General features: G+C 34.8%; 5 protein-coding genes across 5 annotated transcripts in view; 4 read left to right on the top strand and 1 right to left on the bottom strand.

Annotated features, from left to right (window-relative positions):
• Positions 1-26,318: 26,318 nt before the first annotated feature.
• Positions 26,319-29,782, top strand: LOC136807742 (collagen triple helix repeat-containing protein 1-like). The gene is made up of 3 exons (XM_067064356.1): positions 26,319-26,419; positions 28,648-28,938; positions 29,282-29,782. The coding sequence occupies exons 1-3, from the start codon at positions 26,348-26,350 to the stop codon at positions 29,639-29,641; spliced, it is 723 nt and encodes a 240-aa protein (XP_066920457.1). The 5' UTR covers positions 26,319-26,347; the 3' UTR covers positions 29,642-29,782.
• Positions 29,783-38,432: 8,650 nt separating this feature from the next.
• On the top strand, positions 38,433-40,241 carry LOC136807831 (collagen triple helix repeat-containing protein 1-like; the record flags this gene model as incomplete). The annotated part of the gene is made up of 2 exons (XM_067064453.1): positions 38,433-38,570; positions 39,882-40,241. Coding segments are annotated over 2 exons (498 nt in total), but the record flags the coding sequence as incomplete, so codon positions are not given.
• Positions 40,242-51,516: 11,275 nt separating this feature from the next.
• LOC136807830 (collagen triple helix repeat-containing protein 1-like) lies at positions 51,517-54,084 on the top strand. The gene is made up of 4 exons (XM_067064452.1): positions 51,517-51,733; positions 52,328-52,618; positions 53,645-53,741; positions 53,804-54,084. Exons 1-4 carry the CDS (start codon positions 51,662-51,664, stop codon positions 54,001-54,003), a joined length of 660 nt encoding a protein of 219 aa, XP_066920553.1. The 5' UTR covers positions 51,517-51,661; the 3' UTR covers positions 54,004-54,084.
• Positions 54,085-59,436: 5,352 nt separating this feature from the next.
• Positions 59,437-60,429, bottom strand: LOC136807829 (dentin sialophosphoprotein-like). The gene has a single exon (XM_067064451.1). The coding sequence runs from the start codon at positions 60,427-60,429 to the stop codon at positions 59,437-59,439; it is 993 nt and encodes a 330-aa protein (XP_066920552.1).
• A 9,733-nt stretch (positions 60,430-70,162) lies between these two features.
• Positions 70,163-72,089, top strand: part of LOC136807806 (collagen triple helix repeat-containing protein 1-like) — a 2,933-nt gene continuing 1,006 nt past the window's right edge. Inside the window, exons 1-2 of the mRNA XM_067064428.1 lie at positions 70,163-70,349; positions 71,004-71,294. Coding sequence (XP_066920529.1) covers positions 70,278-70,349; positions 71,004-71,294 — 363 coding nt within the window. The 5' untranslated portion in view covers positions 70,163-70,277. The remainder of the gene's footprint in view (positions 70,350-71,003; positions 71,295-72,089) is intronic.

Below are 72,089 nucleotides of genomic sequence, written 5' to 3'. Positions count from 1 at the left end.
TTCTCACGTTTCTCCTGACGTAAAAGATCCTTGCGCAAATATGAGAAATGTTGCAGGCCAGTAGTGGCAAATTTAAACTAGACAAAAGGTTTATAAAATTTGCCACTACTGGCAAAAACCGGGGTATTTCCGTAGAAAACATTATGTCATGAATATCATGAATTGTGGTTAAAAATTGCAATGCAAGTGCGATTTCCGCTATATTTTGAAAAAATATCCGGAAATCCGAATATCTTATACGATTTCGGACGAAAGTACCGGCATGCGAATCCCTGAGCATGTGCTATAAAAGGGAGGAACGGAGTAGACATGACAGCTCATTTGCAACGCAAGGTCGTGTACTAGAAGACGTTTACAGGAGTAGGCAGCAAAACTCAGAAAAATTGAGAAAGCACTGGATAATGTCAAGATACAAAAAGAGACTTCAAAGGAAATCAAAAATAGTTGGTTAGATCATAAGCTCAATGCACCGTATATGAGAAATTAACTTTGATTTATGAACGAGACTGAAGAGGGTACAAAAAGAAAAAGGATGAAAGGAACCAAAAAAGCTTTGCAGCAATATGGTAAGAAATCCTTCTTTTTAAGAACGTATCAAACATTTGTATCTAATGAGTTAGTATCAAGAATCAAGAGCAAGGTGTGCATTGAAAGCTTCATGTGTGTTCGAAAAATTCATATAAAGGTTAAGTTTTCAAAAGCATTTGTAAAGTCGGGATAGCATTGTAGTGATCTCAAAAATTCATACTACTATACTACACTTCTCTTATTAAACATAACACGAGGAAAGATGGAACGATACGTTGTTTTTTAAACAGCTAAAAATTTCGCATTTTGATTTTTTATCCGTCCTCAAGGGAGCAACTGATGAGTCTTAAGAGTCGAAGAGAACAGGAACTGGAAATCCAAAGAGAATTTGATTGAACTTAGTTGAAGTTATTTGATTGAAAAGTATGCGTGATAATCTTTTAATTATTTGTGTAACGACAACGTGACAATTTGTCATACTTTCTATGAGTCTCCAGGGACCTAAAAGTTAGACTTCTATTTGTTGTTCCCCTTAACTGTATTTTTATTGCTTATACTTCAAAAATGCATTCGCATAGACCTTTTCGCCTTTCCATCCGCCATCTTGAATTGTATGCAAAAATACAGGAATGAAAAAGCCGTGGTTGGATTTAGTTGGAAAATATGCAAAACATATATGCAAGTTTACACAAAGATTAAAAAGACAACAAAGCATCTTATAAATAAATTTTATAATCATTAGAACAATAAAAGATGGAATTTCTTAATCCAAAAAGAAATATTTACCGAACAACAAAAGCCTTTTAGAAAGCATATTCTGTTTTCATGGCATTAAAAAATTCCACGAAGACGGAGTACACACACCGACTTTCAAAACACGCAAACTGAAAGCAGTAATTATGACGTCACGCATTCAGCGGGTTCAGATCAATGTTTTGATTTGTTCGTTTGGCGGTTCTATTCCCAGGAGAATAATTTACCGTCAGCCGAATAAGGATTATTTTTTACCTTCGCGGGTGATTTTTCAGTTTGAGATTATGTCTAATGTTATGGTTTTTTAAAGTGCTTGTTCTAAGAGATGGGCGAATTTGATTATTTCTAGTTTTCAAAAGAAGCAAATTTAATCTTTCTTCTACAAGATTACACTTTGATATAATGCCAATTATGCATGTAAGTTTTATATTAATACTTTGTTTTTGCATATGTTATGCATACTTTCTAAGGGAATTTCACCACGGCAATTCGGCCACCATAATTTTTGCATACAATTCAAAATGGCGGACGGAAAGGCAAAAAGGTCTATTGCAAATGGAAAAATGAAAACTGACAGATTCTTGTCAGATTTAAAAAAAAAAAAAAAAAAAAACATTTAACACTGCAAAGCTTTTGTTATCGTCTGAACGCAGAAAATTTTCGGACATTCCTTTTCTTCTTGGCATTCGCAATTAATGAGTTTTCAAAGGTTTTGAGAAATTTTGCATAATTGTCGAGTTTTATGTTTTTAAGGATTTCCGATTGGTTCGTGAAACAGACCTTATTTACACCAGCTTTTGAGAATTATCTGATTTGAAAATATATTTTGAAAAATATTTCCTCGTATTACTTATCAAGTTTACAATAACTAATGATTCAACGCTTTTTAATTTAGGATATTTCTATCTTTGCCAAAATAACTGTATAAACAGGACGTTTTAAAACTAGTAAACGAGGAAAGTAGTGATGTTGACGGAATTGCGGATAGGCTAGCCGAACATGCGTTATTTACGCAAGCTATTGAGCTAAATGATTTCGAAAATATTTCTTCGTATTATATACCGAGAGATGTGGTAAATAAGAGACAACGTTTTGTAATCTTAGGGATTTCTTCCTTTGCCAAAACATCATAGATACGATGCTTAAACTAGTAAAGGGGGGAAGTAGAGATGTTGACGGAATTGTGGATTGGCTAATGAACGGGATCTCATCTAAGAAAGGTTTAAAAGAAAAAAAAAAAAAAAAGAATTCTAGCAACGTTTTTTACTTTGAATTATCTGTTAATGTCGAATTAACGGTAACGTGAGAATTAAATTAACGAGCGTTAGAGCGAATAAAACAGAAAGCGTAAATGAACCAGATAGTATTTACACCAGGTTTCGAGAATCAATTATTATTATTTTGGAGACATTGTTTTCGATTTTGCAGTAAGTTTTTGTGAAAAATGATGTTGAACCAAGGTTTTTTGTCTTACCAAAAGATCAGTCAGATTGGCGAACCAGACTGACCCCTGTAGCCTCGAGGGAGGTAGGTTTTTAGTCCAGGGAAGGGGCTCATTAGATTGCGGAGTCCCTTAGGTTATGTTTAATTATGAAAACAGCGAAACGGAAGAGATATCGAAGAATTCAAACGCAACAAGTTTTGAAATTGTTGAACAGATTGAATGGTTCATAGACTTAACGAAAGACTTATCGTACAGAACAATCCTCGCAGTTGAAAATAAACTTTGATTTTTTTGATTTTCAACTGAGGATTGTTTGAATAAGACATGAAACTGTCAGTATTGAAACAATAATTTTCACTACTTCAACTATGATAGTAAATGATGATAGATAAAGATTTTAAAAGTCTAGGGAAAATTTGAGGTAACTTCAGAAATCTTGGTGGAAAGACATTTTGGTGAAAGGGTCAGGATCACCAATTTTAGTTCAATTAGCAAAATCTCTTATTTTGTGCCTATTTCAGTTGGAAAATGAAGAAGGAATAATAAAGGTGTTTTAAAGAGAAATCTCCCTGATTGAAAATTGACTAAAATAGATTTTGTCAAAATGGCCATAGTAATTTTGGTAATTTTTCGAATAATTCAGGCAATTTCTTTCTTTGATTAAAGTATTCCTAATAGTGGTCGCACGTTTTGAGTAAGATTGTCAATTAATCATGGCTAACAAGTCTCAAAAATTAACGATTTAGTTACATTCTAGCTTGATTTACAAAAAAATGTCTCTTTGATTGTAATTATTTATCGTTTCTAAAAGTAATACCAATTTATTTTACTTTGTTCATTTTTAGATTTCAGAAACAAAGGAAAAGACTGCTGGAAAAAACCGGCTTATTTCTGTGGTAAAAAAGGAGTTTGTAGTCGAGCTAAATGGACTGGAAGTCAAGATGCTGCCTTCCCTTGCTGGTACAAACACTGTTGCACTGAGCCAGCTCTTGTTAAAAATATAGGTAGGTAGCCAAACCTCCCATAGTGTTTCCAATGCAACTATTGGGTCTTCTGATCATTCATTTTGACAAAAATAAAGATGAAAATCGAAGGATTTCAAGTTATATTTCAATGTGATGCATGAGATATGAAAGTATTTCTAATGCCATACCTCAATTAAAATCTTAAAAAATCCCTTCCTATTTCAGAAACTTCTTACAATTAACACTATATCCCCTCACTACTTGAAATATCATTTTTTATTTTGCACAAAGACAGTCTGATAGTTTTATGTTTCCCTAATATGAAAATTTTTATAATTCAATGCCAATTATGTACGTTTGGAAATTTTTATTAAAAAATGGTGTTTCCATTTTTGCAAGATCTATCGTATGTTGTCTCAAAGTATAGCTTGAAGGAGAACATTTTCCCTTTAAAGTGACTGATTTTTATGTCACAACAAAACACGCTGTTTTAGTGAAAAAGATAATGTACTTGATTTTTATTAAAACAAGATTCGCAAATATGCGACAAAATATTTCCCAACAACAGCTTGTAAATTGTAATTGAAATTATTTTCTAACGATGAAACAAAAATTCTTGTCCTTACTTCTTCTTATTCCTTAACTATGGCGCGCCAAAGCGGAAATAATAGCACGCGGTGATAGGCGCGAGCGTTGCACGTATAGAGGTTGTTTACATCAAATTTCTCGAGCGATACTTTGTTAAATTAGTTTCCTTGTGGTAACATACACGGAACCGTCCGCGATAGATGATCTAGACATGTTCACGGACTTATATCCGGATGACGGACTTTTGGCTATCATCCATGTTTCTTGCCTTTATAAATATTGTGTATCATGATACTAGCTGGTCTCTCTGCCAGTTTTTTAGAGAAGTTCTAAGAAATTTTACTTCCCATCGACCGGGTCGTAGGTAAAATATCTTAAATTAATGAATGTGAAAATTTTGCTTCGTTTATCTTTTAGACCACCTCTCCATATCAAATATCTGCAATTAATTCAAAATTGAAGAATTCGCAGCGCTTTTTTGATTGCGGTGGCCCCAAGGTGTACTGGAGATCATTTTATCTACATCATTCATATATACTACTATAGCATGTTATCGTATTGAAATCTTGTCACGTGGGGCATACCCCTAGATACCCAACAGTAGCCCAAATTCTTTAAGCACAAATTAACTTTTGGATTGGATACATTTTTCAGCATCTATTTTAACTTTAATAATATGGTATTTATTTTAATGATTTAACTCAAATTTTCTCAATTGGCGCTTTATTAAATTTTTGTGAATTTACTTTAGGTGCGGCGCGATATTAAAAGTTCAATTCAGTTTTCATATAAAAATTTCTTTTTTGTCTAAATAATAAATGAAAAAGGAAGCAGCCACAGAGAAGGGTTAATAAATTTGGATGTAAATACGGATTATAAACATTGAATATTAATATCAAAAGAAGAAAAAATAATATCAAGTAACTATTTTTTCTTCGATAGCCAGTTAACTGTCTTGGCAAATATATTTTTGATGCCTTTTAAAAAAATTTATCCCCCAATGAATTTTTAACATTTTCACACTTGATTTTGAACTTTGAAATCCATCGTCCGTTCATAAAGACTGGAATGGAGATTCCCGTATATCTTCTCAATTCATGATGTAATCTTTTACACGGAAGCACACGAAATAATACGGACTAGTGGCAAAAGTCTTTTGTTATTTTGCCACTAGTTCCGGGTTACCTCGGGTGCTTCCGTGGAAGAGATTACGTCATGAATATCATGAATAGCGAGGTTAAATATTTTGATGAAAAATCGCCACGACGGATGGAAAATGCTAGTGATGACGTCATAACTCGAGAATTCCGAACCTCAGTTTTGACAAATCATGTTGCGTATTTTCACAAGTGTATTTCGTTCGTCGCAGGGAATTACCCTCTATTTTCATTACTGGGGGAAGATAGTGCCGTAGCCTGCAGATATTTAAATTGACTTTTATTCAAAAAGCTATTCCAGTCTAAATCGACATTCAGAGCTTAATTATACTACATAAGTAAATTGCTGAGTTTCAGTAGGAGTTGGTACTTAGGAAGTAGAGAATTGGCCTAAATCAAGCTGTGTTTGAGAAGTAACGTCGAAATCTTTTAGTGTTTTTTGCATCTAATTTTTGCGGTCGAAATAAAAATATTAGTAAAACAAAATTATAAAAAGGGGGGAATTTAGTTCCCTAAGGTATTGTATTGTATATTGGTGTCCCAGGTGACTTATGGCATGTGTCAAAATTTTCATGTTTTTGAGACATGCCATAACTTACCTCAGCTTTTTTTTTAAGACAAGCCTACATAATGTTTGCAATGAAGAGTTTCTTTGAGCTATTTACAGTATAAAATATAAAGTACTATGAAAATATATTTAAATCCACATAAATTCATAGAACATCAAATACTAAAGAGCAGGAAAAACTGAAGAGTTTATTTTTTTAAGTTATTATACAGTTTAAAATATGAAGTAGTATCCATGAAAATATATTAAAATCTATAATACGCTTAGAATATGAAAATACAAATTAAGAACAGCAGAAGCAAAGTATATGATTGAGAAAGGCAAGTCAAGGAAGCTAAATACTGGTCTATTCTCAAAGCTGGCAAGTTAGATTGGCCAAAACAGTGCCACAGGATAGCTGAAATATAGGGCAGAACAAAATAGAAAAAACAACAAATTGACACACATTCACATTCCGTTCATAGCCCATACTTTTATAAGAACAATTATAATTTGATTTCAAAGTTTAGAAGATGGAATGAAGATGAAACCTTCAAATATCAAAAGAGAACAAAAAAACAATGTTTTTTTTTCTGCAGCTTTCTCAAATGCACGTTTTTTCAATGATGAGAGACACACAAGCTCACTGAAGGTATTTGTGTCCATCTGCAAAACAGCATTGAAATAATTACAGTTTTTAGCGGCAAAATATAAAAATATTAACATATGGACAAACATTCTCATCATAGCCCATACTCTTAGGTTCCAAATAAACGGGGGGTTCGAATAAACGGGGGGGTTGGAAAATTTTCTAGATTTTAATAAACGGGGGGGACCTAATTGCCGGGGGGGTTGGAAATTGTACTTCTGAAACCCAAAAGTAAGGTAAAAATAGGCTAAAATCAGGCTATTTAGAGCAAAATAAGGGGCCTTCTCTTTGACAGCTGAAAATATTCTTAGAGATTAATAAACGGGGGGGTCCTAATAAGGTCCGGGGGGGTTGGAAAATTTTCGAAAAATTAACAAGCGGGGGGGGGGCCCGTTTATTTGGAACCTAAGAGTACTCTTATAAGAATCATTATAAAGGGATTGATTCTTTTCAAAGTTCAGAAGACTGAGTGAAGATAAAACTTAATAACCACACCTTCAAACATCAAAAGAGAACAAAAAATAACAATGTAACAGTAGAACGGAATGGTATTTAATTTACCTCCAAGTCATAAAAAGATCAAGATTAAAATTCAATTCTTTTTTCCAGCAAAATTCAAAAGACAGCTACTGTAAATGAAAACAAATATCAAAATAAATTTTCTTTTACTATAATAAAAGTCATCAATGACAGTTCTATAAATTTATACGTCTCACAGCAAGGGAGTAAGTTTACTTAAACCCAATACAATAATTTTGTGCATCATAAAGCATGATAGAGTTACAGTCCTGCAGTAGGGCAATACTGATGTCATCAACATCACGGGGCACGGCAGAGCCAAATCTTTTAAAGTATTCCTCCACCTGGCTTCCTCCAAACCTAACTTTGACCGATTCGTGATCATCCTCAAATTCTAATAGAGTACTAATTCTCTTTTTCATGCGCACGGTTGAGAGATTAGATTTACATGATGAGCAAGAAAATAAGTTTGGATTTGGTGATGTAGAATCTTTGAATTTATTACATGAAGTACAGTAATACCTGCGTTGCAAATTGATCACTCTGATGGGTGGAAACTTGACAGCTGATGTTTTCTGATTAGTTGGTAATGGGGATGGGGCTACAGCAGTGTCATCATTGTAAATTTTGGTTGAAGAATTAGTGGTTAGAGACAACTTGCCATACCCAGGCCAGACTTCACTTTAGCGTTGATAACACGATAGGTTCCACTACTCTCCACTTGATTTACTAAATCACCCCAAAGAGCCAATGGCATTGCACCAGTTGAGTCATTAGCCCAACAATCTTTTTTGTTGACAGGATCACTCTTGTAAGGAAGCTGCACACTTACAACTGGACGGTTATCAATATTAATGAATGCCTTAATTGATACAATGTCACAGATAATGGTGATGTCGCTAATATTGATTATGGGTGCATCTGGCTGAACTTTTGGTTCAGGAACTGGCAGATACGGAAATTCTACAGCCGTCTTTGTTTCTTTTGAAGGGCTTCCAAATTTGATGACATCATTGTATTTCTTCAACTTACTTGGGCTTAGAGGGGGCTTAGATAAACATTATCTAATTGAAGAGGGGTTTTTCCTTCTGCAGCTTCCTCAAATGCACGTTTTTTCGATGGCGATAGACACACAAGCTCACTGAAGGTATTTGTGTTTGTCTGGAAACTGGACTCTGGACGACACTTTCAACCAACTCTTTCAATCTAGAGCAACACAGAGCATAAAAACCAAACGTGAACGCAAAGCTTACTGGGTAATTAGTTTGACAATTAAAATGTGTCTCTCACTTCAAGAATACTAGTAGGGAGATAAACTTCCACAGTTTTCCATATCCTTAATATTGTTTTTATCTCAATAGTAATAAAATAGCATACGCCAAAGCTTTGGAAAGACTAGCTACTGACACTTATTCATTCTATTATCACACGCTTTCAGATCGCGCGACCGCTTTCAAAAGTTTACATCGAACCTCCCTAAAAAGCCGATTTTAAAAACATTTCCCCCATAAAGCGGGAAATATTAATGAGGTTTTTAGATCCTAATGATTGCCATTTTGAAAATGATCTAATGTTCACTGCTTTTTCTATTCTTTAAAAATTATATAAGTTAAAAGATTTATTTTTGTTTTATTTTTTGTGAATCTTAGATAAACGCTTATTTTTATAAGAATACACTTTATAAGAATGTCCATGATGATAATGGCCAAAAAATTAAGAATAATGCTAAGAATATCACCATCATGGAATTTTGCTAATCAAGCTAAGAATGTTATTTTTAGAGCATTTTCAATTATAAATTGTCAATTACCCCCAAGTAAGGATCACTCCTTTCACAAAAATGCCATTTTATGCTTGCGACGTATGTACTAAATGTTAAATCTAGTCTGAATTAGGATTCTAACCTAAGAATGATGTAAGAATATTTTAGGATCAATCTCCCAAAAAAGTTAAGAATATCTATATGATGAAATAGATTTACACCATTCTTATTAAATAAAAGCGTGTACTGTATATTGGCTAACAATTATCTCAAAAAATAGCCAAGAAAGGATCCAAAGGTTTTTGCAGGTTTTTTGTTAGTTTTAGAGGATATAAAAACCCTCTGTATCAGACTTCAATCACGTAGTACTTCTTTTCAGTGCTGTAATTTTGTTGAGCTAATTCTTGCCAACCAATCGAAACTTGTTCCACCTCTATTTCTTTTCTTCAAAAGGTACTGACTGTTGGAGTAAGTGTGGCGGAAAGGGTGGTTACTGCTCTGGATTTTGTGGCGTGAACGGGCGTTGTTGTCGAAAAGGATGGAATGATGCTGGGTGTGCTGGAATGGCCAAACCGTGCAATGGATATCATTGTTGTACACAACTCGTAGACAAGATGTCCAAAATTACGGTTAGTTTAATTTACAATACATTGATCAATCATTAACCTCCCTGTCCCGGACTGAAACTCAATATGGATTGATATTCCCATTTTTTTATGGCTTGGGATTTCAATTCTTTTGTTTTCATATCAAGTCAGAAAATTCAGTGGGGATGGGAAAAGTTATATATATTTTTCAGTGAGGATTGATTTATTTGATTATTTTCAGAGGGAACAAAAATAGGAGGATAATTTTCCACTGGGGAAGATCTTTTTTGCCAATTTTTCCAGTGGGAAGGGGTCGCAGTGAGTCTAGGGGTTTAGATACTAGTTTTGAATATCAAGAGGGGTACCACGAAGGATCAATATTTTCAAACATCAGCGGGACAACTTTTATCTTTCATCTAAGAAACTTTCTAGGGTTTAAAACGAAGAGAAGTAAAAAAAAAATCGCTAAGGATCACAAGAAAATTTGAGTAAATTACCTGTTTGGAAGAAAGTCCATTTCACGTATTGTGACTAGGTAATTTCCTCAAATTTTCTTGTGATCCTTGGTGATTTTTTTTAATTTTCTTGATTTTAAAGAAAGTTTTAGAAAGTTTTTAGAACAAGATGAAAGTTGTGTCGCTGATTATAATTACAACTATATCATCTAAGTGTCATTGTGTCGCTAAAGATTGGTCTTTTCAAGGGCGTATTTTGCATTCTGCAAATAATGACCTGTAAGTTAAAGATAAGTGAGCAAAGTCAGAGCTCTATATTGAATACAATGAAATTTTAAAGTATATTGGTAATCTTGGGTATTTTTTTTTTTTTTCAAAATTTAAAGTTCGGGTGAGATATTTCGATTTTGGTGGGCTTCAGTAGCTTTTAGGCTATATTCCCAGCCTTATTGGAACAATTTTAAGCTTTTGAATCCTGAGATACTGTCTTAAGTCTTAGGTCACATGTTAAAACACAACGTAACGTGTACCTGAAATAAATGAGAGTGTTGAAAAATCATTTGCGGTGTTTAAGAATTTTGCAGGAACTTTATAAGTAAATTTACCACCGTCTTCGGAGACGACCCAAAGGGTTCTCTTTGGATAGCTGTCTACCCAAAGGTTGAGGAGGGCGCCACTCTTTCTCACTGAATTTCTCCACTTACCCTTGATCCTTCCCCTAATTGCTGAGCACCAAGCAGAGATTGGCATCAAATATCATTTTGTACGAAGTCTTTGGTATGACCCGGTCAGGGATCGAACCTATATCCTTGAGCACCGTAAGTGGATGCTCTACCTTCAAGCTACGGCTGCTCTTATGATCTTTACTGTATTAACAGGCAAACAATGTTACACGAAATGCAACAGGATAGATGGTGAATGTCCCACATGTTTTTGCGGTAAAGACGGAGTTTGCTGCAGACATAGTTGGGATGCTTACAAATGTTACCGAAGTAAAGGACCATGCCATGGTTATCATTGTTGTGTTGCTACCAAATCTCTGGGAATACAAAATTAAATATTATTTACGATGTACGAATTTTCTAATATGTTCATCTCATTATTAGATGTTTTATAGTTGTATACGAATTAGCGCCGTTTATAGTGAACATACAGCAAGTCAATTAAATATTGTGGTGTGTTTTTTTATGAGCGTCCCCTCCCATTAAGCTGCACGCATTTTCTCTTCCGTGTTTTGATATAGGGGATGTGCATCTTGTATAAAATTCCCGCCCAAGAGTTACCCCCGTCTTTGTGTTTTTGAGTTTTAGAAACTTGATTAGCTTGCTTAGTATCTTTTATATGAGAACTTTAAATTTAATTAAAAATTTGAATTAAACATTTAAAACTCTAGGCTCTAGGTTAATTACAACAGGAAAACAATCATTGGAACCTTTTTAAGAAAATTTAATAGTTCACTCTTGGACGATAATTTTATTCCCGATTAGCATCCCCTATATCAAAACTTTTCAGAGTTGGGGTATGCAACCTACTCTCTAAGCGGCACTCCTCATCAGGCCAATTTTTCTACTCTCGTTAAACAATCAAGAAAATTAACAAATATTCTCTTTTTCCCGAATTTCGCTTTATGACATGGTATAATGACAAAATGTACAGGTAGTATAATTTACTCAAATTTTGTTCATGTTTCAATATTCTATTTACATCATAGTTTCAATAATTTTGTTTCTGTTTTACAATTACAATACCGGCACACACAAACGACGTCGGCTACAAAAAGTACTCAAAATTAATGACGAAGAGACGGAGAGTTGCTCTTTTGTTATTATTCCTTTTATGAAAGGAATTGCTCTCCATAAAATATTTTTCCGAGTACCTTGTGTAACCGCTGTTGCGGAATCGAAACACAGTCAACTCTCTCTAGTTCGAGCCTCTTCTATTCAAATCTCTATAATTTGAAACGTTTGTCCCCTCAAATAAGAAATAATATAAAATACGTTCTCCATTTCAAATATTCTCTAATTCGAAGAAAATTCTTGATCCCTTGAATATCGAATATAGAGAAGTCAACCAATGGATACAATCATAGAGGTATAAAGAAAGACAGGAAATGAATTTTTCGGTAATTGGTCGTTAAAGTCTTTTGATTTCTTTTATGTAATAAATCAAAAGAAATTCTAGGCTCGCCCGATGAAATACGACTTTTTAGTAGAACTCAAGTTTGCTCTGAACATTCTTACTATCAGCATCGAAGATTTCTAGCCTTCTAATATACGAGAATGAAATAAAATTTAGCTCCACGAAATAAGTTTGCGTTCAATTTTGTCATCCATTAAATGTTGTTTTGAAAAGATATTTTCTCCAGCCAGAAAATGAAAAGTTCTTTATAAGACAAAAAGTCGCTGGAGAATTTTGGAGGAAAGTATTAAGCAATAGAGTTCACCTTGAAGAAAATGTTGATCGAAAAATCTTGTCATTTGATGAAGGATTGCAAAGTTTACAGGCCCTGTTTTAGTCCAAATATTTTCTTACGCCGATGTCAGAAACAATGAATCTCGTCTCATCTTATTTCCGACACTTGAGTTAGCCAATAAGATTTCACCTATCAACAAAAGAGCTCATTAAAAATGCACGATATATGAGATTATGAGCATGCATACCTCGTAATTTTTTTAATCGTAGGGCGAGCATGGTTACAATAGCATACTTCTCCTGTTTCTTTATACCTCCATGATACAATCATGGTACGATACATTTTCAAGTTATTTTCCTTAAAGGAGGGAGTTATATCGGATCGCCCAAAGTTACCTTCATTTTTTTTTTTTTTTTTTTATCCACGGATCGCTGATAGTCACCTTTCCGGGGGTTTTGTTGTTTGGAATTGATTAACTAACAGTTAGGTAGGGTCAGGGTTGCTAGTAACGGCTTGTCACTGTGCCGGGTGTATACTCGGCACCTTGGGCCCCGCAGGGTTGCTAGTAACGGCTCGAATTTCAGTCAGGTTTAAAAGAGGGGTACTTTTACCCATATTATAATAACATTACCCCCGTCTTTTGCCAGTTTGGTTTAATATGTTATGAATTACGTAAATTGGCTGTGTGTCGATGGCTCAACGGATAGAGCGCTGGATTCCGAATCAGAAGGTCTTTCTTTGGTGGTGGTTCAAATCCCACTCGGTGCGAAAATTAAATTGGTCGAAATTGATGGACAAATGATTGACAGGTATGAAAACTCAGTCAGAAATGAGAAACTAAGTCTCAGAAACGCAGACAGTCAGAAAAGAGAAAGACAGGATCAGAGATAAGAAAATGAAATAAAAACATGAAGGTAACTTTGGGCGATCCAATGTAACTCTTTCCTATTTTAAAAGTCTTGCGAATCTACATAATGAGCGTACAGCTTGAAAATTCAAATCTACATTTGGAGGGAGGTCGATCCCCGGGGGGGGGGGTACTAGGTTTGCGAGGTGACGGGTATGTCCGAGCCGAAAATTGAAAATTGACCCTTTGAGAGACAAAATTTTGGTGATTTTGGGACCCTTTGAGAGACTTTTTCCTAAATTTTTTCCATTTTTTCCAAATTGTGGTTTGATTTTCACCAAATTTTGGTCAAAATTCTTGGAAATCGTGACCCTTTGAGAAAGAAATTTTTGATTTTTGTGATTTTGGGACCCTTTCAGAGACTAACTTTTGAATTTGTACTCCTTTGAGAGACTTTTGAGGAATGAGAAAAGGTACCCTTATGGCTCGCACATACCCGGCACCCATTTTGTCTAAGTACCCCCCCCCCCCCCCGGCCGGGGGGGGGGTCGATCAGTCGAGAATTTACTGTAATATCTTCAGGGTGATCATTAATGAATTGTAAATCTACTAACAAGCAAGCAGCATGAAAAAACCCCGGATTGATATCTTTTTTTCATGAAGTCTTTAATGGTAAGGGAGGCACTATCAATTCTAAAAAGGTCTTCATTAACATTTGACTTACACGATTTACATAAGTAAACTTTAATTTTGAACCTCCGGAAAACGCACAGTTCCGTGGAATATAGATCACTGCCATGTCTAGCAATTTGATACAAAGGACCATCATAATCAGAGAATCTCCACCAAGATCTCCGATGCACCGATGGCAAAAAAGCATCGACATCATAAAGTGCTAGTTTTTTATTAAAGTCTCCAAGTGTTGAAGTTTCAACCATTTCAATTTTTTCTGGCAAACCGATTCTTGAGATTTTAAAATTGAAATGTGGACAACTCAAAGAACTTTGTATAGTGTTTGGGAGGTTTAACAATCAAATTAAGAGTTATTGTCTCTTTTGCCTTGTCTTCAGCACTTGAGTGTTTGTGAAATGTTTCGGATAAAGTTTCATTGTTGTCGATTTTCAGAGCATATAGACCTGCAAATGTATTGGAATATAATATTTGTTATCTACAAAGTCTTTGATAGATGTTAAATTCTTATGCTGCAAGACATCCAATGTTTCCACTTTAGTCAAAAAATTCAAGACTATATCTTTTATACCAAGTGATTCAAAAATATACGTAGAAATAATTAACTCTAAAATGACAACGTAAGAATGATATTTTCAAACTAGCAGGATAAATCTTTCTCCAAATGAGATTAGAAAACACCGTACTATGAAGCACCTCGATCTTGTTCCTGTAATGTCTGATGACTATGCAGCCAACCACAGATTTTCAAAGTGTGCATCAAATTTTCTTCACAAATTTCGTTACTTCTGATATAAAGTTGAAAGGAAGCTAATTATGAAATATTTTACTATAATTAGCATGTGGAGAATCAATTAAAAATTGGAAAATGCTAAAAGAGGGGGAAATTTTTCTTAAACTTCCTATTACGCTGTCATGGCGTTCAAAGAATGGCTTATTATAAAATTTCTCGAATATTGATAAACAAATCGGATTGAGCCGGATTGATTCGGGGAGGCATTCGAATTGAAACGACCGTAAATTAGGCCTTTAAAATCGAAACCTTACATTGCAGATAAAATTTAGCCAAATTTTAGTAAATTCATTTACCAGTGGACACCTCTTAAAACCACATACCCCTTAAAACCTACAAACTTGGGTTTTGGGCTCTCTTAACCACCAAACTTAATTTAATATTTTATAATTCACTTTTTTTACAATCTCTAATATAAGTACATTTATAAAATACCTAATTTCAAGAATTTTAACTATCGTAAAGTGTCGTAAAATTCGAAGTTATTGAAAAATTTATCAAAAATCCCTTCAAAAAATCATGTTTTTCGGACCTAGAGATTACACAAATGAATTAAAGGTCATAAAACTTTTTAAGTACCTATACTTATGGTAGGTACGAAGAAATCATTCTCTTCTCCATGATTACACCCCAAAGAAATCGTGATGCCCTCAAAGTTCTATTTTAAAGCTCATTTATGGTAGTGGCCAATTAAGTCTGAAAATAGACTTTCTCAAAACATGGTCATAATGCATACCAAAATGTCACAAATTTGATGGAGATTCAGAAAAACATTAGTAATATATATCAAAAGAGCAGGTGCAATTGCATTATGGGCATGAAATCCTGAAAAATACAAATATTGTTTTGGAAATGGATTTCTAGCAACTATTTGATCAATTGAATCACGGTTCAGCATTTGAATTGCAATTTCACAGTTTCAGTATAAGTTGTGAGCAAGGGGTCAATGTTTTTAGGTTTTAAGGTGTATTAGTGTAGGTTTTAAGGTGTAATTTTATTTTAACGTACAGTTTTGAAAATATTTAGGTACCAATGAATTAATTTTAGCATTAGTAACTTTGCAGTGAATCACTGTTCAAAATTTGTGACCAAAAGGACTATTATATAAAAAGTTAATCAAGAAAACCATTTTTTAGGTTTTAAGGGGTAAATCGCTAAAATTGCATTTTTTTCACCAAGCAATAAAAATTTTCTTAGCAATTTTTACAAAATACCATACCCAGGACAGAAATTCATAGGTAGCCTACTCACCAGAAAGTAATAATGTCTTTAAAACTTCAAGAAAGGGCCATTCGTGAAAGTTTATGCTCACGAAAAATTTTGACAAAATAGAAAATCTGTAAAACTTCAAATTTCAAACTTTGACTAAAATGTAACTTTTATGGCACTTTATAGCCTGCTAAAAGAAGTCAAAGGGCAAATGTTTCAAGCCAATCCTAGAAGTATTTGTCCCTTTAAGCCATTTTTTTATGTGAAAATTCTCAATTTTATGTCTTGATTTGCGAAAGTTTGTGCTCGCAAAAAATATTTCTCCGTCAAATTCGCGAAAGTAGATGTCGTGAATTTCGCAATTCTTCGTCCTCGAAAAAGTTTCTGCTCGCTAAAGTTTGTACGCCTAAAGTAATGCGAGCCTGATATAGGGACGGAAACTTGCTTATATAAAAAAACATGTAACCCAAAAAAGGGGTTAAAAAGCTAAAAGCTAAAAGCTTTTTTTCACTTATTGAAAGTTGTTGGCACCATAAAAAAGGATACGAAATTTTGACCAACCTTGATTTGAAAGAACATTTTTAATGTTTTCCTATCAAAGGGTTTGATAATCAGAGTTTGTAATCACCTTTCACGTAGGAGTTTTTAAATAAGATTGATATCGTTTGCTTACTCATCAATTTTACAAGATTTTTCACATTAGATTGATGTGGATATGGAGCAAAATTAGCCAGAAAGAGGAAAAAAAAATTATATCAGCATATTATATACCCTGAGTAACAGAGGTTAAGTTTTCAAAGAAAATAGTAACCTTTGAAGACAAATAATAGAAATTTTATAATTTTATCGCGCATGTGTCAATCTAATCACTGTAGAAAAAATCAAAGATGAAGAGCAAATATTACCATATTAATGTCTAGCAGACTGTATCAGTATGCAGTTTACTATTTACGAATTCCCCAGAAACCTCCAAGTGTAGTTGAAATGAGTTTATTTCGAAAGAAATCTTTTAAATATGATCCCCAAATGTATAACAGTAATTACTAAACTTTTAATTATGGAAATGTCACTTTAATTGAATCGAAATAATAGACAGACTTTATGTTATGATTCTCTATCACTGACTCTTTTTACAAAGCATTGATGACTTTTTGTAAGTTGTGTTTTCAACGACGGGAATAAAAATATCGACTATGCTCGAGTGTGTCAATGAGGTGAATTTTCTGGTCTGTAAAATTTATCAAATTTTGCGATTTTCATAATGAAGAGTATTGAGCTCAAATTTAAACGTATAAACAAGTTCAGAATATTGTGTAATTGATTTATTGTGAAAATATAACCTTTTACCTGAAGTTTAGGGCAAACTCTTTTGTTAAAACTGTCAAAAACCGCGAGTAAACGACCACTGAAGTAAGGTCCCAAAATTGCTGTTTATCAAAAAAAGCAACGACTCGGCCGAGAGTTAAGAGTCAAAAACAACTGTTTAGGGTGGCCTTCACATAGGGGCACCGATCTAGGGTCGGGGCTAATTTTATGGCTTAAATATTTTCTTCAGGAAGTTATTTTGTCAAAGGAATCTTCGAAGTCCAGACTTTGATCTCCTGTTATTCGAGATAGGGACCATAGAAAAATAGCCCCGACCCACGGTTCGGTCCGCAATTTATCTGGCTTTCAAGAAAATTTAAAATGGCTTTTTGATAGCCAATACAATCGCTGCATTTGCAGGTTTAGTGGGCCCCATTACTCTGCTAAAGAAAATTCATTGGATTCGAGAAAACATCAAAATTACAGACCAGACAAAAAATTACGCAATGCCCTCTACAAGCCATTGTGATTGGCTGATCGGGAAAAAGACGTGAGATCTGATTGGCGTAGAAAAAAGTGAATTTTTTTTAAGAAGGAGGCGGGGAAGAAAAAGAGGCGAAATGTCTCAAAATGAACTTCAAAAATCAAGAAACTTGCAAAAATTGAAAGGAAAGAAATGAATTTTATTCTTCTTGTGAAATATTTTATAGCTCATTCATAGGACGGGGATGTATCTAAACTAGAAGGACTAGACATCAGATTTAGAAGAACGAGACAAGGTGACTTTTTGATACACAATGCACAATATATTTTAAACTTTCTGTAGCTCAGACATAAAAAATCCAGAAAAAAATGACTCCAAAACCATCTGAAATCCATTTTTTCTACATCCTGAAGAAAAAGAAAGAATATAAATAAATCTAATATAAATCAAGATTTGTGTCATCAATCCATAACCTTAGAGATAAAACTTTCAGTGAGACAGGGATGGTTAGCATAAAATACCCATCTTTTACTTCCATTCTCTTTATAAAGACCATAATAGCATAACATAGCATTTTAATCTACATTCTGCCAGAACAGGGATATTAGAAAATGAAAGAGCCTTAGCTCTTATGTAGGGAAATTAAATATCTAAAGTGAGGAGAGTGAAGGGGTTTAGCATTTGCCAGCAAATAATAATGAGCTGAGTCAGGCTGGATTCTCCATGAATTTCGACCAATTTTGAGGTGGTACCACAACTCCTTCTTCAGTTGACAGTGAGAGAATTCTCTTGCTCTTGTCATCTGCGACTTGAATAATATCAAGAATCCACAATTAATAAAAGTTAACTAACCTTTGTTTTATTGCAGTTGAGCTCCAGCACGCATTTCAAATTCAAAAACATCTCAAAACTGAAGAAAGCTCGGTTTTTTCTTCTTCCCATCTTCTTCGTTCTTAAATTGCACTAACATCATCATCATTGACAACACCAAAAAAAAATCTAAAGCTTTTTGGAGAATAAAATAAAGAATTGTAAACAACAAAGAAGTGAATAAAAATGAAAACTGAAGCTATAACTCTGGGCAAAAATAATGCCCTTCCAATAAACTTGTGCATCCAAAATACAGTTAAAATTACTAAGAAGTGTTTCCTGATTATGAATCATAATTCTTTGAAAGAAAATACATTTTGACTCTGTTAAATGAAAATAATACCGGTATGAGATATTTAGAAAAAGAAAATATCAGAGTCCTTTAGTAGGGGGAAATTTGTAAAATCGCTCGATTTTTTTAGTCAAAGCACTTGTTATACATTTTTGGAAAGCTAAGGGGTAGGGGAATCAAAATAACTTGGGTGCCAATTTTTTTTCGGACACTTTGGTGTGATTTTCGGACAAATACGACGGTCTCAGGCAAATATCATAGGGTGAAAAATTAATGAAAATTTTAGCTGGAGAAAACGGAGACTTGTTGTATATTTTTGGAAAGCTCTCAAAAAATTAAGATTAGTGATATATTGCGAGTATAGGTGATTTCAGTACCTAACTCGAGATATTGAGCTTCCGAAAGCGCAAAAACTGGACAAAACAGCTGTTTCTGGCTGAAAAACACTGAAAAACACTGTTTTTAAGGATTAATATCTCGAGTTAGGTAAAGAAATCACCAATACTCGCAATATATCACTAATCTCGATTTTTTGAGAGCTTTCCAAAAATATACAACAGGTCTCCGTTTTCTCAAGCTAAAATTTTCATTAATTTTTCACCCTATGATTTTTGCCTGAGACCGTCGTATTTGTCCGAAAATCTCACCAAAGTGTCCGAAAAAAAATTGGCACCCAAATTATTTTGATTCCCTTACCCCTTAGCTTTCCAAAAATGTATAACAAGTGCTTTGACTAAAAAAGTCGAGCGACCTCAAAAAAACGAACAAATTTCCCCCTACTACTTCCCCTCTCAGAAAAAAAGATTTCAATGATTTCGAAAGATCGAGTGACAAACAACATTTTCCAGACTGTCCAGATTGAACGTACTTACTAAAATAAATTGTTTCAAAACATTCGAAAACATTTGCGCGCTCGTGTGAACACTCAAAAACATTCGATTTCCAAAGCGCTTTTTACATTTGAAAATTCGAATGTATTTTCGGCGTAAAGCTCTGTTTAGACTTAAACACAGAAAAAACTACAGACTCGCAAATTTCACCTCATTGATTTCCTCGAGTGACGCTCATCCAAGATCTTGGATGGTCGTCATGGTTACTTTTGTCTTCGCTGATTGCGCGATGAATAGAATCTCGATTCGTCGGCACAGCGTAAATATATGATTTTGAGCTGTGCTTTTCACGGTACATATTATAACAATAGCAAGCCACTGTCCTGATATGAAATGTGTGTCTGATATGAAACGGAAACGCTTTCATGTGAAAATAAAAGCATTAAATATCACATTTGCATGTTTCTAGTAAACTTTTGGACGAGATAAGAAAAAATGTTAAAAAGTTGATTCGGGGAGAATTTTAGTCACTTCCCCGAAACCTACTTTTTTCCCAATTATTCTTTTTGTAGAACTTTGAGGCAAAAAAATGAACCTGGTAAAAAAAGCTCTGGACATAATCTAGTTAAGGCAGGACGGAGTACATTGCTTAGTCCAACATCATTCCTTTAAATCATACCCTCAAGGGGTATGAACCGCTCTACATCAACACTGAGCTTCGATCCCAAATTCGAAAGTTCTATTTTGAGAGCTACATACAATCATAGTTGAAATATATTGAGAATTCCGGTTATTTTAACGTTTTTCAAGACACTCCTTTTTTCTCAATTATTAAGACCCTGATTGTACGTGTAACAGAAAGACGAAATGGAACAGAGGTTAATCAGTCTTTATGGTTATGTGTATTTTATTGATAAATAACTTACAAAATAATGATTACCAAAAAAGGTATTATTAAGTACGGTAAATAAAAATTCGGAAGTGCAAAAAATTTGTTAATAATCGTTATTAAACCTAAAAGAACTCCATGTCCAATTAACTCGTTACATATTCTTCTACTAAAGTGAAAATAAAGAAAAATCAAGAAAAATAAAAAATGATTCTATATGGTCAATTGTTATTGATTTGTTTTTCCCCGTTGACGTTTAGTCTTCCATTGTCTTCGATGGGGAGCTGTTATCAACTCTGCTAACTTATCTTAGACCCCATTCGATTTTCAAAGGAAATTTACATCAACATTTTAACAAGCATCATCAAACAAGACAAAATCAAAACACTTGATGTCATCATAGTTCCGGAGCTTCCAGTATCATAATCGACCGGATCTCCAATGTCGTCCCCTGTTTCAGCGGTGGGATCGTAAAAGATGTTTTTGGCGTTTTCGAAACGTAGTACGATTTCAGAGCCTAGCTTTTCGTTCTGTTCATCGACGGCGTTTGATTCAGGGTATCCAGAGGGCATGTCAATATCATTACCACCAGCCTGGTACTTTTGAGATGAAAAAAATGGATTTTTTATTACTATTTATTTCAGAGATTAGACACAGAGAAAGGTGTTTAAAGGTTATGTTTTTAAATAAGATCGTTTGCTTACTCATTAATGTTAATTTACAAGCTTTTTCACATTCGATTGACACGGATGTGGAGCAAGATTGGTCAGCAAAAAGGAAAAATAAAAAAATTGTTGCTTATATTAGCATAATGATAACAATAGAATATGAAATATGTGTTTGATATGAAACGGGAACAATTATGTAAAAACAAAACCTTTAAGTTGATATTTTCATTCAATATTTAAAGCTAGAAATAAAGGAAAACATGACTTACGGCTGCTGAGAAGGTCATCTGAGCATTACTACACATTTCAAAAGTTTCCAAATCTCGTCTTCCAGAATTTTTGACAGGTCCTTTTTTACCACGAGTTGCCTCTTTCGATTGTTTTTGGGGTTTTCCTTTCTTGGAGCCTTCCCCTTTGAAGCCGCACTTTGTGGCAAGCACAACATCCAAGGCCTTTACTGTCTCTGGGAGGTCGCTAAAAAAATAAGAATCAAGAATCAGAGAATCAAGAAGAAGAAGAAGAATCAAGTAATAGTCTTTTTACTAAAAAAATATACAAGAAATTAAAGGTTTTGTTCTTAAATAAGAGTGATATCGTTTGCTTACCCATCAATTTTAATTTACAAGCTTTTTCACATTGAATTGACACATATGTGGAGCAAGATTGGTCAGAAAGAAGGAAAAGATAAATTTTTTTTGCTTATATCAGCACAATATAACAATAGGGAAGACAATGTCCTGATACGAGATATGTGTTTGATATGAAACGGGAATACTTATGTAAAATAAAACCTTTAAGTGTTAGGTACTTAGTTCTTAATTGATAGATATTTAACTAAAAAAAGACTTTTCAGAAGATCTTACATTTTAAGGTTGAATTTAACACCACCATCAACAAGCTCATATTCGTTGCCATCTTCACCAGTGACATTACCAGCATCTTTGAACATGAAAACTTGAAGAGTGATATTCCCACCATTATTTGTCAGTTGACCAGCCATCTCAACAAAAGCAGCTTCAATTCCGTAAGTCGATGTATCGTTTTTGTCTTTAGTAATGTTGAAATCTACATCATCCCTAATATTGAATTTCTTGACCTGAAAATTGGAAAAAGTATTGTACATGTTTTTTTTATTTGGAACGCAGTGGTTCTGTTATGCGTAAGCTAAATTTTGGAATCAAGCTCAAATTATGCCTGTGATATATTTATTCTTCGGGAAAAGAAATTGGCCTATTTAAGGGCTCTGACCATATTCGGAAAATTGATTTTAGTATTTGAACATAAAAGTTATGTTTTAGGTTCTTTAACACTTTCAACAAAGAATTACCTTTATAAATTGCGTTTTAATCAAATTCCTTCAGAGTTAATTAAGAATTTAATTGTAGAAATGACGCTATGAACTTTAAAAAGACGTTAAATAATATGTTGCATCACCTTCTTTTATAAAAAGTGCTAAGTTTTAATGGGTAATTAACCTTTTTGTTTCGAACTTTTTTCAAACTGTCCGGAAAGAATTGAACTATTCTAAATTTTGCGGAAAATTTTTCTAAAAAGATGTGTCAAAAGTTATAACTGTTTTTTTAAGCAAAATCCAGATGAAATATTGATGAAAAACCACTATTTTGAAGATTTCGAGACAAAGAAGCATTTACAAAAATTTTCCGCAAAAATTTTTATTGTTCGGTAAAAACTACACAATTTACTGCGAAAAAAAATTTCAAAATGTTTTTTCTTCGCCGAAACTAAGCTCTTCAAAGTTGAAATACTCTTCCTCGCAAAAGTCTTCATTTTCTTCTTCATCAAATTTTTTCAATGCAATTTTTGAATTTTCAGATTCAGGAATAGTTTGTCTAACAGAAAATGTATAACATGCCATAGTTTTGTTGGTCACATCAGTCAGAAAACACATTTTAAACATGGAATTTATAAAAAATTCACTATGGTCAGAGCCCTTTAGATGAAAAAGAAAAATGAAACCTCCCAACTATACAGCCCAGACCCATGACCAGGGATAATGAAACCTCATCAATGATAGGTTAATGATATTCTTATTTTCACCAAATCCATCAGGGTTGAGTATGATTATAAATGTCATGCTTATAAAAAATTATAGTATAGAGTAACTACACACAGGAGGTGGTGGGCGGAGATGAGAGGACGTCGCAATATTTAAAAACTATAGTAAACACTATTAATTATCGATCTTGTATAGCAAGGACTTTCGAGCTATTTGTAATATTGATTTTAATCTTAACCAAGCGCAACAATTAGTAATCCTACCTTGAGATCATTTTCCTCTCGGGTAATGATATCTTTGATATTCATACCAAAAACTGTTCCTTTCCGTCGAATAATCAAAGCGCCACCTCTTTTGTCACATCTCAAAGTCGAGCTGCCAACTTCACGGTCACGCTGACTTTCTTTTTTTCCTGTTTTGAACTCATCTTTGATTTTGCTACGGGCCTCGTCTCTTTTCTTTTCATTTTCGGTTCTCTCAAGTTTTCCATCGGCTCCTCTGGGTTTTTCACCATGTCTTGGAGGAGGTTTTCCACCTTTCCCTGGTGGGGGTTTTCCACCTTCTCTTGGAGGAGGTTTTCCACCAGGTCCACCGGGTTTTCCACCTTCTCTTGGAAGGGGTTTTCCACCTTCTTTTGTAGGAGTTTTTCCACCTTCTCTTGGAGGAGGTTTTCCACCAGGTCCACCGGGTTTTCCACCTTCTCTTTGAGGGGGTTTTCCACCTTGTTCCTTAGCGTTTGTTATATGAGCTGTCAAGATGACCAGTACTGTCATCAATATTATAAAAGCTAATCTCATTCTGTCTTTCGTTTTTGAACTAAAAAATAAATCAAGTTGTAAAGGCTTGGGGACACGAGAAGTTTTTTTCGCGTTGGTGCAATACAACATGCTCCATCCCACCAACCTTAAACGCTTTCTCGTGTCCCTATCCCATTCTTCTTTCTACCAATAAAAGTAAAATCGACAACACTTTTAATAATATTTGTTTGTCTCTCACTTTTGTCCCTTGGACAATGGAGCAAAATTAATTTGAATTAAATGTCCCAGGGACAAAATCAGCGTGTCTCTTGGGTATTTCCCTCACTTTTTGTCCCATGAAAGAAAACAAGAAACCATGAGACACACACTTTTTTTTGTGTTGGTGGGATAGATCATGTTGCATTGCACCAACGCGAAAAAAACTTCTCTTGTCCCCAAGCCTTAAGCAAACATCTTTTTCCAAAATATCATTTTATTTTGTTTCTACTTGAAAAACCACAACTTTTGGATGCATTATCACTCAGGCCTCATTTTATTCTGAACGATAACAAAAGGTTTGATTTTTGAAAAAATCTTGATAAAAATAGGACTAAATTTATTGTGAAGGGTTGTCCTTTTACCACTTTAACTTAATACAGTATGTTATTATTTAAGAGAATCATCCGAACTGTTGTTTAATCTCTATCATCAAGGATGATCAGAAGAAGATAGCTTTTTTCATTGTATTGAGCTATTGAGGTTTGTTTTTCTATCTTGAATTTGAAAATAAATAATTTAACAGAATTTAAATGGCTTATGTTAAAAGAACTATAAATAAATTTTTTAGACCCTATGATTCCTTGCGGTAATTTAAATAGATCTCTTAACACGAAATGAGAACTGTGTTTTTTGATTAGATATTATCTTTCCCCTCAAGGTTTTTCTGGAAAATATTAAAAATACAAAAACTATCTGAAACTGTTACAAAGTGTTTGTTGTACGGGGGGCTTGTGGGACTTCGTAATACCGATATACCGATCAATTTTTCGCTCAGTTACCGATATACCGATAACTTTTTCGCTCAAATACCGATACGATACCTGGGTATGTGCGGACAATAAGGATCGGTTTTTCACCTTAAAGTATGTCTCTAACGATTTCAGAAATCTTAAAATTTAATCGTGGTTTCTCCAAGGGTCGAAAAATGTATCATATTTACAATTATGTACCAAAACCCTCCCCCTCATACTTTAAACTTGTTTTGCTCGGATTCTATGCAAAATAACACACAATAAACAATGAAATATTGGATTCAATACTGTATCGATGAAAAATTTTAACGGATCGAAACTTTTTTTCTCAATTGGAACTTTTAATAAAAACAGAAAAGCAGTTCAGGCGTGTTGTGCATTCACTTTCTATCATGTAGAAACCATGTTTAACCACATATAACCATGTACAAAACAGTTTTTTGAATTTATTATTGTTCTTTTGGCGCTTCATAGTCACGTGATGTTAGACTTTAAAAAGGGCGGCTGTCTGAAGCTATTCCACAGGTTGTTAGATTATTTCGTTTGAGTTTACGAATTAGAAAATAATTTAATGTTATAAACTATCTAATTCTGCCTCAATAAATATCATTCAAGCACTTCACTTGAAAAATAATTGTTTTTTACTGCGGTATCAATAAAGAAATTAATTAAGAAATGACGGCAAAGTAAATATGATATGGATATAGGTCTTCTTTAGGAGTACAATATGGTTTTCAATTCTAACTTGAACTTAATAGACATTTCCAAGGAATATTTCAAAAAAGTTTCCGCAAAATTGTATAAACATGTTGATTAGGTTTAAAAATATTCTGCAGGCTTACTCTAAATCACTTCATAAATAACCTATAAGCTCATAAGGAAATTGGATAAAGGAGTTCTTCAAGACAGATTTTGCAGTAAATTGTTAAAACGGTACCATTAATGTGATCCTAAACAGGATTATTTGTAATGACTCTTTAAAAAACCTCTTTAAAACAACTAACAAGATTGTTGGGAAATGAAGCAACGGATTAAGGATTTTAGGCCAATTTTAGAGCGTTCGTTGAAGACGTCACTGGGATGACTATGGCATATTCTTTTTATTTGGGATATACCACTCCCTTTACTCAAATACATCTTTTGAGTTTACCGCCGGCTCTTTTTCTAGACAAGCTAACCTTATAAATAGGGGGCTTCTAGCTGTTTGCTCAATCATCAACAATCAAAGAGATCAACCACAAGAAAACTGACGGACTAGAAGGAAGAAGGGATAAAAACACATAGTATTCAAGAAAGTTTTTCAAGATTGACATTCGATATGAACAAGCTTATATGTATTCCAGTTCTTTTGACAATGATGTTTGTCGTCGTATCGACTGCTAATAATCAGGTGAGTAATCAGTGTTTATAATTTTTTATCAAGACCAAAACTATATAAAAACAATGCATCGACGACCACAAATTCAGAACAAGTTAGGAATATTTGAAGGGTTTGTGGACTCTATAAAACACATAACTTTCTTAGCAAATTTAACAAAATACTTACAAGTGGTGATTACTTTAATGGGATAAATTTTCGCGGGGATTAATTTTCGCAGATTTCGCGGATTTGGGTGTCATCCGCGAAAATAAGTCCCATTGGAAATCTGAAAAAGGCCCATCCGCGAAAATTAGTTTCCGCGAAAAATTTGAATTTTTTTTGCAATCTGCGAAATTTCTATTTTTATCGTTTTTTATTTTTTTTTCTACATGAGGGCACGCAACCCTCGAAAAAGGTCAAATTCTCGATATGCTTGTTAGCAAAAAATCGTTTTCCTCAAAATTTTCTTCACAAATTTACAAACTTGAAAGAGGTATTGGAAAATTTTTTATCTAAGAAAAGATGGGAAAACGGAAAACAAAAGAATTTATTTTCAATGATAAGAAAGAGTGAAAATAACGAAACAACAATTTTAAGTCATTTTATTTATCTCTCTTTTGCTTCTTTTAACAAGTTAAAAAACTTCCTAATCTAACAAAATAGGCGCATTAGATTACCCTGAGTATCAGAGGTTAAGTTTTCAAAGAAAATAGTAACCTCTGAAGACAAATAATAGAAATTTTATCGCGCATGTGTCAATCTAATCACTGTAGAAAAAATCAAAGATGAAGAGCAAATATTACCATATTAATGTCTAGCAGACTGTATCAGTATGCAGTTTACTATTTACGAATTCCCCAGAAACCTCAAAGTGTAGTTGAAATGAGTTTATTTTGAAAGAAATCTTTTACATGATCCCCAAATGTATAACAGTAATTACTAAACTTTTAATTATGGAAATAATAGACAGACTTTATGGTCGTGTTCAGACCAAGGTTTAAAGCAATTAGGTTTACATGTTTCTTTTATATTCCTTTTGTATTTAACGGCACGCTTCTCATTAGTTAAACCAAAGTTTAAAAAGGAATCACCCTCTGGTTTAAAAAAAAAGTTTTTACGATTTCGTTACAGTTTTCTGAATAGACGAAATCAGAATTTGCAAGTGAAAAGCATGCTCCTTTTGTAAATGAAGAAAAAAGAACGTGACATTTATGACTTAGAGACGCTCGGAGCGTCTCTAGCAGTAATGGCTTCAACGAACACGAATTAGCGTTTTGCAGAGGGATTCCCTGAAATCTTTTTTGTTTCAAAGTATCTCAAGAGAGAAGATGACATGATTTCAAGTTAGGAAAGGAGATTCCTCGAGATCGCCAATCGATGATGACAAAAGAAAAGTGATTATAATTGAATTCCCATATCAACAAAGTACTATTTAAACCTTAAACTTAAACTTTCAGGTCTGAACACGACCTATGTTATGATTCTCTATCACTGACTCTTTTTACAAAGCATTGATGACTTTTTGTAAGTTGTGTTTTCAACGACGGGAATAAAAATATCGACTATGACGCTCATCCAAGATCTTGGATGGTCGTCATGGTTACTTTTGTCTTCGCTGATTGCGCGATGAATAGAATCTCGATTCGTCGGCACAGCGTAAATATATGATTTTGAGCTGTGCTTTTCACGGTAGCATTAGATGTCTTCGGGATAACAGATGGGTTTTCTGGTTTACTCGGACGCTTTGTTTTGGTAGCAGCATTTGCAAACAGTGTTCTTTGTAATACATATCTCCTCGCCCTATTCCAAAACACCCTCTTATTACTTGAAAAACAAATTCTTAATTTTCCTGGAAAATTTTTATTTCAATGTTTTGACCCTTTTCAAAAATTTTAATTTGTACCCCAATTCGCGAAATTAAATCCCCGCGAAAAATCAGGAAATCCCTCATCCGCGAAAATTAATCCCCGTGAAATCTTAAAATTTCACGGATGAGCTCAACCGCGAAATTTAATCCCCGCGAAAATTTATCCCATTAAAGTAAAAGAATAGGTTAAGAACACTTTTAGTTCAAAAGATATGGACTTGAAAAACTGACTTTAAAAAGCATTATAGATTCTTGGTGATTTACGTGATGAATCTTTGAAACTTGTAGCTTTTCAGAAACTTTGAAAGATAACTATGTCGCATCAAAGTTTTACAACCCCTAGATGTTTTTCAGTCATTCCTAATTTTAAAAATGATTTTTTTTGTATAAGGAATGCAAAGATGGACGTGACGGTCGGGATGGAAAAGATGGAAAGGACGGCAAAGACGGCAAAGACGGAGTCTGTTTGTATAAAAAAAGCGTATTTGGAATAAAAGGAGAAAAAGGAAAAGATGGCAAAGATGGAATAAACGGAAAGGATGGGACAAATGGAAAGGATGGGATAAATGGAAAGGATGGAAATGATGGAAAAAATGGAAAAGATGGAAAAGACGGTGCGAAAAACTGGAAAGAATGCGCTTGGAAGAATTTAAATGATGGAAAAGACAATGGCGTAATCAAGGTAGGCTATAAAAATAGGAGCATAGGAGCATTAGATATCTAATATGAAACACTAGATCGAGCTATTGCGTCCCTTGCTTGAACAAATTTCTGGTCTACTATTGTCCACTTTTCGTAAAGATTGTTTTGCTTTAACTGCAGCAGGCTTGGAAAAAAATGGATTAGCTCTCTATCTAAATCTAGTTATTATTGTAAGATAGTTTTGGTCCTATCTACAATCATGGTTGAAATATATTGAGTATTCCGGTTATGTTAACGTTTTTCAAGATTTAAAGATTAAATAATCGGTATCATTAACCATTTCTGTTATTGATTGAAGAAAACACAACCTCTCTTTTTTTTAGTCTTGCGCCTTCAAAAAGAAATCTCCCTCTACTTACTTGAAAGTTGTTGTTTCTTCGGCTATGAGAATATACAACTGCAATAGCTGCTGTAAACGTTGGTTTGTCACTTTCGATGGACATGAATGTGCACCTGTGCCAATAGACGGTGTCGTTTATATGAATGCAGGTGCTGGAAGCCGAATTAAAGATCTACATCGACCACGAGTTGTTCGGGGACATTGTAAGGTCTCGAAAAAAAAACAAGTCAATGTGGCTCTTAATGTTGGAAATTGCCATAGCTACGGGAATGCAGACGCAAACACTGGGTGGAATTCAGCAACACGAATTTACATTGAAGAAGTTGACCAGCCACAATCTTAAAACAAGTTTTTTTTTGTGAAAAATATAAACTAAAGATAAACACACATTCTTAGGGGTATATTATTAAAAACTCTTTCGTACTTTAAAAGACACACCTTTTGAAAGCTTCAGGGTAGCGTAGACAGTGGATGAGTCCCAGAAACAAGAATTTTTATCAAAAAAGCTGAAAACATATAATCTTTAAAAACAGTTTATTGAATTTATAACTGCTTTGCTTTACTCTACTCTAAAGGGATTTTGTTTAATCATACCTGGTAAATAAAAATTCTAATTTCTTTTATCTAATATCGTCATTAACATTCTTATTTTATTCTTATTTTATTCTTATATGACACGGATAACGTATTCCAAACGTATTTTGAAACTTAGTAGAAAATTATATTCATGTCATCAATCTTACATTTGTCGTTAATCTTGGAAGAAATATTAAATAATGATACCAGACATTTCTTGTCCTTCAAGAAAAAATTATTTTTGACACACATTTTCACACCTTGAGCGTGAAGATATTTGTGACGGTAAGATGTCATAAAAATTGACACATTGAATGTACAGATTTAATTTTCATGTCAAATATATCGTTTGAACCGTAATTTATAATATTTGTGATAAAACGAGCATTTTGAACTGAAGGAACTGATAAAACTTTCGATTTTTTGCTCACTTTTGGCATGATAAGTGACTTCATCAAAAAAATACTTTGTCAAAAGTCACTTTACACGACAAGGATCTTTGTGCGCCAAATTCCATCCAAAACGACCAACTAGATTAAAAGTTAGGGGGTGGTACAGGAAAAGCCCCTAGTTTTGAAGCGCCTCTAAAAGCCTAATTCTTTTCAATATTCTTGCTAAAGTAATAGACTGCTTTATCATACAAATTCTTATTGCCCCGCAAGGGCTTTTGTTACTTCACGTAGTGGGCTTGTTCGCCAGAAAAATATTCATGATGTTGTTGATGTTTTTCCGATGCTGAGCGGGCCTCCGCGGCTAAAAAATGCTCACCCGCCCCTATCGTATTATTATTTCATTATTTATTATAATGAATAAAATATTATAATTATTAAGGCGAAACCAATTCAATTTAAACAAGACGACTCAGAGTCGAAAATTTCGCAAAGTATTTGATTATTCATAGATGAAATAATCATATTAAAAACGACCGGGAGTACTAGAGTTGGAGAATGTCAATCGGACCTGAGAAAAACTGGCTCTAACAGAGAATAAAGTTACCCTTACAGAGACAAGGCGAAATTGTGACTCTTAGAGCACATTTTCAAAAAAATCTCTAACCTTCTAGAGATTTTTATGACTTTTCAAGTTTTTCGTACCTTAAATAATTCAGAGACTTGGGAAGGTCAAAAACCAAACCTTGTGTGCATCAGCACATACCTGGCACCTATTTATGCCTAAGTATCCCCCCGTCACCATTAATAGAATGCAATAAATAGAACGGGACTAGAGCTTTATTGTCACCCAAATGTGAACTGTCCCAGTGTGGCCAAGTTACATATCAATATCATACGAATATCTTTGACTATTTACAAAATTATTAGGTAAACAAAAAACATAGTTTCTCAATATTTGAACATAAAAGTTATGTTTTAGGTTCTTTAAGGTGGGAGTCACATGAAGCTTTGAGATTTGGTGAAAAAATTATCGATTTCGGGATTTTGCGCGTTTCATGACCCTATACCCTTTCTGAACACACCTTGAAAATTTTAAAGCTGTAGCATTTATATTTCCTGAGACATAAGGTTTTTTCTAGACCCTGATCTAAAGTATTTCCCTTAGCAACGAAAACTCATACCCGTTGCTAGGGCCCAATTTCTTTATGGTTGATCTAAACATAGGATCATGGCAAATCAAACGAAAGATCTTTTTACGCCCTTTTCGGGTGTCTAAGTCAATACTGCCTTTTTTCCGCGGGATTTTCTAATATGACGTAATTAAAGATGGTAACCAAAAAAGTAAAATTTTTTAAAAACACACAAATTTGGAGGCTGTCAGCAGTGTTTTTGACTATGAAAACTGTTTTAATTTGGAAATGTTGGACTGACTGATGCCATTTTTAGCTCTGTAATGTCATTATAATGTCATTAGATGAAACCAAAGACTTGATTCTCAAACTCAACGTTTCCGATGAACTTAGTTTGACACCGAAAAACTTTGATTGAAGAACAAACAACAATAGACCAAAGACATATTCAATGATGTTTCTATTCAAAGATCCAAGTGTTAAAGAAATTGAAAGCCTGGAGGCTGGTTTAACAATTGTGTGTGATGAATTATTGAAGGTCTGGGACGCTCCCTCCACCCTCTGGTTTATTTACATTCACAAGGAGAAATTGTGCACGGCTTACGGTAGGGTGGACAGGCCAAAATTTTCCCCTCAATTTTTAGAAACCAAACTAATTTTATTTGAAAGTCCTTACCTTTGTGAGAAAAATGAGGGGTCATTTGTTAAAATTGGTTAAGTAGTTCCAAAGTTATTCCATTTTCAAACCACAAAAAAACCACCTTTTCAAAGAATCGCCTCCTTACACCACGCCAGCAAGAAATAATTTCGGAAGCACCAAATCGCGCCAAAAATGGCGGATGAAATCGAGTCTTCCGCGTGGCGGGCGTGAGAAGTTTTGCTGGCGCGGTCTGAAAATCGGCCCGATGACTGTTAAACTTTAGCTTATCGCTAATGAGCTGGAAATGATAGCTAAAAACAAATTTCACCACTAGAAAGCTGAAAATCCTCCGCTTCAGATGGTGTGTATGCTGCTTAAATGAAAAAATCCGCAATCTTGTTAAAAATCGCAATTTCTTCTTATTTTCGAAATTCCAGACGGCCTGTAGATTTTCAAATAAAGCAGGTTGTGATAGATTGTAGCCTAATCTTACCCTGGGTTTACTAAAAAAACCGCGATTGAAAAGATGCACCAGCTCAATATCGACAGCCATTTGTTTCAATGTGGGTCGAGAATTTCCGGTGCCGTGGTCAGCGCTAAATCGCGTTTTCAACTTGACGTCGAAAAACATGAATATCTTTGGAAAGAAAATAGATACCTTGATGCAGTTTTTTTTACTTGTTTCCCTGATAATTCCTGATTGATTTGAAAAAAAGAATGAACACATTTGGATGATTTAAAGGTAAGTACTAATGCCTTGAAGTTCATTTTTGTAAATTCTTCCTCGTTCCGCGCAAAAAATCCCGACGAGTGCGCACCCTACTTACGGCTAGATGTCCAAGTCCAAGTGGATTCTTGTTTCACTACAAATCAACTTTAAATTAACTTATAGCTGACAGATGCAGTGAGTGGAATATACTAGGATGATCTATTACATTGAAAATGTGGTTTTTGTTGTGAAAACACATTAAAATTGACTTAAATCGTTGTTGACGTGGAGTTTAACGCAAAATTTTAAGGATTGGCGCGCATCATGTGAAAGTGATAATTTGGAATTTCTGGACTTTTTTGGTATTTCAAAACCCTTTCTAAAGTTTATAAAGTAGTACTTTATTCCATTTTAGTCAAACACAGAAAGAATTTTGTAAAACGGTCGATTTATTACAGAGAAATAGAGATATATATCCCACTTCTGACTTTACGGACCATTTTCTCAAAATAGGTTTCAGGGGGTTTTCGCACACCTTGGCAAAGTTTTTTCAGGACTGGAAAGAGCTATGATCATGAAATCTTCAGGAGTTGCTCCATTTATAGTTTGCTATGGAATGAATGGAGTGAAAAAATCACTTTTTCAATTTTAAAACTCGAAAAAACTTAAATTTCCCATTTTTTAGGTTCCAGACCCCCTGGAATGAAATTTCGAAAAAAATTTTCATTCATTCCACAGCTTATCCAAATACTAGCAACCTCCAAAAAAAATTTTGGAATAGCTTTTATAGATTTTCCTAAAACGCTGCCATAGTATTTTGATAGTACATTACCCCCTGGCTGATATTACCCCCGTTTTGGCTATTTTTAGAATTTTTTTTTAATTTTTCACATTCTCTATAGTTATATTACATTTCTGGAAAGTTTCATTTAGAAATCTTTTCTGTTACAAAAGATATGATGAAAAATGTAAAATTTCAATTTTCTCAATCCTTCATGTGACTCCCACCTTAACACTTTCAACAAAGAATTACCTTTATAAATTGCGTTTTAATCAAATTCCTTCAGAGTTAATTAAGAATTTAATTGTAGAAATGACGCTATGAACTTTAAAAAGACGTTAAATAATATGTTGCATCACCTTCTTTTATAAAAAGTGCTAAGTTTTAATGGGTAATTAACCTTTTTGTTTCGAACTTTTTTCAAACTGTCCGGAAAGAATTGAACTATTCTAAATTTTGCGGAAAATTTTTTAAAAAGATGTGTCAAAAGTTATAACTGTTTTTTTAAGCAAAATCCAGATGAATATTGATGAAAAACCACTATTTTGAAGATTTCGAGACAAAGAAGCATTTACAAAAATTTTCCGCAAAATTTTTATTGTTCGGTAAAAACTACACAATTTACTGCGAAAAAAAATTTCAAAATGTTTTTTCTTCGCCGAAACTAAGCTCTTCAAAGTTGAAATACTCTTCCTCGCAAAAGTCTTCATTTTCTTCTTCATCAAATTTTTTCAATGCAATTTTTGAATTTTCAGATTCAGGAATAGTTTGTCTAACAGAAAATGTATAACATGCCATAGTTTTGTTGGTCACATCAGTCAGAAAACACATTTTAAACATGGAAATTATAAAAAATTCACTATGGTCAGAGCCCTTAAGATGAAAAAGAAAAATGAAACCTCCCAACTATACAGCCCAGACCCATGACCAGGGATAATGAAAGCTCATCAATGATAGGTTAATGATATTCTTATTTTCACCAAATCCATCAGGGTTGAGTATGATTATAAATGTCATGCTTATAAAAAATTATAGTATAGAGTAACTACACACAGGAGGTGGTGGGCGGAGATGAGAGGACGTCGCAATATTTAAAAACTATAGTAAACACTATTAATTATCGATCTTGTATAGCAAGGACTTTCGAGCTATTTGTAATATTGATTTTAATCTTAACCAAGCGCAACAATTAGTAATCCTACCTCGACATCATTTTCCTCTCGGGTAATGATATCTTTGATATTCATACCAAAAACTGTTCCTTTCCGTCGAATAATCAAAGCGCCACCTCTTTTGTCACATCTCAAAGTCGAGCTGCCAACTTCACGGTCACGCTGACTTTCTTTTTTTCCTGTTTTGAACTCATCTTTGATTTTGCTACGGGCCTCGTCTCTTTTCTTTTCATTTTCGGTTCTCTCAAGTTTTCCATCGGCTCCTCTGGGTTTTTCACCATGTCTTGGAGGAGGTTTTCCACCTTTCCCTGGTGGGGGTTTTCCACCTTCTCTTGGAGGAGGTTTTCCACCAGGTCCACCGGGTTTTCCACCTTCTCTTGGAAGGGGTTTTCCACCTTCTTTTGTAGGAGTTTTTCCACCTTCTCTTGGAGGAGGTTTTCCACCAGGTCCACCGGGTTTTCCACCTTCTCTTTGAGGGGGTTTTCCACCTTGTTCCTTAGCGTTTGTTATATGAGCTGTCAAGATGACCAGTACTGTCATCAATATTATAAAAGCTAATCTCATTCTGTCTTTCGTTTTTGAACTAAAAAATAAATCAAGTTGTAAAGGCTTGGGGACACGAGAAGTTTTTTTCGCGTTGGTGCAATACAACATGCTCCATCCCACCAACCTTAAACGCTTTCTCGTGTCCCTATCCCATTCTTCTTTCTACCAATAAAAGTAAAATCGACAACACTTTTAATAATATTTGTTTGTCTCTCACTTTTGTCCCTTGGACAATGGAGCAAAATTAATTTGAATTAAATGTCCCAGGGACAAAATCAGCGTGTCTCTTGGGTATTTCCCTCACTTTTTGTCCCATGAAAGAAAACAAGAAACCATGAGACACACACTTTTTTTTGTGTTGGTGGGATAGATCATGTTGCATTGCACCAACGCGAAAAAAACTTCTCTTGTCCCCAAGCCTTAAGCAAACATCTTTTTCCAAAATATCATTTTATTTTGTTTCTACTTGAAAAACCACAACTTTTGGATGCATTATCACTCAGGCCTCATTTTATTCTGAACGATAACAAAAGGTTTGATTTTTGAAAAAATCTTGATAAAAATAGGACTAAATTTATTGTGAAGGGTTGTCCTTTTACCACTTTAACTTAATACAGTATGTTATTATTTAAGAGAATCATCCGAACTGTTGTTTAATCTCTATCATCAAGGATGATCAGAAGAAGATAGCTTTTTTCATTGTATTGAGCTATTGAGGTTTGTTTTTCTATCTTGAATTTGAAAATAAATAATTTAACAGAATTTAAATGGCTTATGTTAAAAGAACTATAAATAAATTTTTTAGACCCTATGATTCCTTGCGGTAATTTAAATAGATCTCTTAACACGAAATGAGAACTGTGTTTTTTGATTAGATATTATCTTTCCCCTCAAGGTTTTTCTGGAAAATATTAAAAATACAAAAACTATCTGAAACTGTTACAAAGTGTTTGTTGTACGGGGGGCTTGCGGGACTTCGTAATACCGATATACCGATCAATTTTTCGCTCAGTTACCGATATACCGATAACTTTTTCGCTCAAATACCGATACGATACCTGGGTATGTGCGGACAATAAGGATCGGTTTTTCACCTTAAAGTATGTCTCTAACGATTTCAGAAATCTTAAAATTTAATCGTGGTTTCTCCAAGGGTCGAAAAATGTATCATATTTACAATTATGTACCGAAACCCTCCCCCTCATACTTTAAACTTGTTTTGCTCGGATTCTATGCAAAATAACACATAATAAACAATGAAATATTGGATTCAATACTGTATCGATGAAAAATTTTAACGGATCGAAACTTTTTTTCTCAATTGGAACTTTTAATAAAAACAGAAAAGCAGTTCAGGCGTGTTGTGCATTCACTTTCTATCATGTAGAAACCATGTTTAACCACATATAACCATGTACAAAACAGTTTTTTGAATTTATTATTGTTCTTTTGGCGCTTCATAGTCACGTGCTGTTAGACTTTAAAAAGGGCGGCTGTCTGAAGCTATTCCACAGGTTGTTAGATTATTTCGTTTGAGTTTACGAATTAGAAAATAATTTAATGTTATAAACTATCTAATTCTGCCTCAATAAATATCATTCAAGCACTTCACTTGAAAAATAATTGTTTTTTACTGCGGTATCAATAAAGAAATTAATTAAGAAATGACGGCAAAGTAAATATGATATGGATATAGGTCTTCTTTAGGAGTACAATATGGTTTTCAATTCTAACTTGAACTTAATAGACATTTCCAAGGAATATTTCAAAAAAGTTTCCGCAAAATTGTATAAACATGTTGATTAGGTTTAAAAATATTCTGCAGGCTTACTCTAAATCACTTCATAAATAACCTATAAGCTCATAAGGAAATTGGATAAAGGAGTTCTTCAAGACAGATTTTGCAGTAAATTGTTAAAACGGTACCATTAATGTGATCCTAAACAGGATTATTTGTAATGACTCTTTAAAAAACCTCTTTAAAACAACTAACAAGATTGTTGGGAAATGAAGCAACGGATTAAGGATCTTAGGCCAATTTTAGAGCGTTTGTTGAAGACGTCACTGGGATGACTATGGCATATTCTTTTTATTTGGATATACCACTCCCTTTACTCAAATACATCTTTTGAGTTTAGCGCCGGTTCTTTTTCTAGACAAGCTAACCTTATAAATAGGGAGCTTCTAACTGTTTGCTCAATCATCAACAATCAAAGAGATCAACCACAAGAACACTGACGGACTAGAAGAAATTAATAAAAACACATAGTCGAACATATTCAAGAAAGTTTTTCAAGATTGACACTCAATATGAACAAGCTTATATGTATTCCAGTTCTTTTGGCGATGATGTTTGTCATCGTATCGACTGCTAATAATCAGGTGAGAAATCATTGCTCATTATCTTTTAAATAAGAACAAACTACCGGTATATAAGAAAATAATGCATCGAAGACCGGAAAATTAAGAACAAATTAGGAATATTTTAAGGGTTTCCAGACTCTAAAACACATAACTTCTTAGCAAATTGAACAAAAATACTCACAAGTGGTGTGTAAAGAATATGTTAAGAACATTTTAGTTCAAAAGATATAAACTTGAAAAATTAACCTTAAAAAGCATTAAATTGCTAGTCGGAATTGGCTTAAAACGGCTCGTTGGGCTCAAATGGGTAAACTTTTCAGAGAAAGGGGACTATTTCATTGAAGGAAGATTTTCAACCCCTATATTGAAATACAGGTCTAAAGAGCCTGAAAATACCATTTTTCATAAATTTTGGATTAAGTACAAATCAGTAATCACTGACTATAAAAACGAACAAAGCGCGTTGGGTTAAATCTTCATAAAAAACATCACATCTTGAATTTTCGACCCAGAGGTGGCTGTTGATCCCTACAATACTAAAAGATTCTTGGTGATTTACATGATGAATCTTTGAACCTTGTAGCTTTTTAAAAACTTTGAAAGTGGCATCAAAGATTTAGAACCCCTAGATGTTTTTCAGTGATTCCTAATTTGAAAAATAATTTTTTTTGTATAAGGAATGCAAAGATGGACGTGATGGTCGGGATGGAAAAGACGGCAGAGACGGCAAAGACGGAGTCTGTTTATATAAAAAAGGCGTATTCGGAATAAAAGGAGAAAAAGGAGAAGATGGCAAAGATGGAATAAACGGAAACAATGGGACAAATGGAAAGGATGGGATAAATGGAAAAGACGGAAAAGATGGCAGAGATGGAAAGGATGGAAAAGACGGTTTGACGAAAAACTGGAAAGAATGCGCTTGGAACAAAATTGACGACCACAAAGATAATGGTGTTATAAAGGTAGGCTATAAAAATAGGAGCATTGTAATTGCTGTCAGTAGAGAAATCTCTGCTTTCAGTTCTGCCATCAAATATCAAACATAAAACACTAGATCGAGCTATTGCGTCCCCTGCTTGAAAAAGTTGCCGGTCTACTGTTGTCTACTTTTCGTAAAGATTGTTTTGCTTTAACTGCAACAGGCTTGGGAAAAAATGGATTAGCTCTATCTAGTTATTATTGTAAGATAGTTTTGGTCATATCTACAATCATGATTGAAATATATTGAGAATTCCGGTTATGTTAACGTTTTTCAAAATTTAAAGTTCGGGCGAGAAAGTAGATTTTGGGTTCTCTCTTTAATTTAATCAAATATTTCAATTTGGGAGGAGTTGGCAGACTTCCAGGCTATATTCATAGTATTACTGTATTTTTAAACGTTTTGATCTTAAGTTTAGCGTTAAAACTCAGATTTAAAACTCTACCCTTCCAACCTACTTTAGAGCACTTACAAATCGATTGTGGTTTCAAAATTTCCCGCTGAATTTCCCTTTTTTGTCAAATATTATGACCTTGATTGTAGCAAACATACCCCGAAAATGGCATGGTAATGGTCTGTGATGTATATCATAAAGAAAGCTAGAACCTATTAAAACAATACGATTTTTCAAAATTTTCGAAAAACCTTATCCTCAGGTGTCTAATCAACACCCCTCCACCACTCATTAATGTTTCGATTTTTTCAAACCCATTGCTTTATCCAGTTTTTAAAAATATTCTTGGCTGTCAAAAGTACCATTTAAAGTACAAAATGTTTCTTTAAATAACCAGACCTTAGTCTATAATTGTACCTTACTAATTTCCAATTACAATCACGCCCTTATTCTTCAGACACCTGAGAGTACATTTTATTAGGTCAGAACCACAAAAATATAAGAATCAGTTTGGTTTAGAAAGTCAGCCTTTACAAATAATAGTTCCCATTAAATAAACCAAATTGAGTAAAAATGAACTACTCTCGGGTATCTAATAGCCGCCCGTTGAAAATTTTCCACCCAGGACATTCTCACTTACCCCCCCCCCGCTTATTAATTTTTGGGAAAATTTTTTTGAAAGTTCCCTCTATTGTCCTAATTCAGCTGTATTAGCCTTCTTTTCAAAAATTTTTCGCCCAGGACATTTTTATTCCAACCTCCCCCCCCCGCTTATTAAGTTTTGAGATTTCTTCCAAATCCCCGCTTATTCCAATCCCTAAGGCTAATAGGTACCCGAGAGTAATCGGTATCATTAACCATTCTGTTATTAATTGAAGAATAAACCTCTCGTTTTTTCAGTCTTGCGCCTTCAAAAGGGAATCCCCCTCTACTTATTTAAAAGTTGTTGTTTCTTCGAATATGAGAATATACAACTGTAATGCTTGCTGTAAAAGATGGTTTGTCACTTTCGATGGACATGAATGTGCACCTGTGCCGATAGACGGTGTCGTTTTTATGAGAGAAGGTACTGGAAACCGTATCAAGGATCTACATCGACCACGAGTTATCACTGGACATTGTAAGGTTTCGAAAAAAAGACAAGTCAATGTGGCTCTTAATATTGGTAATTGTGCTAATACTCCCGGGGGCGACGCTCACACTGGGTGGAATTCAGCAACACGAATTTACATTGAAGAAGTTGACCAGCCGCAATCTTGAAACAAGTTTTTTGTTTTATAAATATAAATAAAAGATAAATACACATTCTTAGGGGTTTATTATTAAAAACTCTTTCGTACTTTAAAAGACACACCTTTTGAAAGCTTCAGGGTAGCGTAGACAGTGGATGAGTCCCAGAAACAAGAATTTTTATCAAAAAAGCTGAAAACATATAATCTTTAAAAACAGTTTATTGAATTTATAACTGCTTTGCTTTACTCTACTTTAAGGGGATTTTGTTTAATCATACCTGGTAAATTAAAATTCTAATTTCTTTTATCTAATATCGTCATTAACATTCTTATTATAATCTTATTTTATTCTTATATGACACGGATAATGTATTCCAAACGTATTTTGAAACTTAGTAGAAAATTATATTCATGTCATCAATCTTACATTTGTCGTTAATCTTGGAAGAAATATCAAATAATGATACCAGACATTTCTTGTCCTTCAAGAAAAAATTATTTTTGACACACATTTTCACACCTTGAGCGTGAAGATATTTGTGACGGTAAGATGTCATAAAAATTAACACATTGCATGTACAGATTTAATTTTCATGTCAAATACACGTTTTTTTTATAAGAACAAACTATATAAGAACATAAGGCTTCGAGGCCCAAAAATTTAAGAACATTCTAAGAACATTTTAAAGCTTTGGAGACTTAAAAACATGCATTTTCTTAAGAAATTACATCAAAATACTCAAAAAATGCTGAAAATAAGAACATTTTAAGAACACTTTTAGGCTTCAAATCCAAAAAACTAAGAACATCCGAAGGCTTCGAAAATTTTTGACGTTCTTATAAAAAAAAAAACGTGTATATCGTTTGAACCGTAATTTATAATATTTGTGATAAAACGAGCATTTTGAACTGAAGGAACTGATAGAACTTTCGATGTTTTGCTCACTTTGGGCATGATAAGTGACTTCATCAAAAAAATACTTTGTCAAAAGTCACTTTACACGACAAGGATCTTTGTGCGCCAAATTCCATCCAAAACGACCAACTAGATTAAAAGTTAGGGGGTGGTACAGGAAAAGCCCCTAGTTTTGAACCGCCTCTAAAAGCCTAATTCTTTTCAATATTCTTGCTAAAGTAATAGACTGCTTTATCATACAAATTCTTATTCCCCCGCAAGGGCTTTTGTTACTTCACGTAGTGGGCTTGTTCGCCAGAAAAAGATTCATGATGTTGTTGATGTTTTTCCGATGCTGAGCGGGCCTCCGCGGCTAAAAAATGCTCACCCGCCCCTATCGTATTATTATTTCATTATTTATTATAATGAATAAAATATTATAATTATTAAGGCGAAACCAACTCAATTTAAATAAATATTATAATTATTAGGGCGAGACCAATTCAATTTGTCAGGTCGGAAATAGTCGTTTTGGAAAGTGAACAATAATTTTTTTGTATATTGAATAGCCCATTAATAAAAACATTTTCCTGTATATTCCAAGGAAAGTTATGTAGAGAAAATGTCATATTTTTTCCAAAGAGAATTACCTTAAACAATTTGATGTAATTTCAAGAACATTAGATGAAACACATTTCTTGTATTTGGCTAGAGAAACAAGCTAAAGCATAAACTCTTGTGTTTTTTTTCAAGGAAAATCGACCAATACAATTCCTTGTATTTTCCAAGGAAAAAATTACATAAGACAATTTTAATATGTTTCAAGAAAGTTATCTGAAGTGTTTTTTTTTGCTATCTTCACCAAGCTGTTTTTTCAAAAAAGGTAAAAACGGTAGTTTCTTAAAAGCAAATCGAATCGGAACTGCCATTGTCTTAAATCTACTGGCATGGAAAAAAGATATTGCATTACCAAAATCTAACATAATCAATAGCATCTTTTTAAAACTACTCTTATGCTAGGAGTAGTTTAGACATCGTGGCAAACAATCGTGGGTTCGGATTCGAGGGTGACTTTGAAAGACTGAAAATTTGAAAATCACATATTAAATCATAAAAAAGAAAAAGAGAATTAATTTTGAATTTCAAATTGCTCTTGAAAATGTTCAAAAAAGAATTAGAAAAAGGAAAAAATAACGTTTTCACGGCTCTCATATTAAAGCTGAAAATTACCAATTGAAAGATCAATACAGAAAAGGCGCGAAAAAGAATTGCCGTGTGTTTGCTTAAAAATATTTACCGAAAAAGCTTCATGCGAGAATAAGAGAGTATTATACTATAGATGGTACCTAAAGACGGTCAATTTTAAAAGTAATTAGTAGAAATTTTGTTATCATATTCAAAACTCTTACAAGCAACCTCTCGTCACCAAATAATCCTAATGAGCACCCTCCCCCAGCGGACCTTCAATTCACGCAATCATGCACATTTTTGTTCCCAAATTCATGCATTCACGCAACTTTTTCTTAATTTTCACGTATTAACGCTAGTGAAAAAGTCCATTCACGTATTCACGCAAATCGCTTGAAGCTCGTGTTAAGGGAATCATCTAAACTAATATTTTATCCCTATCAAAGATGATATTAGAGGAAGATAGCTTTCTCATTGCATTGAGCTATTGAGGTTTGTTTTTCTATCTTGAACTTGAACTATAAATAATTTTTTAGAGCCTATGATTCCTTGCAGTTATTTACAAAGACCTCCTAACACGAAATTAGAACTGTGTTTTGATCAGATATTATCTTTTCATCCAGTTTTTTCTGGAAAATATTAATAAAATACGGAAACTATCTGAAAATGTTAGAAAGTGTTTGTTATACGTCATTTTGTATAGGAATGAGAAAGTAGCTTTTATTTAGAACAATCTTTCTCGAAATCTATACTATAGTACTCTGAATTATCTTTTCAACGGTATATATAGTTGTCAGATTTGAATTATTGCTTTGAAAATGCCAAGTAAAAAAAACATTAATGCCCCTGCACACTTAAAGCAAAAAGACTATTTATCAGTCGCGCATTTCTGTTGATACTCTCTTAAAGCTTCTGTACCGTGTCATCGACGGAATAATCAAATAAAAACTATAATTGTCAAAACTTCGTCCATATGACTAAAGGTTCAATCTCAAAATAAGTTTCTTGGAAAATTGGAAATCTTGCAATTCTATTCTGCCTTTGGTCTTTTTGTTATATGAAAACATTGACTATTCCTCTACATGTAAAAAGGTCCATCTCAATCTCAAAGATGAGCATCACAGTAAAACTTTAAGTTTTGTTAGGTACTAATTTTGAGATTCAACCTTTAGTTATCGCGACGAAATATAGGCCAAACTTGACTAAAAGCTTGTTGTGGATAATCCAAAATATCTTGCCGATAAAACTTCTGAATTAAAAGTTTCCTATTCAAACTACTTTAAGTACGATGTGATATTGGGAATGGAAAGCTAGGGTGCCAACATGCAATAGAGAAAGTCACTTTATCATTACGCCGGGAAACAAAATAAAAAATCCTGGCTATATAATTTGGAGGCATTACACGAACTTTGAGCAGTTGCACAATTTTTAGCAAGATCATAAATAAAGCAAAGGGCTGTCATAAGATCTTACTTGTTATTTGGATATCCGGAAGTTTTTCTCCAGAAAACGCCGTTATTATGAGAGAATTGGCCATTGGATTCTCACATGAGAAGATAAGAGAGAAGTGAAACCTCATCCGGAAAAGCCCTAACCCTGGATATATGCCTACCCTTAGGATAGGGAAATTACCACGCTTACCAGACACTGCTAACCCTGTGCTTGAGTTATTGATGTACAGACGACGATACTCGACCTACAGGGGAGGACATCTTTGCAGGTGTTGAACCTATGAGTATCGTCACCACACCGTATGCAATGTCTAGCACACTCCCAATATTCTTTTATCAGAGCGATGGTAGAACTTTTCGAAAAACATCTCGTTGCTGCACTTAAATCAATGTTACCAAAAATGTTGTTATCGTTATCGGTTATTATTAAGAAATGTTTTGACGTAAATTATTACAAAAGATAAATTATTACAAATCGAAAAAGACATAACTATCAAAACATAGAAATACCCGTTAAATTAGCTAGATACATATACATTGTAAGAGTGTGTTTGGGGACTGCTGAATTTCAGAGTCTGATAGTAAAAATCTGATATGTCTTTATGGTTTTGACTTGCATCTTTTTTGCTTTTACATCAATTGAAAGCTGAATAATACGCACAGCTAAAAATACAGCAGCTGTCCACCAACAAATTTTTCCACGTGCAATTTCAGGTTATACAGACTCCACTGTTATTGTAATTAAGTGTACGTACGGAAAATATTACAGATTTGTTTGTTATTTTTACTGTTCTATTGTATTACAAGAGATATTCTGATCAATGCGATAGTGAGTTTATGCATTCTCACCTTTGAAGACTGAAACGATTTGGAAAAACTCTGCCCAAAAAACTTTTCTGACCCACAAAATCGAGGACAGTAAAAGTTCTAATTTACCGCTATCCTCAGTCAGTCAGGATGTAGACAAATTTTGAAGCCTCCGTCCTCGTCGCAGAAAACACAGATACAAAAAATTCGCTAAATAAGTAAACTGGGCACGGTTCAAAGCGACCCTTTCCATCTTCAGAGGAAATTTACATCAACATTTTGACGAGCATCATCAAACAAGACAAAATCAAAACACTTGACGTCGCCATAGTTCCAGAGCTTCCGGTATCATAATCGACCAGATCTCCAATGTCGTCGCCTGTTTCAGCGGTGGGATCGTAAAAGAATTTGCTACCATCTTGGAATCGTAAAACGATTTCAGCTTCATTTTCTCCTGACAGAGCATTCGATTTTGGGTATCCAGCAGGCTGGTCGACGTCTTTATCGCTGACATTGTACTATTGGTGTCAAAAAGAACAACAATTGATACATAAGAAATACGTTATTTGCTATTTTGTCAAGTTTTAAGTCAGTCAGGAACAAATTGAAGCAAACACATTATCTCAGAAAATTATCAAAATCAAGCTCAGAAAATACAAATTAATTTCTTGTTCAGCTCCTAGAAAAGTAGGATTAACTATAATCAAGAACAAAAATTGTGAGACAGACAGGACAGAGGCAAATTAGAAGCTGTTTCCCCTCTTTACCCCCGACGGCAATGTTCAATGAACGGTGAGACAGCCGTACAAAATGAACATTGCCCTCGGGGGGGGGGGGGGGATTTTTATCTAATGTTTCATCAGTAATTTCAAGTGGTTTTCTCAAACATATATGTCCTTGATTATTGTGGATGGGCTAAGACATAATCGATAATGGTAATTTTCCAATTACTGTTCTTTTTCTGGAATGGCATATTTTTGCCTTTGTTATTTAATGATGCGCAAGCTGCTCGAGAGTGTTCTTCGTCATCGGCTAAATTTGCCTAATACTATAATCTGAGACTAATTTACTACTATGGGCTAAACAGATGATTTTCAGAAATGATGACCTACTTAATTGAAGTCGTTCTTGACCGTTTTTCAAGAAAAGATCTCACGGGGGAAATTATGCTGAAGATAATGTTAAATATTCAAAGTCTTACCCATAAAGATATTAGGAATGGAAAAAACTCTTTCTCATATTTTTTATGATCTTACACGTTGTCTTGGTGTTCCTCAGTTTTTGAAGAAAAAAAAATTTAAAAAATCACTTACAGCTGGCGAGAAGGTCATTTGTGCATTGTCGCAAACTGCAAATGTTTCCAAGTTTCGTCTTCAGGCTCCTTTGCCTTTTCCTTTTCTTCCTCTAGCTTTTGGGTTTTTCTTAGCACGTTTGGAACTTTCCCCTTTGAAACCACATCTTGCACCCAACACAACGTCCAACATCGTTACAGATTCTGCTAAATCACTAGAGCAACGATGAAAGAATATGACTTTTACTAAGGTTGCGCTGCCTAGCTATAGAGTTATGAAGAGTTTTGGCATTCAATGCAATAACTAGTATAAAATAGATCTTACACATCTCTGTCTCACAGTCCGGTGGAACTTTTTTCCTCGGTAGGGATAAAAACTCCTATTGAAATCCCATTTGGGATAGAAATTTTATTGTTTCAAGGTTAAAAAACCCAGTGGGGATGGGTTTGAAATAAAATTTTCAAACATTGGATTTTGAATGGGGGTTGAAATCAAAATCAATTTCTCAGTTGGGCCAAAATTTCAGGGTGTTTTCCCACCGGGGACAAATTTTTGCCAAATTTTCCAGTGGGGCTGGGGTCCCAGCCTGTCTTTGACATAAAGGTGTTCTTCTTCTCAGATTTGACTTAACATGAATGTATGTGAATCTTTGACCATGGAGCTCAGACTCTTACACTTAAAATGTGAAATAAAGAATGCTTTTATGTTTTTAATGCATGATGGTGAGATTATTGAAAAGTTACAAAATTCATTCGGCTGCCCAGCTGGCACACAACGTTGTTTCGACGTTTATTTAACGTTCACAACGTCTATATAACGTTAGATGAACGTTGAAACAACGTTGTGTGCCAGCTGGGTGCCTTAAATATGAACTTAGATTTTCAGGTTGAATTTAACACCACCATCAACAACCCTCTGTGAGGGTGCAGCAAGTAGAGTGTTATATTTTATGCTGTGAGGGTGCAGCAGGTAGAGTAATATATTTTACTCTGTGAGAGTGCAGCAAGTCGAGTATTATATTTTATGCTGTGAGGGTGCAGTAAGTAGAGTAATATATTATTTGCTGTGAGGGTGCAGCAAGTAGAGTTAATATATCTTATGCTGTGAGGGTGCAGCAGGTAGAGTAATATATTTTACTCTGTGAGGGTGCAGCAAGTAGAGTATTATATTTTATGCTGTGAGGGTGTTGCAAGTAGACTTAATATATTTTATGCTGTGAGGGTGCAGCAAGTAGAGTTAATATATTTTACTCTGTGATGGTGCAGCAAGTAGAGTTAATATATTTTACTCTGTGATGGTGCAGCAAGTAGAGTTAATATATTTTACTCTGTGATGGTGCAGTAAGTAGAGTAATATATTATATGCTGTGAGGGTGCAGCAAGTAGAGTTAATATATTTTATGCTGTGAGGGTGCAGCAAGTAGAGTAACATATTTTACTCTGTGATGGTGCAGCAAGTAGAGTTAATATATTTTACTCTGTGATGGTGCAGCAAGTAGAGTTAATATATTTTACTCTGTGATGGTGCAGTAAGTAGAGTAATATATTATATGCTGTGAGGGTGCAGCAAGTAGAGTTAATATATTTTATGCTGTGAGGGTGCAGCAAGTAGAGTAACATATTTTACTCTGTGATGGTGCAGCAAGTAGAGTTAATATATTTTACTCTGTGATGGTGCAGCAAGTAGAGTTAATATATTTTACTCTGTGATGGTGCAGCAAGTAGAGTAATATATTTTATGCTGTGATGGTGCAGCAAGTAGAGTAATATATTTTATGCTGTGAGGGTGCAGCAAGTAGAGTAATATATTTTATGCTGTGAGGGTGCAGCAAAGAGAGTTAATATATTTTATGCTGTGATGGTGCAGCAAGTAGAGTTAATATATTTTATGCTGTGAGGATGCAGCAAGAGTAATATATTTTACTCTGTGAGGGTGCAGCAGGTAGAGTAATATATTTTATGCTGTGAGGCTGCAGCAAGTAGAGTAATATATTTTATGCTGTGAGGGTGCAGCAAGTCGAGTAATATATTTTACTCGGTGAAGGTGCAGCAAGTAGAGTTAATAAATTTATTCTGTCATGGTGCAGCAAGTAGAGTAATATATTTTATGCTGTGATGGTGCAGCAAGTAGAGTAATATATTTCATGCTGTGATGGTGCAGCAAGTAGAGTAATATATTTTACTCTGTGAGAGTGCAGCAAGTAGAGTATTATATTTTATGCTGTGAGGGTGTTGCAAGTAGAATTAATATATTTTATGCTGTGAGGGTGCAGCAAGTAGAGTTAATATATTTTACTCTGTGATGGTGCAGCAAGTAGAGTTAATATATTTTACTCTGTGATGGTGCAGTAAGTAGAGTAATATATTATATGCTGTGAGGGTGCAGCAAGTAGAGATAATATATTTTATGCTGTGAGGGTGCAGCAAGTAGAGTAATACATTTTATGATGTGAGGGTGAGCAAGTAGAGTAACATATTTTATGCTGTGATGGTGTAGCAAGTAGAGTAATATATTTTATGCTGTGAGGGTGCAGCAAGTAGAGTTGATACATTTTATGCTGTGAGGGTGCAGCAGGTAGAGTAATATATTTCATGCTGTGAGGGTGCAGCAAGTAGAGTTAATATATTTTATGCTGTGAGGGTGCAGCAAGAGTAATATATTTTACTCTGTGAGGGTGCAGCAAGTAGAGTGTTATATTTTATGCTGTGAGGGTGCAGCAAGTAGAGTAATATATTTTATGCTGTGATGGTGCAGTAAGTAGAGTAATATATTTTATGCTGTGAGGGTGCAGCAATTAGAGTTAATATATTTTATGCTGTGAGGGTGCAGCAGGTACAGTAATATATTTTATGCTGTGAGGGTGCAGCAAGAGTAATATATTTTACTCTGTGAGGGTGCAGCAAGTAGAGTGTTATATTTTATGCTGTGAGGGTGCAGCAAGTAGAGTAATATATTTTATGCTGTGATGGTGCAGCAAGTAGAGTAATGTATTTTATGCTGTATGGGTGCAGCAAGAATTTATGAATAATGCTGTGAGGGTGCAGCAAAAATGACAATGCGAGGGTCCATTAATCATTTCAGTAGGCAGCTTCTATGTAAATAAAGACTCCTTTCGGGCAATTACAAAACGAAAACCTTTGTCGAGTATACCGAACGGATTTTTCCTCTACGACAGCTCAACAAAGATTTTAGACAGCCTGGGCACCCAATTTTGACCATCGGCGTCTGAATATTTTTGTCCGGGGGACTTGTATATCAATCCGTTGTTTAAGTCAACAGGATAGCGTCTTTTATAAAAATCTTAAAGTAAGTGAATTTGATATGGACTTAAAAGAAGTGCCTAAGAGGACCTCAATTATTTTAATATCGGTTATTGTTGTAAAGTATGTGGTGTTTTTTTGACAGTAAGAAAAAGTAACATTTTATTTTAGATATGTCTCACAGGGATTGTCTAAGGAAAGTAGTTTTTTCATCAAAAAGAAAGTAGTGTTTTATATCAAGAGAAAAGTAGAGTATTATTTCAAAAATAAAGTAGGGTATTTTTTCAAAAATGTAAGTAGTGTTTTATATCAAAAAGAAAGTAGTGTATTTTATCAAAATTAGGTCTATTTAAGACATCAAGTAAATTGATATCGAAAACAGCTGTCTAACTTCGGTCAATAACTTCAATTTTGACGGTAGGGCAAAGTACCATTTTATTTCGCTATATCCCAGAGGAATTGGTGTATAAAAAAGGTTCATATTTACGTAGATTTGGGTGTTTTTAGGACCTTCAGTATAATAATATCGGCAATTATTGTAAATAATATGGCATTTTATTCAATTTGACAGTAGACAAAATAACATTTTATTTCAATATATCCCATATGAATTTTGAAAGGAAAGTAGTGCATAATTTCGTAGGTTTATAATTTTTTATATTGTATTTATTTTTTTATCGTGTTCCAGGTTGCCACGGGCCTATTTCCCACGAGAGCCTTGAAACAGTTAATTACTAAACTAAATAAAAGGGTACAAGCCTGTTTCAACAAATTATCTGGTTTCCACTTTCCTTCATTTCCTTAGTTTTTGCTTCTAAGGCCTTTAACTGCTTTTGTTTTTTTTGAAGGATTAGTAAATAAATTAGGTTATTTTCGGTTCAACGATTAGACAATAACGATAAAAAATTTTAATGAATCGAAAAATTTTTTTCTCAATTGGAACTTTCATTAAAAACAGAAAAATAGTTCAGGCGTGTTGTGAGTCTGCTAAATGACGTGCTTTACGCGCCCACGCGCCCTCGTATTTTTAACGCGCCTTTGCGCCTTACGCTCCTTACGTGCCCACGCGCCCTAAAATGTTACGCGCCCATGCGCCTACGCGCCCTGGTAATTTGACGCGTCCTAAAATATCGTAGCAACTGACAGTAATGAGAGCAATTACTTCGACTTTATTGATTTATCCTCCATATTCAAACGTCGGGTGAGAGTCTTGCTTACGCATAAAAAACTTAGAATGGTAAAGCTTCGGGGCCACGTGAATCATTTTTCATCAAATAGAATCATAAACAAGTTGCAGTTTAATTGATAAACTTTGTTCCAAGTGGCCCACCCCATCTTTGAAACAAAATTAACGAAACAATTCTATCGTTGTCACGTTGTTACTCATCATGCCTGTTTTTGTGAAAAATTTATTTCGTGTAAAAAGCTTCTTACATATATATCAGTAAATTTATTTTGTACCTAGTGTTTTTGTTGTATCGTATTTTATCCAGAAGTTTTTATTGTTTTACAGTTTTTAAAAAGTTTTCACTGTATTTTTAATATTTCACTTTTGCCTTATGGTCTAGGGCGCGTCGAAATCATAGGGTGCGTCAAATTTTCAAGGCGCGTCGAAATCAAAGGGCGCGTCAAATTTGAAGGCGCGTCGAAATCATAGGGTGCGTCAAATTTGAAGGCGCGTCGAAATCATAGGGTGCGTCAAATTTTCAAGGCGCGTCAGGCGCGAAGGGCGCGTGGGCGCAGCATTTAGCAGACTCGGCGTGTTGTGCATTTACTTTCTATCATGTGGAAACCATGTATAACCACACATAACCATGTACAAAGCAGTTTTTTATGACATAAGCTATCTAATTCTGCCTCAAAAAATATCATTCAAGCGCTTCACTTAAAAAATAATTAAGGAAATTAATTAAGAAATGACGGCAGGGTAAATATGATATGGATATAAGTCTTCTTTAGCCGTACATTATGGTTTTCAATTCTAACTTGAACTTAATGGACATTTCCAAGAAATATTTCAAAAAAGTTTCCGCAAAATCGTATAAACATGTTAATTAGGTTTAAAAATATTCTGCAGGCTTACTCTAAATCACTTCATAAATAACCTATAAGCTCATAAGGAAATTGGATGTAGGAATTCTTCAAGGCAAATTTAGCAGTAAACTGTTAAAACGGTACCATTATGTGATCCTAAACAGGATTATTTATAATGCCTCGTTAAAAGACCTCTTTAAAACAACTAACACGATTGTTAGGAAATGAAGCAACGGATTAAGGATTTTAGGCCAATTTTAGAGCGTTTGTTGAAGACGTCACTGGGATGACTATGGCATATTCTTTTTATTTAGATATACCACTCCCTTTACTCAAATACATCTTTTGAGTTTACCGCCGGCTCTTTTTCTAGACAAGCTAACCTTATAAATAGGGGGCTTCTAACTGTTTGCTCAATCATCAACAATCAAAGAGATCAACCACAAGAACACTGACGGACTAGAAGAAATTAATAAAAACACATAGTCGAACTAGAAAGTTTTTCAAGATTGACACTCAATATGAACAAGCTTATATGTATTCCAGTTCTTTTGGCGATGATGTTTGTCATCGTATCGACTGCTAATAATCAGGTGAGAAATCATTGCTCATTATCTTTTAAATAAGGTATATAAGAAAATAATGCATCGAAGACCGGAAAATTAAGAACAAATTAGGAATATTTTAAGGGTTTCCAGACTCTAAAACACATAACTTCTTAGCAGATTGAACAAAAATACTCACAAGTGGTGTGTAAAGAATAGGTTAAGAACATTTTAGTTCAAAAGATATAAACTTGAAAAATTGACCTTAAAAAGCATTAAATTGCTACTCGTTGGGCTCAAATGGGTTAACTTTTCAGAGAAAGGGGACTATTTCATTGAAGGAAGATTTTCAACCCCTATATTAACATGCAGGTCTAAAGAGCCTAAAAATACCATTTTTCATAAATTTTGGATTAAGTGCAAATCAGTAATCACTGATCTTCACAAAAAACATCACATCTTGAATTTTCGACCCAGAGGTGACTGTTGATCCCTACAATACTAAAAGATTCTTGGTGATTTACATGATGAATCTTTGAACCTTGTAGCTTTTTAAAATCTTTGAAAGTGGCATCAAAGATTTAGAACCCCTAGAAGTTTTTCAGTAATTCCGAATTTTAAAAAAGATTTTTTTTGTATAAGGAATGCAAAGATGGACGTGATGGTCGGGATGGAAAAGATGGAAAGGACGGCAAAGACGGCAAAGACGGAGTCTGTTTATACAAAAAAGGCGTATTCGGAATAAAAGGAGAAAAAGGAGAAGATGGCAAAGATGGAATAAACGGAAAGGATGGGACAAATGGAAAGAATGGGATAAATGGAAAGGATGGAAATGATGGAAAAAATGGAAAAGATGGAAAAGACGGTGCAAAAAACTGGAAAGAATGCGCTTGGAATAAAATAAATGATAATAAAGACAATGGCGTAATCAAGGTAGGTTATAAAATAAGCGGGTTGTTACAATTGCTGTCAGTAGAGAAAGCTCCTTTCAGTTCTGCCATCAAATATCAAACATAAAACACTAGATCGAGCTATTCCGTCCCTTGATTGAATAAATTTAAATTTTCGGTCTACTGTTTTCTACTTTTCATAAAGATTGTTTCGCTTTGAAAAAAACGCTTGTAAAAAAACGGATTAGCTCTATCTAGTGATTATTGTAAGATAGTTTTGGTCCTATCCACAATCATGGTTGAAATATTTTAAGAAATCCAGTTATTTTAACGTTTTTCAAGATTTAAAATTCCGGCAAGAAAGTCGATTTTGGGCTATCTCTTTAATTTAATCGAATATTTCAATTTTGGGAGGAGTTGGCAGACTTCCAGGTTATATTCAGAGCCTTAGTGGACTATTTTTGAACTTTTGGATCCTTAGATCCTCAAAAGTCTTAATCTTGTGTTAAAACTCAGAGTTAAAACTTTACCCTTCCAACCTACTTTAGAGCACCTACAAATCAATTGTGGTTTCAAAATTTCGTGGTGAATTTCCCCTTTTTCTCAAATATTATGACCTTGATTGCAGCAAACATACCCCGAAAATGGTATGGTAATGGTCTGTGATGCATATCATAAAGAAAATTAAAACAATACGATTTTTCAATATTTTCGAAAAACCTATACTATAAGGTGTCTAATCAACACCCCTCCACTACTTACTAATGTTTCGATTGTATTCCAACCCCCTCCCCCTGCTTTTTTAAGTTTTGAAAAATATTTTCGGCCGTCAAAAGAAAAGTATGATATATTTCTCTAAATAGGCAGATCTTAGTCTATAATTATACCTTACTAATTTCCAATTACAATCACCCCTTTATTATTCCGACTGACACTTTATTAGGTCAGAACATGAATATATAAGAATCTGTTTGGTTTCAACAGTCAGCCTTTACAAATAATAGTTATATAAACCAAATTGGGCCATGTCTGTTATTGATTGAAGAAAACACAACCTCTCTTTTTTCAGTCTTGCGCCTTCAAAAAGAAGTCTTCCTCTACTTACTTGAAAGTTGTTATTTCTTCGGATATGAGAATAGTCAATGCAATGATTGCTGTAAAAGATGGTTTGTCACTTTCGATGGACATGAATGTGCACTTGTGCCGATTGACGGTATCGTTTATATGCATTTAGGTGCTGGAAACCGTGTAAAGAACCTACATCGTCCACGAGTTGTTCGGGGACATTGTAAGGTCTCGAAAAAAAAACAAGTCAATGTGGCTCTTAATGTTGGTAATTGTGCTGGGTATCCCGGGGGCGATGCATACACTGGGTGGAATTCAGCAACACGAATTTACATTGAAGAAGTTTATCAGCCACAATCTTAAAACAAGTTTTTTTTTGAAAAATATAAATTAAAGATAAATACGCATTCTTAGGGGTATAATATTAAAAAATCTTTCGTACTTTAAAAGATAAACCTTTTGAAAGCTTCAGGGTGGCGTAGATAGTGGATGAGTCCCAGAAACAAGAATTTCTATCAAAAACCTATAATCTTTAAAAACAGTGAATTTATAACTGCTTTGCTTTACTCTATGCGAACAAAGGGAATTTTGTTTAATCATACCTGGTAAATTAAAGTTCTAATTTCTTTATCTACATAAAAGATTTTTTGTTCCTTGCCATGAAGCAGTTTTGTAAGCCTCTGATTGGTCCGTTTTACAGTTTATTAACAAATCATTTTTTACAATCCCAAAAGGGAATAGAAAAATGTGAACTATTGGTTCAAAACACGTTATTGTTACATTAAGAAAAAATGTTTACAGTTTAAGATCTCCATATTCCGAAAGTCAATTCCCTGGCGAACTCATAGTTCATCCTTTCTATTTCAATATCTTATATACATATTCTATCAAGGGAACAAATTAGTTACATAATTCATTTTGAAAGGAACTTTTGATTCAATTACAAGTATTCCCTAGCTAGTGCTAGATGTACAGATAGTTCCTATTGTAAGACAAGTAAACGAAAATAAAGGGAACCAAATCCCTTGGGAACTCACTGATCTTTTTTTGATAGTCATTTCAATTATTTTTTAAAAGAACTAATTATAAATTTAGATTTAAAAAACATTTTTATCAAAGAATATGGTATTTCACAGAATGAAATTAAAAAGATAAAAGGAACTTAATTAAAATATTGAGATAATTCCTTTTTTCTTAAATTATCGATATAATTGGTTCATTTAAGAGAGGATCAAAGCGATCTGTAAAAAGGCAGGTTCACTTTTTTAAATGCTGATTTGAAAAATATGGGAAAATGACATGTATATGCAATGAAGAGAACTTTCAGCAAAAAAGATTGGGAAGGCGTTGAAGGGGCAAGTCCCAAGGCTAAACGACTCAAGCTGACTCCGAATGCAGCTGGTTTGTTTATTTGTCCGGTTTCCAATTGTGACAGCGATAGCTACCACAGTCAAAGAGGTTGCAGAAAACACGTTGTAACAAAACACGGATGGTACTTTTACTTCGAAAGTAAACCAAATGTTGATGAAGTTTTTACAGATAAAATACATTCTTCAAAAAGACCAGCTATCAGAAATAAAACATGGAACATTTCATCTTTCTCAGATAAATGCCAACTGGCGAAAGATTTTATATCTTGGATATGTAGCGCTGGAGGAGGTGGGAAAGATGCAAATCAAGCGCTTCAAATTTGCCGGAAAATTATGAAATTCTGTAAATTTTGTTTGGAGAATTTGGAAGAGAACTTTGAACTGACATTGACTTTATTGGAATATTGTGTTGGATCTACGGAGTTTATTGAGAGATTTTTAAGATTTCTTGAGGCTGAATGCAAACTTGGCAAGCCCGGAATGATATCTTACCTACAGTCATTGACTCATTGCCTAGACTTTTTAAGATGCAGAGGTATACGCGCAGAAAAAATGGCGATATTTCTTACCAGCGAAGTATTTCTCTCGCGTGCCAAACAATGTTTGAGAAAGAAGATGCGGGTCGAGTGGAACACTTTACTTTCAATCGAGCATTTGGAGAGTATCGATTGCTGGGCGTCACTCGCAGATCTACAAAAGGTGATACCTTTTCACGCGGACAGGTATAACCAAGTTATATATTTGGCCAAGATCAATGCCCACATTGCCCATGATCTTTCTTTCGCGTCATCATTCGTAGTTTCTCTTTTGTTTTTGAATGTGAAAGGCAGCAGGCCAATGACATTCCAATTTCTGACTGTGAAGATGTTTCTTTCTGCTATGAAAACAGGAATGATTGATCAAACACACTTTAAAACTGAAGAACAATACGGTTTCGATTCACTTGTTTTTACTGATGACGTACTTTCGAAATTGAAAGACTACGTAGATCGTGTTAGACCACGGTTGAATCCAAAATGTGAATTTTTACTAGTGTGTAAAAACGGAAATCAACTTAAAAACCTCGGAGATATATTTGGAAGAATGGTGTATCAAGCAATTGGAAAGCATATAACACCGACACGCTATAGGCAGATCATCGAAACCGCTAGCTCTGAAAATCTGACCCTAGAAGAACAACGCATTGTCAGTCTCGACCAGAAACACACGTCAAACGTTGCCAAGGTGCACTATCAAAAACGAAAGTCACAAGATGTTGCAAGAAAAGCAACCGACTGCATGAACAAGTTGATAAAAGTTACATCAGCCAAGGAGAAACATGAAGAAGAAGATAATATCGTCCTTCGTGAATTCCAAAAGGAAATCCAACAAGAAACTGTAGAAATAAAACAATTAGCCCCCGAAAAAAAGCCAAGAAACAAGAAGCACGCTTTTACTACTGAGGAGGATAAGTTTTTGTTAAATGGTATAAAGAGGTATGGACAAGGAAGATGGTCAAATATCTTAAAAGACCCAGAGTATAAATTTCACCCTGCAAGAAAAAATTCTACATTGATGATGCGGGCAAAGGCAAAACAATTTATTGAATAAAATTTTTGAGAACTTGTATTTGAAAAAAGTTCAGATTAGAACTAGATTAGAAATTTGATATAACTTGAATTAGAAGATTTTTGTGTTCATTTGTTTCATTGAAAATAGATTTGGACGAATTCTTTCCTGACTTCAGATCTATAAGATTTATCAGACATGACGTGATACTCCAGCGAACACTTTTAAAAACTTGTCCCTTCTTATCCCCTGCTTGTCACTCGTTATCCCTGCTTATCCCTCTTATCCCCTTATTCTGATTTGCAAAGTTTATCGGACACGACATCATTATCTCTCGGACACTTTGAAAATCTTGTCCCCTCTTATCCCCTGCTTGTCACTCGTTATCCCTACTTATCCCTCTTATCCCCTTATTCTGATTTGCAAAGTTTATCGGACATAACGTCATAGTCTCTCGGACACTTTGAAAATCTCGTCCTCCCTTATCCCCTGCTTGTCACTCCTAATCCCCTGCTTGTCACTCGTTATCCCTGCTTATCCCTCTTATCCCCTTATTCTGATTTGCAAAGTTTATCGGACACGACGTCATATTCTCTCGGACACTTTGAAAATCTTGTCCTCTCTTATCCCCTGCTTGTCACTCGTTATCCCTGCTTATCCCTCTTATCCCCTCATTCTGATGAGCAAAGTTTATCGGACATGACGCCATATTTTCTCGGACATTTTGGAAATCTTGTCCCCTCTTATCCCCTGCTTGTCACTCGTTATCCCTGCTTATCCCCCTTATCCCCTCATTCTAATTAGCAAAGTTTATCGGACACGACGTCATATTCTCTCGGACACTTTGAAAGTCTTGTCCCCTCTTATCCCCTGCTTGTCACTCGTTATCCCTGCTTATCCCCCTTATCCCCTCATTCTGATTAGCAAAGTTTATCGGACACGACGTCATATGCTCTCGGACACTTTGAAAATCTTGTCCCCTCTTATCCCCTGCTTGTCACTCGTTATCCCTGCTTATCCCTCTTATCCCCTCATTCTGATTAGCAAAGTTTATCGGACATGACGCCATATTTTCTCGGACATTTTGGAAATCTTGTCCTCTCTTATCCCCTGCTTGTCACTCGTTATCCCTGCTTATCCCTCTTATCCCCTCATTCTGATTAGCAAAGTTTATCGGACATGACGTCATAATCTTGCGGACACTTTGAAAATCTTGTACTTAGATTTTGAAAATAATTTTATACCGAAATCTTTTAAGTTTTTTTTTAAAGTAACAAAATTAGCTGGCCCACAACGTTGTTTTGACGTTCATCCAACGTTATATGAACGCTGTGAGCGTTAGACAAACGTTGAAATAACGTTGTGTACCAGCTAGAAGTCTTTCAATTGCAGTTTTCGTGGTAATTTATTAATCTCATAACCGATCACCATTGCTAAGGCATATGATGATCTGAAAAGTTTCTCCAGCGAAATTTTACAAAACCGCGTTCGGCGGGTCTGGGAAAAACTATGACACGTGACCAGGATACCGGTATCCGATTGGCACGCAGTTTTCAAGATTCATTTATCATTTTATAGGAAACAATTTTTTGTAAGAACTAAGTACCAAAAACCTCTGTATCTTTTGAAATATTGAATATTTTCCAAGAATTTTTTCAAATGATAACAGGCAATTGTACATGGAACAATCTGAATCTTCACCTGTCAAAAATACTAACTTTTTTGCTGCTGGAATGCCCTTTGTTGACCACCTGAACATATCATGGCTACAAAATCATAAACAGTATCATTTAATTTGGAGTTTTAAAACCTTTTCAAGCCAGAAAATACTTTCCAGAACTTAGAGTTGGTTTTTGTTTATCTTCCAAATCTATTAAACAGTTCTCATGAAAGGTTTTTGAAGTCTGATTGCAAAAAGTATGCAACCCAAAAAACTGATCAGCGAAACCGCTTAAAAAAGCTCAACAAACATAAAATTCCCATAAAATTTCACCAATACTCTATCCAAATATCCAACATACATATATAGAGTTTAAACTAGTCAACCTCTTGATGTTTGAATCAATTTTTTGTCGGTTGAATGCCTGACAGACATTTCGCACACGTTAAGTTATAATTATTCTGATAAAATGCTTCATTCCTCCTAATAATCAAGCAGATAGCAAGAGAAAAGTAATCATTACATAAGAGAACATACCTGTAATAATTTGGTTGATGTTTGAGCCTTCATCTTGAACAAAAATGAGAAAACATCCAAGCAAAATCAGTGTACAATCAATACACCTTTCACAACAGTCTTTCAAAGCTTTTAGGTCAATAAGTATGAGCAGCCATTTCTGTGGGTGTATGTCAGAGCTACACTAAAATGAATAAACAACATTTGAAACATTGAATTTTCCTTCATAAGTCTCAAAAGCCATAAAAAAATCAAAACATTGACCAAGAGCCAAAACGTGAATTTCAGGCGCCATCTTGGATTTGGTTCGGAGCAAGAAAGCCACGGTCGCAGTAGAATCGGTTTTGTTTAGCCCACGCATCCAAAGACGGCCCGAGCAAATCGATAAATTTTATGCGAATGCTGCGATTGAATCAGATTGAATCGTGAAAAGTACTCTGAAATTTCAGAGTGTTGGCCATCAAAGAAAACCCGAGAACCTTCGCAGGTCTTCTTGCAGAACCATTCCCTTTAGAGCGCATGCGTGGAATGAGTGGAGCACGAAGAGCTGCTTGGAGGTTAGGTAATTTATAGGAAAAAGAAATAACGGGAGGCGCAAATGTCTGAACAAAATGGTTATCACTTAAAGCTTTCATTCTTCAAATATAAAATGTAAACACAAAATCGTTGAAATAAATTTCTAGAAAATTTCAGATGATGAAGTTAATCAGAATCTGTCGAGGAATCATTTGACGAAATCGGGATGATTGGGACTCCAGCGGCTACCGTTTGCATGTCAAATTCTATAGACGAGCCTTCAGAATCGACGGTCTTTTGTCGTTTATTTGGATTTGTCTCTTCGTCACTACTGGTCAAAGTGATCAGTTGGTGTGATAAGTCAGTTTCCGTGTGAGTGCATCGTTTGAGACTAAGGTAAAACCTTTTGGCTTTTGGTTGATCGTCTTCTCCAGTGGGAGGGTCTACAACGTCTTCTTCTATGGAAATATCAGATTCACTGGCGGGATTGACGGGGTTTGGCGCAACGGGACGTGTATTTGACTGTGACCCGTTATTGGTATCTTTGTCGTCTGGTTCAATGAATGATTCAGTATTGCCATCGTCAGAGTTAGGTGATTTTGGTGGCTGGTCGGACGTGATGACAGACTCAGCGATGGCCTTGTTGTTGCCATCGTCAGAGTTAGGTGATTTTGGTGGCTGGTTGGACGTGATGACAGACTCAGCGATGGCCTTGTTGTTGCCATCGTCAGAGTTAGGTGATTCTGGTGGCTGGTCGGACGTGATGACAGACTCAGCGATGGCCTTGTTGTTGCCATCGTCAGAGTTAGGTGATTTTGGTGGCTGATAGGACGTGATAACAGAATCGATGGATTCCTCGCTGTTTTCATCGTCAGATTTAGGTGATTTTGGCGGCTGATAGGACGTGATAACAGAATCGATGGATTTCTGACTGTTGGCATCGTCAGGTTTTGGTGATTCTGGTGGCTGGCAGGACGTGCTCTGCTTGGTAGCCGTTTCGGGAACGCCTGTGACGACTTGAGTTGGCGGTTCTTGCTCTAAGTCTGCATCAAACTCTGGATATTGGGTGTCTAAAAGATGATAGTCAAACCAAGGTCGCTGACAACCTTTTCGAATCAACCAAGCATCGTACACGGAATCTGCACCTTCCCACTTCGCTCTCAATCGTCGCCTGAACATGTTCTTCGCGTTGTCAGTCAAGGCCAACTCGTCCCAAGCTCCATCCTTGTTTGAAGCAAGAGTAACGACTTTTTGGACATAGACGTCGTCACAGTGTTCGCTGGCGTTGTCGAATAAAGGTGTTTCCCACTGCAAATCTTCGTAGTGAATGCCTTCGTGACGGTCAGCTTCCAAGACGGCATGGTCTAATGCTTGAGTTAAGCCTGATACTTCGTTACCGGAATCTTGGACTGCGGCCGGAGCAGCTGGTGGCTGAATGAGAATAACTCGACTTGATCGTCGTACATCAAAGACATGGGATCAAAATCAAAGTCGTTGTAGATTGCTCCATTCCCAGCAGCAGGTGCCACGTTGGGTGTATCAAAGATGGGTTCGTTTCGCAATTCGTGGGCCAGAAAATGAAACACCATCATACAATTCATTCTCAGCCAAGCTGAAGAGATGAAAAAAATAGTTTGTGATTGAATTTGGAAAAAACAAACTCTTATCAGATTCTCTAACGAGTGAATGCACCCTAAAAGTCAAAGTGCCAAAGATTAAATGACGTGTGAAACTGTCAGCTTTTTGTCTTACCTGAGACTGATGGATCTTTTCGCTTCAATGATGTCGTTTGGAAAACTTCAAGTCTTTTTCTTATCGCATCGCAGTCTCTTTCGTTGCCGAAATCCGGATAGACGTTGGTGGTTATAAAAAAACCGGAATTGTAGTGGACACGTAAGCCGCTCTTGTGTTTCTGGGGTAGAAAATTCATTCCGCCTGGAGAAATAAAAACGAAAATGAGGTTTTTGAGTTACGTGCAAATCAAGCGGTAATCTTCATGAATAACCGGACATAGGAAGAAAGCAAACTTTCGAGTTTTTTTTTTCAAAAATCTTCAAAGTGCGCAAGCGTAAAGATAAACCAAAAGCGATTTTTCATCGCCTTCGTCAGGGCCACAAAAAAAGAACAATGCGAATCAATTCACTCACCTTTAAGGACACGTTTGGCATCTTCACATGACAAAGAGTCAGGGGTCCACTCATCCATCATCACAATCTGGGTGTTACTGTTATCAAAGCTGCTGAGAATCGCCCGTCGTTCATCACACCCGCAATATATTTGGACGGGATGATTCCTTGAAAACAACTGAACCAGCTCGTTTTTCCGGAATCGGCTGGACCAACCAAACACATCTTTGTCTCTTTGTGTGGAAATTGACCATGCATCAACAATTGATAGTACTTTTTGTAGAACTTCTTCCTGATTCTAGGGTTACCGAATGAATTCTCCACACCTTTGACGAATGGCTCAGGGTACGGTAGGACGTCAGGGTCGTAGGTGTACTTAACGAAAGCACGCGGAGAGCCTGAAAGAAAGTAAGAGCTTCAGAATTTACTATTTTATCAATTAAAATGTGAAATTTGACCTCGCAAACATGGTAAAAAAAGACATGAAAACAATTTAATAAAAAATAATACGTACCTTTTAGGGTCGGCTGATCAACTTGAAAACATTTCTCCGAGATGTTAAAACAAGTGCCGTAAGGTGCGACTTCTATGAAATTGTAGTCAACGATCAACGGTTTGATAATTCGACAGCTGCTTACTGACAAACAAATTGATGATGGGCGTCACTTGGGCCACTATTTGGTCAGCGATCTCTGGGCAGCCCAATAAGTAGTGAACAAAATCGTGCACCGACGAACAAAACACGTACGCGAATTTCGCTTGAGGAGCCTTCTTGTATACGGATCCATCAAAAAGGCCATATTCGTTTTGCGTCATGTAATGCTTTATCGCTGTGATGGATTGCAATAGGCGACTGACTGGCATCGGTGCTGCGTGAACGGGATCTTCTGGAGGTGCAAAACAAAAATAAGTACATCGTTCTAGACACGAATCAATTTACCACATAAAAGACAAAGAACAGTGAAAAGACCCATATCCTTCATTTAAAATAGTTTTCTTATGTGAACTAAAACAAGATCTTTTGATTTCAGCTCAAAATAACAAGTGAGGAAGAGTCCATTGGGCCTTCTAAAGAAGAGTTTTGTGAATTTCTTTTCTCACCTTTGGAAGTCAAATCAACCACCTTGATAGACATAAGCTTTTTGATCAAATCTACAGCTTTCTTGAGCTCTGACGCAACATTTGCACCCATTGTTTTGCAAAGCCATAAAGAGGTCAATACTTTTGAAGAGTACCGCTCACCTTCTGTCATATCAAGATTTACCAAATCTATTCCTTCTTCTTCAGCGGCAACTTTCAAACATTTCACCTGCGACTTCGCAAAGTGATGAAGCAAAGCTTCGTTATTGTGGTCTTTCAAGGCAATGTACAGCGAAGAAACATAGCTTTCGGTGATTGAACGAACGCCTGAACGAAAAAAATACAAAGAATTAATTTAAGACTTTCCATTTTGAAAATTTGAATACGGGTGAAGCAAGGGATAAGAAGACAAGAATTCAAAGTGTCCGTAAAAAAAACGCAATGTCCGAAAAACTATTCCTCTGAAAAACAAGGGATAAGGAGGATAAGCAGGGATAGGAGTGACAAGCAAGGGACAAGAAGAGACAAGACTTTATCAAAGTGTCCGTAAAAAATCGCAATGTCCGAAAAACTATTCCTCTGAAAAACAAGGGATAAGGAGGATAAGCAGGGATAACGAGTGACAAGCAAGGGACAAGAAGAGACGAGTATTCAAAGTGTCCGTAAAAAATCGCAATGTCCGAAAACTATTCCTCTGAAAAGCAAGGGATAAGGAGGATAAGCAGGGATAACGAGTGACAAGCAAGGGACAAGAAGAGACGAGTATTCAAAGTGTCCGTAAAAAATCGCAATGTCCGAAAAACTATTCCTCTGAAAAACAAGGGATAAGGAGGATAAGCAGGGATAACGAGTGACAAGCAAGGGACAAGAAGAGACGAGATTCAAAGTGTCCGTAAAAAAATCGCAATGTCCGAAAAACTATTCCTCTGAAAAACAAGGGATAAGGAGGATAAGCAGAGATAACGAGTGAGAAGCAAGGGACAAGAAGAGACAAGACTTTATCAAAGTGTCCGTAAAAAATCGCAATGTCCGAAAAACTATTCCTCTGAAAAACAAGGGATAAGGAGGATAAGCAGGGATAACGAGTGACAAGCAAGGGACAAGAAGAGACAAGACTTTATCAAAGTGTCCGTAAAAAATGGCAATGTCCGAAAAACTATTCCTCTGAAAAACAAGGGATAAGGGGGATAAGCAGGGATAACGAGTGACAAGCAAGGGACAAGAAGAGACAAGACTTTATCAAAGTGTCCGTAAAAAATCGCAATGTCCGAAAAACTATTCCTCTGAAAAACAAGGGATAAGGAGGATAAGCAGGGATAACGAGTGACAAGCAAGGGACAAGAAGAGACAAGACTTTATCAAAGTGTCCGTAAAAAATCGCAATGTCCGAAAAACTATTCCTCTGAAAAACAAGGGATAAGGAGGATAAGCAGGGATAACGAGTGACAAGCAAGGGACAAGAAGAGACGAGTATTCAAAGTGTCCGTAAAAAAATCGCAATGTCCGAAAAACTATTCCTCTGAAAAACAAGGGATAAGGAGGATAAGCAGGGATAACGAGTGACAAGCAAGGGACAAGAAGAGACAAGACTTTATCAAAGTGTCCGTAAAAAATCGCAATGTCCGAAAAACTATTCCTCTGAAAAGCAAGGGATAGGGAGGATAAGCAGGGATAACGAGTGACAAGCAAGGGACAAGAAGAGACAAGACTTTATCAAAGTGTCTGTAAAAAATCGCAATGTCCGAAAAACTATTCCTCTGAAAAGCAAGGGATAAGGAGGATAAACAGGGATAACGAGTGACAAGCAAGGGACAAGAAGAGACAAGACTTTATCAAAGTGTCCGTAAAAAATGGCAATGTCCGAAAAGCTATTCCTCTAAAAAACAAGGGATAAGGGGGATAAGCAGGGATAACGAGTGACAAGCAAGGGACAAGAAGAGACAAGACTTTATCAACGTGTCCGTAAAAAATCGTAAAAAAGTTTCTGAAAAAACTATTTTTTTGAAAAACTAGGCATAAATGACAAGCTAGTCAAAATTGCTATCTGAGAAAATTCAACCTTGAAGATAAAGTCCGAGTCAAAAAGTTAGCGCATGTTTGATGACACGTTCTAGTCTGCATGGCCTAGGCAACATTTATAGGTAGATCCGGAACCTCTCAAAAATCGATGCCGTATTTTTAGAAATTGCTTAAGGTTTTTTGAAAAGTGTGCTAGTTTCCAGACTTGTCAAAAAGTTGTAAAGTCCTAACCCAGCTAGTATACAACGTAGTTTCAACATTCGTATAACGTTATATGAACGTTAGTTAGAAGATGTTTCGCCCCAGCTAGTATACAACGTAGTTTCAACATTCGTATAACGTTATATGAACTTTAGTTAGAAGATGTTTCGCCCCAGTTGACACACAACGTTGTTTCAACGTTCATCTAACGTTATATGGCCGTTGTGAACGTTAGATAAACGTTGAAACAACGGTGTGTGCTAGCTGAAGCTTTTGACCCCTCTCGTCAAGAAAAAATATATATTTGAGCGAAACAAAGAGTGAACACGTGAAAGAATTTTGAATAAAAAAAACAAAAAATATCAAAGAAAGCTTACCTCTTCCTTTCACAGCTTTGCAGTGTACGATATCGAGTCCAGATTCAATAACAATTTTTGTCAAGTGGCATTCGTATGATTCAATAGCCATATCGGGCCAGTCAAACATTACCCAAAAGCTTACTCCGGCAATAGTTTGTTGTTCATCTCCTTTCTTCACTCCATAAAGAGCGGTCGCGCAAGAAAAAAACCCTACAATTTGAAGCTCATTTGAAAATCTATTTTCCAGTTTTTGCCTTGCCAGCCAAACTTCAGTCTTGGAACCAGTTGGGAGCATTACCCTGATTGCTGCCGCTTGGTAACATTTCGATACATGTTGTATTACGAAAGATTTTAGTGTTGTTTTAACAAATGTACACTTCAGTTCCTTCTTTGGATTTAAAACGTCTTCCTCTCTCTCTTCTCTCTCTTCATTTGAAGTAACTTGTTCCATCTTGTATCACAAGCAATTTTAGAACAAGTGTCAGTAAAGGAACAAATTTGCTCTTTTATGGTTTATTTAATATCGTCATTAACATTCTTATTTTATTCTTATTTTATTCTTATATGACACTGATAACGTATTGCAAACGTATTTTGAAACTTAGCAGAAAATTATATCAATGTCATCAATCTTACATTAGTCGTTAATCTTGGAAGAAATATCCAAAATGATACCAGACATTTCTCGTCCTTGTTGATCATCGATATCGTACACTAGGGGGGGGGGCTGTTTCGGTTCGGTAGAGAAACTAATAATGTTATGTTAATAACTCCTGAAATAATAGACCTTTTGACATGAAAGTCTTTGTAAATTCCTTGCATTTATTAAGCTTCAAGAAAAAATTATTTTTGACACATAAATATTTTCACACCTTGAGCTTGAAGACATTTGTGACAAAAATATGTCATAAAAATTGACACATTGCATGTACAAATTTATTTTTCATGTCAAGTATATCGTTTGAACCGTAATTTATAATATTTGTGATAAAACGAGCATTTTGAACCCAAGGAACTGATAAAACTTCCGGTTTTTTGGGCATGATGAATGACTTCATCAAAATAATTTTTGGCAAAAGTCACCCTACATGACAAGGATCTTGTGCGCCAAATTTCATCCAAAAAGACCAACTAGATCAAAAGTTAGGGGGTGGTACAGGAAAAGCCCCCTATTTTTGAACCACTTCTAAAAGCCTAAAGTATGTTCACGATAAGCGTGCACTCTTTTTTCTTTTACCTATAACTTTGAAGGAATTCTTCAATCTTTATAAATTTGGTATCATTGGAAAGATATTAGTAAGTGGAACAATTTGAAATAAAAATATCTTTAAAAAAATTCTAAAAATGAAGATGAAAATGAAGAAGAAAAAAATGAAGATCTTGTAGAAAAGTGCTATAACTATCATTTTCACTGAGGTGAATCCTTGATCATCGAACGTCATCACTGTGAAATAAATCTCAAAAATAATCATTCAGTCAAAAGATATCAAACAAAGTTATAAGCTGATTGACGTCTAAAAACGCTGTTTTCTGCAGTTTTTTGCTGTTTTTTGGGGTCAATCACTTATTAACTTTGTATCATAATTTTATATTTAATAAATATTTTAATGAAATTTCTTCACAGTGATGATCTCCTAAGATCAAAGAATCTCTCCAGTGAAAATGAAAGTTATAACACTTTTCTACAAGATTTTCCTTTTATTCTTCTTCATTTTCATTTTCACTTTTAGAATTTTTTAAAAAAAATTTTAATTCTAATTTGATGTATTTGATGTATTTTCAAGAACATTAGATGAAACACATTTCTTGTATTTGGCTAGAGAAACTACCCTGAGTATCAGAGGTTAAGTTTTCAAAGAAAATAGTAACCTCTGAAGACAAATAATAGAAATTTTATCGCGCATGTGTCAATCTAATCACTGTAGAAAAAATCAAAGATGAAGAGCAAACATTAACATATTAATGTCTAGCAGACTGTATCAGTATGCAGTTTACTATTTACGAATTCCCCAGAAACCTCCAAGTGTAGTTGAAATGAGTTTATTTCAAAAGAAATCTTTTACATGATCCCCAAATGTATAACAGTAATTACTAAACTTTTGATTATGGAAATGTCACTTTAATTGAATCGAAATAATAGACAGACTTTATGTTATGATTCTCTATCACTGACTCTTTTTACAAAGCATTGATGACTTTTTGTAAGTTGTGTTTTCAACGACGGGAATAAAAATATCGACTATGACGCTCATCCAAGATCTTGGATGGTCCTCATGGTTACTTTTGTCTTCGCTGATTGCGCGATGAATAGAATCTCGATTCGTCGGCACTTGCATTTTCCAAGGAAAAAATTACATAAGACAATTTAAATTATTTCTGAAGTAATTTTTTGCTATCTTCACCAAGCTGTTTTTTTTCAAAAAAGGTGAAAACGGTAGTTTCTTAAAAGCAAATCGAATCGAAACTGCCATTTTCTTATAAAATCTACTGGCATGGAAAAAAGATATTGCATTACCAAAATCTAACATAATCAAGAGCATCTTTTTAAAACTAATCTTATGCTAGGAGCAGTTCAGACATCGTGGCAAACAATCGTGGGTTCGGATTCGAGGGTGACTTTGAAAGACTGAAAATTTGAAAATCACATATTAAATTATAAAAAAGAAAAAGAGAATTAGTTTTCAATTTCAAATTGCTCTTGAAAATGTTCAAAAAAAATTAGAAAAAGGAAAAAAAAACGTTTTCACGGCTCTCATATTAAAGCTGAAAAATTACCAATTGAAACATCAATACAGAAAAGAAGCGAAAAAGAATTGCCGTGGTGTGTTTAAAAATCGCTAGCGGAAAGCTCCATGCGAGAATGGGAGAGTATTAGAGTATAGATGGTACCTAAAGACGGTCAATTTTAAAATTAATTAGAAGAAATTTTGTTATCACATTCAAAACTCTTCCAAATAACCTCTCGTCACCACATAATCCTAATGAGCACCCCCCAGCGGACCTTCAATTCACGCAATCATGCACATCTTTGTCCCCTAATTCATGCATTCACGCAACTTTTTTTTAATTTTCACGTATTAACGCAAGTGAAAAAGTCCATTCAGGTATTCACGCAAATCGCTTGGAGCTCGTTTTAAGGGAATCATCTAAACTAATATTTTATCCCTATCAAAGATGATATTAGAGGAAGATAGCTTTCTCATTGCATTGAGCTATTGAGGTTTGTTTTTCTATCTTGAACTTGAACTATAAACAATTTTTTAGAGCCTATGATTCCTTGCAGTTATTTACAAAGACCTCCTAACACGAAATTAGAACTGTGTTTTGATCAGATATTATCTTTTCATCCAAGGTTTATCTGGAAAATATTTAAAAAATACAAAAACTATCTGAAAATGTTGAAAGTATTTGTTATACGTCATTTTGTATATGAATGAGAAAGTAGCTTTTATTTAGAACAATTTTTCCCGTAAATTTATACTATAGTACTCTGAATTATCTTTTCAACGGTAAATATAGTTTGTCAGATTTGAATTATTGGTTTGAAAATGACAAGTAAAAAAACATTAATGCCCCTGTACGCTTAAAGCAAATAAACTTTATATCAGTCGCGCATTTCTATTGATACTCACATGAAGCTTCTGTATCGTGTCATCGATGGAATAATCAAATGAAAATTATAATTGTCAAAACTTCGTCCACATGACTAAAGGTTCAATCTCAAAGACAATTTCTTGGAAAATTGGAAATCTTTCACATCTATTCTGCCTTTGGTCTTTTTGTTATATGAAAACATTGACTATTCCTCTACATGTAAAAAGGTCCATCTCAATCTCAAAGATGACCACCACAGTAAAACTTTAAGTTTTGTTAGGTACTAATTTTGAGATTTAACCTTTAGTCATCGCAACGAAATATAGGCCAAACTTGACTAAAAGCTTGTTGTGGATAATCCAAAATATCTTGCCAATAAAACTTCTGAATTAAAAGTTTCCTATTCAAACTACTTTAAGTACGATGTGATATTGGGAATGGAAAGCTATCATGCAATAGAGAAAGTCACTTTATTTTTACGCCGGGAAATAAAATAGAAAATCCTGGCTATATAATTTGGAGGCATTACACAAACTTTGAGCAGTTGCACAATTTTTAGCAAGATCATAAATAAAGCAAAGGGCTGTCATAGGATCTTACTTGTTATTAGGCTATCCGGAAGTTTTTCTCCAGAAAACGCCGTTATTATCAGAGAATTGGCCATTGGATTCTTACATGAGAAGAGAAGAGAGAAGTGAAACCTCATATTTTTAATATTTCACTTTTGCCTTATGGTCTAGGGCGCGTCGAAATCATAGGGTGCGTCAAATTTTCAAGGCGCGTCAGGCGCGAAGGCGCATTAGAAATATGAGGAAGCGTGGGCGCAGCATTTAGCAGACTCGGCGTGTTGTGCATTTACTTTCTATCATGTGGAAACCATGTATAACCACATATAACCATGTACAAAGCAGTTTTTTTATGACATAAGCTATCTAATTCTGCCTCAAAAAATATCATTCAAGCGCTTCACTTAAAAAATAATTAAGGAAATTAATTAAGAAATGACGGCAGGGTAAATATGATATGGATATAAGTCTTTTTTAGGAGTACATTATGGTTTTCAATTCTAACTTGAACTTAATAGACATTTCCAAAGAATATTTCAAAAGGTTTCCGCAAAATCGTATAAACATGTTGATTGGGTTTAAAAATATTCTGCAGGCTTACTCTAAATCACTTCATAAATAACGTATAAGCTCATAAGGAAATTGGATGTAAGAGTTCTTCAAGGCAAATTTTGCAGTAAACTGTTAAAACGGTACCATTAATGTGATCCTAAACAGGATTATTTATAATGACTCTTTAAAAGACCTCTTTAAAACCACTAACACGATTGTTGGGAAATGAAGCAACGGATAAAGGATTTTAGGCCAATTTTAGAGCGTTTGTTGAAGACGTCACTAGAATGACTATGGCATATTCTTTTTATTTGGATATACCACTCCCTTTACTCAAAACATCTTTTAAGCTTACCGCCGGCTCTTTTTCTAGACAAGCTAACCTTATAAATAGGGGACTTCTAACTGTTTGCTCAATCATCAACAATCAAAGAGATCAACTACAAGAACACTGACGGACTAAAAGGAAGAAGGGATAAAAACACATAGTCGAACGTATTCAAGAAAGATTTTCAAGATTGACATTCAATATGAACAAGCTTATATGTATTCCAGTTCTTTTGGCAATGATGTTTGTCTTCGTATCGACTGCTAATAATCAGGTGAGAAATCATTGCTCATTATCTTTTAAATAAGAACAAACTATATAAGAAAATAATGCATCGAAGACCGGAAAATTAAGAACAAATTAGGAACATTTTAAGGGTTTCCAGACTCTAAAAGACATAACTTCTTAGCAAATTGAACAAACATACTCACAAGTGGTGATTAAAAGAATAGGTTAAGAACATTTTAGTTCAAAAGATATAAACTTGAAAATTTGACCTTAAAAAGCATTAAATTGCTAGCCGAAACTGGCTTAAAACGGCTCGTTGGGCTCAAATGGGTAAACTTTTCAGAGAAAGGGGACTATCTCATTGAAGGAAGATTTTCAACCCCTATATTGAAATACAGGTCTAAAGAGCCTAAAAATACCATTTTTCATAAATTTTGGATTAAGTGCAAATCAGTAATCACTGACTATAAAAACGAACAAAGCACGTTGGGTTAAATCTTCACAAAAAACATCACATCTTGAATTTTCGACCCAGAGGTGACTGTTAATCCCTACAATACTAAAAGATTCTTGGTGATTTACATGATGAATCTTTGAACCTTGTAGCTTTTTAAAATCTTTGAAAGTGGCATCAAAGATTTAGAACCCCTAGAAGTTTTTCAGTAATTCCGAATTTTAAAAAAGATTTTTTTTGTATAAGGAATGCAAAGATGGACGTGATGGTCGGGATGGAAAAGATGGAAAGGACGGCAAAGACGGCAAAGACGGAGTCTGTTTATACAAAAAAGGCGTATTCGGAATAAAAGGAGAAAAAGGAGAAGATGGCAAAGATGGAATAAACGGAAAGGATGGGACAAATGGAAAGAATGGGATAAATGGAAAGGATGGAAATGATGGAAAAAATGGAAAAGATGGAAAAGACGGTGCAAAAAACTGGAAAGAATGCGCTTGGAATAAAATAAATGATAATAAAGACAATGGCGTAATCAAGGTAGGTTATAAAATAAGCGGGTTGTTACAATTGTTGTCAGTAGAGAAAGCTCCTTTCAGTTCTGCCATCAAATATCAAACATAAAACACTAGATCGAGCTATTCCGTCCCTTGATTGAATAAATTTAAATTTTCGGTCTACTGTTTTCTACTTTTCATAAAGATTGTTTCGCTTTGAAAAAACGCTTGTAAAAAAACAGATTAGCTCTATCTAGTGATTATTGTAAGATAGTTTTGGTCCTATCCACAATCATGGTTGAAATATTTTAAGAAATCCAGTTATTTTAACGTTTTTCAAGATTTAAAATTCCGGCAAGAAAGTCGATTTTGGGCTATCTCTTTAATTTAATCGAATATTTCAATTTTGGGAGGAGTTGGCAGACTTCCAGGTTATATTCAGAGCCTTAGTGGACTATTTTTGAACTTTTGGATCCTTAGATCCTCAAAAGTCTTAATCTTGTGTTAAAACTCAGAGTTAAAACTTTACCCTTCCAACCTACTTTAGAGCACCTACAAATCAATTGTGGTTTCAAAATTTCGTGGTGAATTTCCCCTTTTTCTCAAATATTATGACCTTGATTGCAGCAAACATACCCCGAAAATGGTATGGTAATGGTCTGTGATGCATATCATAAAGAAAATTAAAACAATACGATTTTTCAATATTTTCGAAAAACCTATACTATAAGGTGTCTAATCAACACCCCTCCACTACTTACTAATGTTTCGATTGTATTCCAACCCCCTCCCCCTGCTTTTTTAAGTTTTGAAAAATATTTTCGGCCGTCAAAAGAAA

This window comes from Clytia hemisphaerica, unplaced genomic scaffold (genome assembly GCF_902728285.1).
Source record: "Clytia hemisphaerica strain Z4C2 unplaced genomic scaffold, Clytia hemisphaerica genome assembly, whole genome shotgun sequence".
Classification (NCBI taxonomy): Eukaryota; Metazoa; Cnidaria; class Hydrozoa; order Leptothecata; family Clytiidae; genus Clytia; species Clytia hemisphaerica.
This window is presented reverse-complemented; position numbering and strand designations above follow the sequence as displayed.

What these genes read in the sequence shown, in the direction of transcription:
- LOC136807742 (XM_067064356.1), top strand. Translation starts at nt 26,348, where the DNA reads ATGAACAAGCTTATATGTATTCCAGTTCTTTTGACAATGATGTTTGTC. An exon ending in TATCGACTGCTAATAATCAG is followed by an intron (nt 26,420 to 28,647) that starts GTGAGTAATCAG and finishes TTTTTGTATAAG; the next exon opens with GAATGCAAAGATGGACGTGA. An exon ending in AAGACAATGGCGTAATCAAG is followed by an intron (nt 28,939 to 29,281) that starts GTAGGCTATAAA and finishes TCTTTTTTTTAG; the next exon opens with TCTTGCGCCTTCAAAAAGAA.
- LOC136807830 (XM_067064452.1), top strand. Translation starts at nt 51,662, where the DNA reads ATGAACAAGCTTATATGTATTCCAGTTCTTTTGGCGATGATGTTTGTC. An exon ending in AAGACAATGGCGTAATCAAG is followed by an intron (nt 52,619 to 53,644) that starts GTAGGTTATAAA and finishes CTCTTTTTTCAG; the next exon opens with TCTTGCGCCTTCAAAAAGAA. An exon ending in AATGATTGCTGTAAAAGATG is followed by an intron (nt 53,742 to 53,803) that starts GTTTGTCACTTT and finishes TCGTTTATATGC; the next exon opens with ATTTAGGTGCTGGAAACCGT.
- LOC136807829 (XM_067064451.1), bottom strand. Translation starts at nt 60,429, where the DNA reads ATGTTCAGGCGACGATTGAGAGCGAAGTGGGAAGGTGCAGATTCCGTG.